Genomic DNA, 72089 nt, shown 5'->3' with positions numbered 1-72089 from the left:
TAGGTAAGTAGATTTGGATTCTCCTGCAACTCTTTGTTGGTTTTCAGGATCAACTATTTGAATACTCTTTGATTTTATTTTTTAGCCTAGATCTATAGGCCAATGGAAAGAATAATTTCCAGAATCATCCTGGTCAATGTGATCTATTCAGTGTAACTGTACAGAGGCCCCTAGATATAGACAACCATATATGCCTTTTCAACCATGTACTGCGTGTCAGATCTAAAGTTGGGTTATGTAAGAATGGAAAAGCAAACAAGGTGGAACAAGTCCAGAACTGACCTAGAGCTGAAATTTCTGCGAAGAGTCGGCAAGACTTGGCAGGTATAAAATCAAGAGTCAACCAGGAATATCGCCAGGAGTTTCTGAAAAAGTGAGTAGGGCAGGCAGCCCAAGCAGGACAAGAGTGAACATAAGAACTGAGCTGTGATTCAGGAGAATTTCCATCCCTGGGGTGGTAGCCAAACAGCAGTAGAGAAGCAGAGCAGTAACTTGTTAACAAGCTGCTTTAAATACTTAATAACAGAAATAGGGCAAAGCTGAGTACAGGAAGCAGCAATTGAGAAAATATTCTCATGAGCTGGACCAATAATTATTTAAGACAGGGAAATCTTTTGAATTTTTAAAAAATTTAGCATTTTTAATTGGCGTATAATTGCTTTACAATTTTGTGTTAGTCTCTGCTGTATACAAAGCAAATCAGCTATATGTATATATATATAACTCCTTCCTCTTGAGCCTCCCTCCCATGCCATCTCCATCCTATCCCCTAGGTCATCACAGAGCATGAAACTGAATAAAACAGGGAAGTCTTTTAGACTCAGATGCTTGACCCCTTCCAGTCATCCCTCAAGAAATTTCCCTCAGACTGGACAAGAATCTGTAAAATCCATGAGCACCCCTAGGTTAAGTCATTCCCTGTTCTCATTGTTATGAAGAGTTGTTTCACACCCAGTGGGGTGATCAGAATCCATGTAAAATGTTTGCAGACTGTTTGACATGTGATACTCAGTGAATGTTAGTTTCTACTTTCTACCTTGCCTTTCTTCAGTGGTAAAGCATGCAAAAGGCACTGAGCAAGAAGCAACTCTTGGCCCATCTCATGAAGGCAGAGCTGATCTCGTTTTATAATCAACATATTGACTATTCTCAATTTGTTGGTTGCCACTCATGTAGCCACACACTACTGATCAATTTGAATAAAGTTACAGTCGCCATAGTTTTCTGAATTGTACATGTAGATTCCCACATAGGAACACAGTTGATGATCATGAAGAATGGTTGCTTATATAGTGTACAACAACATGAATGTGAATGTGAAGTTGCTCAGTCGTGTCCGACTCTTTGCGACCCCATGGACACCAGGCTCCTCTGTCCATGGAATTTTCTAGGCAAGACTACTGGAGTGGGTTGCCTTTCCCTTCTCCAGGGAACTTCCCGACCTGGGATCAAACCCAGGTCTCCCACATTGTAGACAGACGCTTTACCGTCTGAGCCAACAACATAGTCTGCTCTTATCCAAATTTCTGTGAAACAAAGTTAAATTGAGCCAAAAGAAGTTAAGACCATTAGAAGGAAAAAATTTGAGGACTGCACTGATCTTGATGAGGACTTTGTAGAATTTTTTAGAAAAAGTCTAACATAGACTGTCTTTTATTAAGAAATCTAAATAAATATTTCCATTTAGATCACTTCACCTCTTTCTGAGAATGAATACAGAATGAACACTTTCATGAGAGTCCAAACATCCTGTATTAGCAGAAGTCTCAGCAGCACACCCTGATATGGAGGACCAGTGATGAATACCGTAATTCAAGTGAGGAATGACAAAAACAGACAATTTCCAGAACTGCCCAGTTAATTAGAAAGCCTGAAACTATTCCCAGGATGCTTTTTTTTTAAGTCTAGACAAAACCTCAAGATAACCTTTGTATAATTGATCTAATGCCAGTGGGATGTGAGAAGAGAGTTAAAGATCTGCATTTTCAAAGGGGTTTTTACAGAGAATAAGGTGGAGTAATAAAGAATAAAATGCAAATGGAGACTAGGACAGAAAAGTAAATACAAATCATTTGTGTGTGGTGGTTGAGGGGAGGGGAGGGGAGGGACAAGGAAACATTCAAGGGGAAGAAGAAACAGTTCTGCAATGTGGAGGAAGTTGATCAGACTTCAGCTTCCCCAGAGGATAAGCACAATATAATTATTAACTTGTATTTGGCACCAGCTTTATTCTCACACAAAGAATTAACTCAAGCTAGGAAAAACCCTGAGAGGGAGGAGGAGGCATTTTATTTGAAGGTGGGTGCCGTGGATAAAATAATAATTGAAAATATTTTTATTCTCACTGATGACTTCCAACTGGAAGTACCAAACCCCACAGTGACGAATGGAAAAAACAAAGTTGATGAGAGCACTGTTTAGTTCCCTGTCGAAAAGTATTCCTTAGAGATTACTTGGGGTCTAGGGTGAGCTTTGTATTGCATCAAAGCTCTTATAATTGAGTTTAATTAGAGCACTTTCATCTTTCTAAGAATTTTTAATGACCAGAATATTTGGAACTTTGGCATTTCCTGATAGGCTCAAATAAATCTCACAAATAATTCTCATTCGGCCCATATGCAATGTATTAGTGATGTAGTTCAAGTACCTTCTGACTTCCCACTTGCTCCTTGCAATTTTACCTAGAATCACATCTATTTCATTTGGCCAACTGCAATTATAAAATCCTCTCTAAGAATGTCAAGTAACACAAGTAGATACCAGTAGGTGATTTTTGTCTCCCTTATCACCACTTTTTTCCAATTAGCTAAAGTTTCCAAACATAGCCACTTCTATACTGCAGCAATTCTACTTCTAGGTATGTACCTAAACAGAAATACTTCCACCTCAAAGATATACAAGAATGTTCATAGTTCCTTCATTTATAATAACCAAAGACTTAAACAAACCAAAATGTCCATCCACAGTAGAATATTACAAAACAATGAAAAAGAGCACGTTGTTGTTACAGGCAAAAACATGGATGAATCTCACAGACATAGCCTTGAATGAAAGAAGGCAGATACAAAATAATTGTTTCCATTTGTATAAAGTTCAAAGATAGTTAAAACTAACTCATGGAGATAGAAGAACAGTGGTTATCCTTGGAGGATATTGACCTGCAATGGGCACTGGGAAGCCTTATGATAGTTTCATGGATGTATACACATGTAAAAAGTAATTAAGCTGTATGTAAGATTTAAGCACTTTATTATATGTATATTACAGCTAAATAAAAAATATAGAAGGAAAGGGAGCTTTTCAGAAGTTTATACTTGGAGATCCAAAATTTAAGCCCATGCTCAAGATAGCAGCACTTCATTGGTGATACACTGATGATACAATGATGGCTGTATCCAGTACTTCTCTATGAATATAGTTTGTGGACCAAATTTTAGGAAAGTAAACAAAATAGAAAATTTTAATCAAAATAGCTTTCCATACATATTGGATATCAACGATGATATAATCTACTGCTCATTGTACATGTGGTTCACAGTACAGAATGTGGGTTTATTTATTTTCAGCAAATATTTTTAATTGTTTCTTTTATTTTTTTATCTTAACATTTGTATTTAATTTTTTTTTTTTTTGGCTATGCTGTGCAGCATGTGGGATCTTAGTTTCTTCCTACAGTGGAAACATGGAGTTTTAACCACTGGACTGCCAGGGAAGTCCTTTTATTACTTCTTGTTGCCTTGAGGTTAAAGAATCCCCTCTGAAGTATGGTGAACTATAGAAACCTAAATCAGGTAAATAGCTCCCTTTATGCAATTCTCATAACAAAGTTTATTTCAGTCTGCTTCGCTGTGTTGCAAATACTTTGCCAAAGGAGACTAAAGAAAAGGGAGAGTGAATCCTTCTCATAGAATGATTTTACTTCGGTTTTCTTAAAATACAATGGCCTCCTATTAGTGCATCTCTGATTCTTGTAGTTAATCTTCAGGAGTAATCAATAAAAGTTTGAGTTTTACACATCATTTAAAAAAGAACCAATTTTTAATCAATTGACTTAAAAATTCTTTTACCTTGATTTGGTTGATTTTTCTTAATGATTCAAATAAACCATTGCTCTACTTACAAGAAATGCATGGTTCCATTCCAAGGAGGAAATGCTCTCTTGTATTTAGGATTTTTGAATCCATTTAAGGAACCAATAGATAATGGGACAACAGAGAGGTGAAGGATGCCATTGATAGGAAAGGTCCCACTGAGGTACAACAGACACTTGTCATGAACGCCAAAGAAACCCAAGAGGTAAAGTCATTTGGGAGCAGTTTCATCCTCAAATGAATATCATTTCATTGGGGGGAAAACTGTGCCCTAATTGTCTACAGTGCAACCAAATGGCTGGGAGAGCACTCAGGTTCATAACCCCTGTCTCTGGTTCAATTTTAAAACTCAGCTTCTTAGCTGCTGTTTTGAAACCATGGGAAAAGGTCAATTGAATTTCAGCTGTGGTCATGGAGAAATCAAAACTTAAAGACAAAACACTGAAAAAGTACTTGAGCATCTTGAAGAACCTCTGGAAGCCAATGCTTTTAAGACAGAAACCCTAGCCCCCTAGACTTGATAGGTAGATGGAAACCCAGAAGCAATGTGTAGTTGGGGTCTGATTAATGATAGGGTTTATGGTGCATTCTTGATCACTGCTGCCTGCAAAAGGAGTCTTGCACCAGCTGTTTATGGAGAGTCGTGGGTAAACTTCTTAGTCAATATCATTTGTACAATTGTAGAGGATATATGAATATTAATAAATGTGGGGACCAAAAATGGTGAATGTTATAATGTAGAATTTGGCAAACAGTTGTTTTAGTGGTTTAGAATTAGTTTATTCAATGGCTACTTGTGTTGAACGACTACTGAGTACCAGCACTGTGATATACATTGGGTGTGCAGGTAGCCTCTAACCTCATAGAGCATACAGAACTGCTCTGATACTAAATTTCTCTAACTTAAAGCAAACATCTCATATAATTATCATGAGGATTAAATGAGATCATGCATTTCAACTTTTTCTACACTGTGTGGCAAATAGAAAGCCTTCATTTTATATGTAGTCATGGATGCAAACACAAACTTATGAAGGACAGGGTGCTGTAACAACACAGAAGGAGTGTGTGTTAATCACTCAGTCAAGTCTGACTCTTTGTGACCCCATGGACTGTAGCCCACCAGGCTCTTCTGTCCATGGAATTTCCCAGGCAAGAATTCTGGAGTGGGTTGACATTCCCTTCTCCAGGGGATCTCCCTGATCCAGGGATCGAACCTGGACCTCTTGCATTGCAGGCAGATTCTTTACTGTCTGAGCCATCAGGTAAGGAGTACCTAAGTTAATCTGAGGGTGGAACATCAAGAAAAGCCTCCTTGAGGAGGTGAGTACTAATGTAAGAATGAGTAGGAGAGAGCCTATAGAAGAGGAGGAGATGCCCTTTGGCGGCAGTGTGGTACAAGGGTGGAGAAGTAGTAGGCACTTGGCAATAGTTCATTTTCAGTACAGCTGGAGAACAGAGCTCCAGCTGGGAAGTTTTAAGAGATGAGGTGGTAGGTGAAATATGTTGGTAAACCAGCTCTGGGGTCTTTGACCAATTTCCATAGACTGTGCCTATCCTGACTGATTTCAATCATCAATAACTTAACAATCCAAATTCCTGGATTGTTAAAAATCAGCTCTGTGGCAGTTGCAAGTGACGTCTAGTATATCCTGGTTGGGGGCTAATAGTTGGACTCTAGGGCAACAGGTAGCCAGTGATATGCTGGCAACCAGGGAAGCAGAACATCAGGTCCAAATTTCAGAAAGATCACTTTGGCTTCTGTAAGGCCATAGAGGCAAAGAGGCTGGTGCAGACCAGAAACCCAGAGGATTTGAAATTTAGAAAAAAAAAAAAAAATGGACTTAGAAGAGATCAGAGCAACAGATGATTGACCAGATGTGGAGGCTTAGGAAGGGCGGGGCATCCAAGAAATACAAATGGGATTTGGGTTTAGGGGGCAGGGTAGACTCTGCACCATTCCCTTTAAAAAAAACCCTCAGAGAGTAGGAAATATGTGGAGGTGGCAGACTGGTGGACACATTTGAACTTAGTAGTTTTAGCTTCTCATCCAAGTGATGATGTCCAGGAGGCATGTCTCTCTCCTTGTCTCAGCCCAGATCTGGAATGGAGATTGAAGTTAGAAATATGATCAAAGCTTTGCTAGTGCCTGAGATCACTGAGAAACCTAGAGCAGAATATTGGGGACATCTCTGTTTAGGGGATTGTGCCAAAGAAAAGGACCGTTAAAGGGACAGAGAGGGGTGGACGGACTTTTAGGAGCAGAAACAGAAGAAGACGATGGTGCTCTAGAGTCAGCAGTGAGCCTTTATAATTAAACACCAATAACAAATCAATAAAGACTGGAAAGAAGCTATTGGATTCAACTAGGAAGTTGTAAATATTATCCTTTTTAAGAATAGATTTAACGAGTTCTATCTGCAGCAAGTTACACTACGAATACAAGGTAATGACACTTACTGTTGACACCCAGTAAGTGTCAACAGTGTTTCAAAAAGCATAGTGTGGTAGTGGGATCCCATAGAGAGGAAAGTGGGATCTAGGGAAAGTGTACTGTTTGTAGGTTTGGTTTGTGTCACAGGAGAGACATTTTAAAATGTGAATGATTTAGTAAACACTTCTATGATATTTGCAATGGATCAGGCACTGTTCTAAATATAGAACAGATATATTCTGCTGCTGCTGCTGCTGCTGCTAAGTCGCTTCAGTCGTGTCCGACTCTGTGCGACCCCATGGACTGAAGCCCACCAGGCTCCCCCGTCCCTGGGATTCTCCAGGCAAGAACACTGGAGTGGGTTGCCATTTCCTTCTCCAATGCATGAAAATGAAAAGTGAAAGCGAAGTTGCTCAGTCGTGTCCGACTTAGCAACCCCATGGACTGCAGCCTACCAGGCTCCTCTGTCCATGGGATTTTCCAGGCAAGAGTACTGGAATGGGGTGCCATTGCCTTCTCCGAGATATATTCTATATTTACACATATTCACGGACTTAATCCTCATAAAAGGAAATAATCTTATGGTCCTCATTTTACAAATGGCAAAGAACTTGCCTAAGGCCACATGGCTGTCAAGATGAAGTCAGGAATTGTCCCTAGGCAACTTTGCTCCCCTGGTAGCTCAGTGATAAAAAACCTGCCTGCCAGTGCAGGAGACAAAAAAAAATGTGGGTTTGATCCCTGGGTCATGAAGATCTTCTGGAAGAGGGCATGGCAACCTACTCCAGTATTCTTTCCTGGAGAATCTCATGGACAGAGGAGCCTGGCAGGATATAGTCCATCGGGTTGTAAGAGTCATGCGTGACTGAATGATTAACACTTTCACTTTCCAAGGTACCTCCAAAGCTGGGAGGGGAATGGGGCCAAGAGCACGAGCAGAGAGATCAACTCCAAGCAGGGAGGAATATTGAAATAGGACAAAAATATAGAGAAATTATGGGTATAGTTGCAGGTAAGTTTGTAAGTTTGGTGACAGTAAATAGAGGCTTTTTCAAAAGTGTGGAGGAGAAATGGTCTGAAAGCAATAGTGGGGAGTAAGGAAGGTCCTGATTTAATTTTCAGTCCCAAAAGCTTTACATAGGATGTGGGAAAAGGAACAGCTGTCACTCAAGAGCCTGCTTGGTGTCTCAGGAAAGAGCTACATTTTATTTAAGGCAAAGAGAGAAGTGCCATGAAGACGTAGGAAGCGTCATCATGGGATGAGAGTGGTGGGAGACTCAGAGCAAAGATTCAGAAGAGAGAAAAGGAATGGGGAGTTGGGATGAGAGGAAATGATAAAATATCAGTAACCAGTGGGACTTGCACCTTGATTGGGGATCAAGAAGAGCCAGACGTCTCTTCTGTGTATTATCCAGGCTGAGGAACACCAAGAGGGAACTCCAAGAAGTTAGTCTTCTGGTTGGGGGAGGGGGTGAGTGGGTAAGAAGAAGAAAAAGAGGAGAGGAGGGGACGAAATGGTGGGAGTGGTTCAGTGGTCAGATCACCCTGGAAGAGCAGTACTTCCAAGTAAGTCATTGTTCTGGAAGATGAAAAGACTGCAGCCTTTGGCAGAAGTCACCATGATCAGATCCACTTGTGAAAGTTCTTGAGAAAGTCTTATAATTCTTAGAGAAACATTACAAGCAAATAAAAGAAAAGACAAGAAAATCCCTGAAAGAGAAACAGGTAAAAGATTTGAATGAGAAATTCACAAAGAAAGAAATACGAGTGATTAATAAATATATGAAAAAATGCTGGCCCTTACTTTTTCACCTACTGTATTTGCAAGGATATTGAAAACATGAATTCCACAGAGTATACAGAGCATTGATAGAATACTATATAGCCATTAAAAGAATGAGCTCTGCTATGGAAGGAACTTATATAATGTAATGTTAAGAAAAAAAATGAAGGTTCCAACTAATATGCATATAAGATACTACTTTAAAAATCAGGCTGTATATGTGCAGACATGTGCTTATAAATGGTCAGAAAATGTTTGGAAGAATATAGCAGAAATAATTGCCATATGTAACTCTGGAGAGTGAAACTGGAGGTCTAAAGGGATACAGACCATGGGGATGAGTGGAAGCTCTTTTTAAAAATATATCTTGTTAGGGAAGATTCTAAACATTGTCAGGCTGGGAGAATGATATAACGAGCCACCTGCCCATTTACCCATCACGCAGGTCCAATAATTATGAATATTGCTTTATGTTATCCTTTAGTTCTATTTGAAAAAAAAAATACCATTGGTTTGTATTATTTTTTCTGCTTAAAAAAAAATCCAACATGATGAAAGTGATTTTCCCCAATGCCTTCACAACCACAACCCAAACTTTAGTTTCTGGAAGCAGCAGAAGGCTTCAGAAACTAGGGATGTGGGGAGGTTTAGCCATGTTCCTCTTAAATTCTGTCAGATCTGTAGCTATGGGGACAGCTTACTTTATCCACATACTATAAAACGATCCTTAATTTTAAAACCAACATCAAAGGAAGACTGTCTACCCGCTAAGGGGAATTTAATTTGTTCACCACCCCCACCCATACCCCCTAGTCCATGTTTTTATTAAGGGACAACTTGATTTATCCTGCAGCTTATTTTTATCTCTTTGTTAAGATTTACTTCATTCCCCACCAAAGCCCCAAACTAAGAAAACAGTACCTTCCTCTTCAGACTGGTATGTCTTGGACAGCCAAGCAGCTGCTGCCAGATGTTGCCCTTGGTCATGGGGTCTGATGAATGTCTCATGCCAGAGGCTCAGGGGAGCTTGGAAAAATACATAGATTCCCAGGGCCCATTTGGGATACAGTGTGAAGTTCTGCACACTGAAAATGAGGACCCCTCTCTTCTCTGTATCCATCCATCATTTACTCAACAGTCAATCATTCCATATACCCTACCCTCGGCCAGGCTTTGTGCTAGAGTTAGGGTTATAAAGTTGAGCAATACATGGCCCCTGCCCTTCAGAAGCTTATCAAAACTGGAAAGAAACTTTAAAGATTTTCTCTGCTTCCTCTTCCCAGATTGCTCTTCCTATCTTGTCTATATATTCTTACTCATCCTTCAGAATTTAGCCATGAATCACCACCTCTGAAGAACAAAACTTGCAGTTTATTTCTTCCTTTACCAGGAACACTCTTCCTATCTTGTCCACCTCAACTTACTCATCCTGAAAAGCTGGAGTCACCAATCCCCATCACTGTAGCCTTGTAGCCAGGATTTAGCTCAAATCCTGGCAGGTTACTATGCTGATCAGATTGCATTGTAGATTCTTACATGTTTGCCTTCCTAGCAGAGCCTTTGATTCTCCAGTTTGTACACAGTGCAGAGTGTGTATGTTCATTGAATTAATGCATTAGTAAGTGTAACAAGCATAGTTTTTTTTTGGGGGGGGGGGTTCATGTCATTTTATGTCTCACAAGCACCTTGAAGATAATCTCTGTGGCTAGCAACCCCTTCACAACTGTCCTTCCTTTTCTCTGTGTTCTACCAAAACACAAATCTTGTTAAATTTTGTCTGAGAAGGCCTGATATTCCAAATAAAAGAGCAGATGTATGTCTGTGGTCCCAGCCCTGAGCAACTAAAATGTAACACTCAGCCCTTTGAAAGAGACATTAGCGTGGGTTTCAAAACCATTGCTTGATCCTTTCCATTTTAAATACTTTAAAAAGAAATTGGAATTTACCAATATTATCATGTTTTTAGCATCTTGCTCTCAAGTCTTTGGACAGAGTGAAGGTCTTTGCAGGGCTTTTGTACAACTGTAGAACTCTTAAGAAAGACTAGGCAACATACAGCTGAAGAATCATACCAAATAAGCACTAGATCAAATCAGGGGACCTAACTTCTCCTTCTTTTTGAAGCCTTAGTTTCTTCATCTGCAAAGAAGAAAGAGGAGAAGGAGGAAAAGAAGAATGAAGAGAAGTAGAGGAAGAAAAAGTAGGAGAAGAAGGAGGAGAACAGGAAGAAAGAGGAGGTGGAGGAGATGGAGGAGACATCTGAGTGCTTTCAAGGGCCCCTCATGGCTTTAAGTGCTATGAATCCATGAGTCCATAATCCAGGACACAAATCTTTTCGATAAACTGAAACAAAAAGTCAATTTTCTTATCTGGTCTCCTCTTCTATGAATTGCCGTTGAGATATGCGGTAATATAAATTTTTTTTTCCTGCTAACTCTTTTCTGTGAATTGAGACATTTTTAGGTAACAAGCTAGTAAGCAAGCAAAAAAAAAAGTCCCTTTGGGAAATTGACTTCAAGAGAAATTCCAAAGTCCATTGTTTTCTTTGATTTCTTTTTGGCAAAGATATCTTAATTCAAGTTGCTATTGCATATTTTGAATTTAATCCAATGGGAGAGGAGATTCCACACTTATTTATAACTCCCCCGCTGACAGCTCCCATAATGGGTGGTAACTCAAGCTCTTTGGAGCCAGTCTGACACCTGAATTTCCGGGCTGTGGCAGTTCCTGCCTGTCCATTCCACTGCTTTCCCAGCAACAGGACTGGCACAGGACCTTTTTACTGTCCAGCTTTTTAAATTTCAGTGTAAGTTTTTGTCTAGCATCTATGATTCTGCTAAAACAAATCAGGCACCATTAGTTGATAATATTGTCTCAATTCAAATTTACATCAAACACCTAAATGGGAGAGGTAAAAAGTGACCTCTACCCAAAAGAAAATTAGAATAACTACTAATAATTTTCATTTGCTGACTATATGCCAAATCTTATCTCAATTCTTCCTCACACAACACTGTGAGACAGTACTATTACATGCCTCATTTTATAAATGAAGAAATTGAGGTTTGAAGAAGTTACTATCAAATCTAAGATTACTCAGTCCACCAAATTTGTGTTCGGATCCATAATATCTGATCCCACAGTCTGTGCATATAACTACTGTACTATATTGCTGCTCAAGATATATTGCTGAATGTGTGTGCTCTCAGAGGCATCCGGGGTGGCGCTAGTAGTAAAGAACCCACCAGCTAATGCAGGAGGCACAAAGACATAAAAGAGATGCAGGTTTGATCCATGGGTTGAGAAGATCCCCTGGAGGAGTATCAGATCTGGGAAACTATTCTGAGCAGAACCAATGATATAAGGTCTTTAATGGATTCCAAAATGATAATAGAAGCTAATTATCAGCATGTCTCCTGAATTAGCCACAAGACAAGTTTTGGATATTATAGAAATAGAAGTCTTTGTTAAATAAAGGATACATTTAAGAAACATCTGCTGGATATGTAGGAAAATTAATCACATAAATTAGTAAATTATATTAGTTAAGGTAAATGACTTCAGTTGTTATAGCACAATGAACATTTATTACTCCCAGTTCAATGTGGTTGGTAGATGGGCTCTGCTCCACACAGTCATTCAGGGCAGGATCTGGACTAGGGGTGGGGTGAGCAGGACATTCATTTCAGGTACAAAATTGAAGGGAGTCACTCAGTAATCAAGAGAAAAAATATTTTAATGCCGTATTTTGGAAAAAATCAAAATTAATGCAAAAATACTCATGATGAATAAAGTATTAAAATTTTAAATTAAGACAGGAGCCAACAGAGCTGGGATAACAGTGAGGTGATTCAGACTATGTCATGTTGGCTAATTAAAGGCAGATTTTTTAAAATCCAACTAAAAGTAGAATGACCTTTTACTCAGAAAATAGAGCATGAGCAAAACAAAAACATGCATTATTGCTCCCTCCTGTCATGCCTAGATCCATGGTAAAGGGAAAAAATATCCCCAGGTCAGTGGGGGAGCAAACACTGCATTTCCCCATCACTCCAGGCAAGAGATGGAGCACAAGAATGCAGGCTGGACTGAGCTTTGCTTTGGCAACCAGAGGACCCCAAGGAACTGGGGTTTGCTGCTCAAGACTGGGCGGAACAACTCCTTCACTAACAGGCTTTAGTTGGTGGCTGCCCTGACAAATAGCTCCAAAGAGCCTTTGGTTAAGGTAGTTATTATTTTCACATGCAAGCAAGATACCCAATAACCATCTTAAATCATATTGCTGAGGTATCAAGCATTATCTTACATTTTGAATAATATTTATACCCAAATATAAACTCTTAAGGGGCTTCCCAGGTAGTGTTAGTGGTAAAGAACTCTCCTGCCAATGCAGAAGAAATAAGAGACGGGAGTTCAATCCCTGGGTTGGAAAGATCCCCTGGAGAAGGAAATGTCAGCCCATTCCAATATTCTTGTATTGAGAATCCCCATGGACAGAGGAGCCTGACGGGCTACTGTCCATAGGGTTGCAAGGAGTCGGACATGACTGAAGCATGACTTAGCATGCACACATAAACTCTTAAACTACACACAAGTCATTATCCTCCTTTTGGAACCAACTTTGTATTTTAATATTCTCCCCAATTTAATATTTTAAAATTACCTGTACCTTAACATCTCTGAAATCAAGATGTCTTATAATCAACATCTTTTAAGTATAGCATTTCATTTTTTTCTTTAAAGCTGTTATTAAAGTAATGGTGTGTCTTTCCATCAATGGCAATTTAGAATCAAGAAAGTGTAGTATTTCTATGAAACATGATAGATAGCTTTATAATCTTAACATATTAAGAAGTCATACAAAATTATAGTAAATGTAGTAATACCTTGAGAGATAAACAGGCAAAGAACATGAACTTCCCATTCGCATAAGAAAAATATAACTAACCAGAAAATATAAAGAACTTTAGTAGTGCTTAAGTAAGTACAAACTAAACAAAAAGGAAACTACATTTCTCTCTTTCATATTAGCAAAGAATAATTTTTTTAAAATCCAGTGCTAATAAACAGTGAAATAGAATGGGCACTACCGTCAAATTTTGGTGAGTATATTGGTACAAAAGTTCTGGAAAGCAATTTGGCTAGCTATATATGTTAAAATCCTTAGTGTTCACACCTTGTCTATTATTTTATAAATGTATTACATGAGAACAATCAGAAATAAGTCAAATTTTATTCACAAAGACACTAAATGGAAAAGTCAAGATTCTAAATGTACACATTATATTTCAGTTGTGTAAGGAATTCGGAAAAAAAATAAGATACCTATTTACGTGTACTTTACAAGTAGATGCATATTATTTTAATAACCAGAAAGAAATTTAAGAGTTGAAAGGAAAGAAAATGACCATAGAATATTTTGACAGAATTTTTATTTCTTCCCAAAGGAAAAGTAGGAAAATTTCTTACCACAAAGTTTGTCCTTGTTTAAGACTTACCACCCAAAATTACACATCTGGGGGCTTCTGAACATGTATGCAGTATGGGTTTTCAATAGGTGACTTAAAATCTCAATTCTTGAATTTTAAATTTTTAGGAAAATTGTTTTGAAGCTTGCTATTGTAATTATTTGACTCTTTTTTTTCACACACTGGCAGGTCATTGGTTAAACGTATCCTGTTAAGCATCATCTTCCTGGATGAGGATGTTTTCAGTGTCTGCACTAAAGATGTTATTAGTCAGCTTTTTATTATCTCTTGCAAATAATAGTCAGATAGAGCACCTGTATTGTAAATGTTTATTTATCAAAAAACCCAACAGAAACTATATGCTGCTAATTATCAGCTGTGTAATAAGAATATTGCAAGATTTCCTTTTAATAGGACTCTTAAGTCCAATTCAATATTACCTACGCTCAGAAGAATCTCCCAGAGGTCTCTGGCTGTTTTCTATTCTCCCCTCCTCCAAGCCTCATCTCGAATCTTGAAATTTTAGTGTTGCTTACATATTCTTTAAGAAACAACAAAATACAGCATGCCTTGACTTGTTCCTTTGATATCAGAAAAAATAGTTAAAACTGTTATCAGGTTTATATACTATATAACTTCTTTATTTCAATAACTTCCGTCTTACTATATTTATTTTTTCATTTATTCATACTTTTGATATTTTACTTAGGTATGCTGATATAATGCATATCATTGAGGTGCTCAAGTATCTTGCATGCTAGTTAGGGGTGGTAGGGTTGTGGGGCAGTTAGATTATCAGTAATTATAGTTGAAAGTGAAGAGTATCACTGATTCTTTTACCCAATATAAGTTTATTAAGTGCGTGCCATTGGCCAGAGAGAGTTCTGGGCATTGAGATAAAGTGAGGTATAAGGCATAGGCTTTGCTCCCTGAATAGGATGGTAACTGGACACTCTGAGAGCATGGAAGACAGGTTAACTTCCATTAGTTGTTAATCCGCAATACTCTCAGTTTCTTTCTCCTCACCGCTTATTTCTAAACTCTAGCCAAGTGGGTTTCTCTTGATTTGTTTTAATGCTCTCCTTGTAATTTTGATACATAGTCAAGTTTGGGAACCACTATAATGACTAAATAGTCATAATGATCTCATTCAAAAGCAGATGAAATTATTAAAAGGCATCAGAAAACGTTTCCTTGAATCATCTTGTTTCCATAACATCTTGCTGCTGTTAGAATTTTGTTTTGGAATGTAAAATCATTAATGGTTTTGTCCCTAATTCTGTCCAACTATATAGATAAGACTCTTCTGTGCTCCTCCAGATGATTCTTGGCTTTTGTAAGTTATTGAATTAATAGTCAGCTGAAGTTATTTCTTCTGTTCTCATTTGAAATTATCTTCTTATAAAAATGATGCTGCAATTTAGTGTCTTGTTGTTCATCTGCTTGGTACAGGCCTATGACTCTTTTATAGTTTCACAAATGTGCCATGTTTTCTTGCCTCTGGGCGCTTGAACATGCTATTCCATTTCCCACTTATTGGCTTATTTTTATTCAGAAATCAAGTGTGAAAACTAATTAATTTTTATGCATATATGATATCAAAAGATATAACTTCCATGCATCCTATCATGGCAAGATTTACTGAGGATGGATAAATCTGGATTGAGAATGACAAGACTTGAGAAAGAGCTAGCTAAGGAACAGCAGCCAAGGGAAGGAAGTCCCAGAATGATGTTGAAATCCAGGATGCAGAAATCCAGAGTGCAGAACTCTAGGGGAAAGAAAAGAGCCCCTGATAAAGAACATAGACAAACATTTAGCAAATATGATGGAATCATTAGTCACATAGGAAACTGTGCAAATGATAAAAGAAAGTGAAACAGAAGGTTTTTAATATGGAAAAATATAATTCTTGCATATGCTGTCTCAGCAGTGAATAACAGTTGCATCATCTTTGCAATATGTCTAGTATTTCTTTTACTGTTGTGATATGACTTTCTTGAGACAGGGGGAGAAGAGAGCTGAGTGTGTGAGTAGTGGTGTTTTAATGACATTAAATCCTCTATCAATGCAAAAAGTCAATAGGGGAGATAAACCAAACAATAGACATATGGAAAAGTAAGATGGAAAAAGTGCCAGCAGAAATGCCTATGAGAATTCAGTTATTGCTTAAGTCAGGTATGGGTGAGGATGTGTACAAGAGACTGCACTGCTGTTGTTTTCTATCAAAGTCTTTTAAATATTTTTGTTATCACTGTGTTTGAAAAGTGCCTATATTCCTTGATTAAAAAATCAAATCAACATGTACATATAGTAAGCAACTACTACACGCCTGGTGAAGTGCTGAACTCTGTAAATGATATAAGGAAGGCTAGAAAAAACATTCTGACCCTTCCGGACCCTAAGAAGCCTTGGAGGAGATGAGCTACTACTCATATCTAAAACAAAGAGTACAAATAAACTTATCTACAAAACAGTAATAGAGTTACTGATGTAGAAAACAAACATATAGCTATCAGGTTGCAAGGAGGGGGGCAATAAAGTGGGCGATTGGGACTGACATATACACAAAGTACATATATAAAATAGTTAACTACTGAGGACCTACTGTATAGCACAGACAGCACAGGGAACTCTACTCAATACTCTCTAATGGCCTAAAGTCTCACCAATAGCAAGACTATATTGAAGAATTAGCCAGACTTTGCATTTTTTGGAGAAGGAAATGGCAATCCACTCCAGTATTCTTGCCTGGAGAATCCCATGGACAGAGGAGCCTGGCAGGCTACAGTCCATGGGGTCACAAAGAGTTGGACACTATTGAGTGACTAACACACACACTGCATTTGTAATGAAATGGCTGCTTTTCAATCTTCAATCTTAGCTCCTTAAAAAAGTTCTTAAGTGCTTCCTTTCTACCAGGCGCTTTGTTCTTATGAGCACCGAGTTCATGTTCCCCTTTGCCCAATAACTGTATTAAAGGATGCTGCAGAGATGACTGAAGAAGGACAAGCAAGTAAGAAAATCAGAACCACAGCGTCAGAAGAATGGAGACAAAGACGAAAAGAGAGCACAAATGTTGTTTGTCAGGACTTCGGGGGCAGTTTCACATATGCATTTCTTGCCAACATTGTATATTTTACTTGGACATCCTGTCACTTCCTCTGTACCCTTTGTGACAGATCTATTTGTTAAAAAGGTTAAAATCCCAGAGGAAGTTGTTTATGTGGCATGTTCCATGGCAAGAGATTTATCTTCTGGTCCTCTGAGAAATGTTAAGTTACAGCATTCAATTAAGCCTTTTCAAGTTAAAGAAAAAAGAAAGTGAAGTCGCTCAGTCATGTCCAACTGTTTGCGACTCCATGGACTGTAACCAGGCTCCTCCGTCCACAGGATTTTCCAGGCAAGAGTACTGGAGTGGGTTTCCATTTCCTTCTCCAAGGGATCTTCCCGACCCAGGGACTGAAGCTGGATCTCCCACATTGTAGGCAGATGCTTTACCGTCTGAGTCACCAGGGAAAATACAAGCCTATTCAAGTTAGAGGGTGTCAAATGTTCTTGAATAAAGAAAAAAACAAATCTGGGCAGGGGAAGGTGTATCTCAGAGATCCACCATTACACATACCCTGTAAGAATTTTTTCCCAAAGTTAACAAAACCAACAGTCTCAGAACCTGAGAACTGTCTGCCTTTTAGACTAACAGATTTTAAAGGTAATGCACATCTATTAGATTTTTTAACTTTTTATTTTGTATTGAGGTATAGCTGATTAACAAACATGTGATAGTTTTAGGTGAACAGCGAAGAAATTCAGCCATACATATACATTCCCAGGTGGCGCTAGTCGTAAAGAATCCATCTGCCAATTGATGAAAAGTAAGAGACTCAGGTTTGATCCCTGGGTCGGAAAGATCCCCTGAAGGAGGGCATGGTAACCCACTCCAGTATTCATGCCTGGAGAATCCCATGGACAGAGGAGCCTGGCGGGCTACAGTCCAAAGGGTCACAAAGAATTGAACATGACTGGGCAGCTTAGCACCGCATGACTAGTATATTTTAGTTAGCACAGTATTTTAAAGGTTCATTCATGTTTAGTATATGTTAGAATGTCCTTTCTTTTTAAGGCTGGATAATATTCCATATTATGTATATACCACATTTGTTTATCCATTCATTTTTGGGGACGAATAAAGAATATTTTTATCAATTACTGTTTGAATTTTGTCTCCCCTTGGTGTCTGTGGCAGACTGGGAGATGATAATTTTAAGGTCCTTCTTCTATAGTGGAGAGTTGCTAGACCGCATCGCCCAGATAGAGATTACATTTCCTGGCCCCGTTTACGTCAAAGTGGGCCTCATGACTAGTTATTGTCAACAATGTGGGAGGAAGTGATACGTCACTTCTGAACTGATCCTCTAAACACCTGCTGGCAACTTTAAAACCACGAGAAGGCAGGGCCCCAGGGAGAAATAGCCTGAGTTACCACCTTGAGGAAAGCCTCCCCGAAGAGCCCTCCTGTCTAGAATCAAATCACATGGGATTTTATTAAGCCTCTGTGTCAAGCCTCTGTGATTTGGGGGCTCTTATTCAACTCAAATGGCTTTCTTGGTGGCTCAGTGGTAAAGAACCCACCTGCCAATGCAGGAGACAGGGGTCAGGAAGATTTACTGGAGAAGGAAACGGCTACCTACTCCAGTATTCTTGCCTGGGAAATCCCGTGCACAGAGGGTCCTGGCAGGCTACTGTCCATGGGTTGCAAAAGAGTCAGACACAGCGTAGTGACTCAATAACATGCAACCCTAACACAGCTTTTAAGACTCACTTACTTCAAGTTTCTTTTCCTGCCTTTCCAGCTCTTCTTTCCTATTGTCCACGGAGGACTTTTACCCTCTGCCTTAACTCTTGCTTTTCAGCTGCGAGGTCACATTTCACTTTCTTTTTTTCATGGAAGGGCATTAAAGTTTAAATATGGCAATGTATACATGTCAGTCCCAAACTCACGCCGCTTTGCCGTAGTGCCTCTGTCAATCCTCTCCTACCTAAGTGCTCTGCTATGATTTAATTAGGCAGAGACAGACCAAGCAGTATGTCAGGCCAGCTGAAAGCTGGAATGCTAGTCTATAAGAGGTGCTTAAAGTTGATTGAAAATTTTGTTTATACTGATAATTTTTTAAGGACGACCCTGCACTAGCTGGAATGAGGGCTGAGACCTTCATGGCATCTGCTTCAGTAACAGCAGGTGGTCTCTAAGCTGCCTTAGGAAACAGGTGGGTTGTGGGTAATGCAGGGCTGGGTGTTTGCTGAGTGGGGATTAGCACCCAGCTCCTCTATACAAATATGGAGCAAATATGAGAAAATACCAGTTACGGGGGTAGATAGTTAGGCAACTCATGTTCCCCACGTATCTTAGTCTGGCCGTGAGTTCAGGCCAGCAGTTTTTCTTTCTCTTTCTGAACTATTATATTTAATTCCAAATGGATCTGCCAGTCATTCTCCCTGCCATCATGCTATCTTTGCCTTAAAACTCTGAGGTTGCAAATTGCCTATGGTCAAACTCCTTTGAATGGATCTGATACACCATGCACTGGGAAGACAGCAGGAGAGAAAAACCATTTAAATAGTTCAGGCTATCAGTGCAAATTTGTTGTCTGATGTGAGGAGCTCAAATCAGGTGCTCTGTGATAACCTAGAGGGATGGGATGGGCTAGGAGGTAGGAGGGAGGTTCAATAGGGAAGGGACGTACATATACATATGACTGATTCATGTTGATATATTACAGAAACCAACACAAAATTGCTTACTGTAAAGCAATTATCATCCAATTAAAAATAAATAAATTTAAATAAAGAGTGCAGGCTATGATGCTACCATCCCAAATCATGAGCTCATACCAAAAGATGAGGAGATGCGGAAGACATGAGTGTGCTATGCCTGGCTGTTTCTCATCTCTGAATCTTTACTTAGATTGTCCCTTCTTCCAGAATTCCAGAAGACTATACACTCATCTTGTAAGTCTTAGTCCAACAGATATCCTTTTTGTGAAATCTTTTCTGACAAATCTCCTCACACTCCCCACTACCTCCACTCCCTCATTATCAGTTCTTTTCTGTCTTTTCTCCCTTTCATATCCAGGCAGTGGTTGAAGTATAAAAGCTTAGATTTTTCCAGCACTTAATCAGGTCCCATGGCAGTGTGAGAATAGTCACTGTTGTTGTTTTAAGGGAAGTTATATACATCCTGGTTACAGTGAGGGGCACTGGGGCTCTATGGTTTATGCTATGTGCACACATGTTTAGTAATTGCTCCCCACTGGACCCCAAGACTGCCAGCATGTGGAGAACAGACCTGTCCTGTGACCTAAACATAAGAGTTTGAATGTTTCCTTTGGGCAGAGGAATGCCCATTTATCTTTTCCTCTTCCTGAATCCCCTTCTTCATCTGGGTGCAATCAATCATCTTTTTGTTGAAAATAAATAAATTAAATGCCTTACAGGGAGTTTACTTTGCAATTGAAGTAAAGATAGAGGAAGATTATTCTTTCTGTCCACATTTTGACAGGAAATCTCTGCCTTTCCAAACGTGACCCAAAGACCTACTAACCTGAAAGTGGTTGGTTTGAACTTGAGCCAAAATAATTACTTAAAAAATATCTTTACATCACCACCTGCTGCTGTTGCTACTGTTTAATTAATAGTCTCCAGGTGACAGGCCAGAAAGATTGGACCAATAAGCACAAACAATTGAAATTAATAACAATCTTGAGATGCATGAGTTTTATTCCACTAAATGCTCATTATAAAGCTATGGTTTTGAAGTTTTATAAGCAAAGAAGACAGCTGTGAATAAAGCCTCTGTGTGGACTCTACTTACCTTGAGTTCTACCACTAGCTCTGAATTTCCAGCTACACTTCCTTGTTATTAAACAACAGTGTACCTTAAACATAGATTTGGTACTAAAAAGAGATGCTTACTCCCCTGTTTAAGAGTTTTTGCTTTAGGGGAGTTTTTTTTATTTGTTTTTGTTTGTTGTGGAGGTGGTCAGACACTGAAGTAGCATGGCTAAATGGTTCTTTCTTTTTTAAAAGACTTTACTTTTTAAAAATAGAATTGGAAGAAGAGTATAGAGATTTCCCATATATCCCCTATACTTGCACATGCATTGCCCCCACCATTATCAGCATCCACCATCAGTGATCGAACCCAGGTCTCCTGGATTCTCCAGGCTCAATCTCTAGGTCAGGAAGATTGCTTGGAGAAGGAAATGGCAACACAATCAAATATTCTTGCATGGAAAATCCCATGGACAGAGGATCCTGGCAGGGTAAAGTCCATGGAGTAACAAAAGAGTCAGGGATGACGTAGCAACTAAACAACAACAAGATATATTATTATGCATTCATCCAAACCCATTGAATGTACAACATCAAGAGTGAGCCCTTAGGACTTTGGATAATTATGAGATGTCAATATAGTAATAACCTCATCTGAGGTTAAAAATGTACCATTCTGATGCGGGATGTTGATAATGGACATGTCAATCTTCAGTTCCAGGGTTGATGTGTTCCTATTCCTTTGAGGCCAATTCTGGGAATTGTGACAGTTTATTTAATGGCTACGGTCTGGTCATCATGTAGTTAACTTCTACATGGTAGGAGTTTCAGTATCTATAAGAAAACTCACAGGACATGGCTTAGAATATTATCTATAGTCCTTGAGAAGGCACTAAAGATTCTTGACTATGCTTAATGACTAAACTGGGCTTCCCTAGTGGCTCAGACAGTAAAGAATCTGCCTGCAATGCAGGAGACCCTGGTTCAATCGCAGGGTCAGGAAGATCCTCTGGAAAAGGGAATGGCTACCTACTCTAGTATTCCTGCCTGGAGAATTCTATGAACAGAGGAGTATAATGGGCTATGAGGTCACAAAGAGTTGGACGTGACTGAGTGACTAACACTTTCCTTCACTTTCAATGACTCAACTATTATTATTTAGTCTTATTGGACTGTTTGCCTTTGTTTTTGCATTTTCTCATTTCTTTGATTTAAGGTTTTCCCACAGTCAGGCAGAGGACATAGTGGGAAAGGACCATAGGGTCTTACTGTTTCACTATGACTATACCTTGGTGGGATTTTGTGTGGACATAAGTTTTCAACATCACTTTGCCAAAAAAGGTCCTTATAGTCAAAACTGTGGTTTTTCCAGCAGTCATGTAAAGATGTGGGAGTTGGACCATAAAGAAGGCTGAGTACCAAAGAATTGATGCTTTCAAATTGTGGTGCTGGAGAGCACTCTTGAGAGTCCCCTGGACCGCAAGGAGATCAAACCAGTCAATCCTAAAGGAAGTCATCCCTGAATATTCATTGGGGGGACTGGTGTCCAAGCTGAAGTTCCAATACTTTGGCCACTTGATGCAAAGAGCCGACTCATTGGAAAAGACCCTGATGTTGGGAAAGACTGAAGGCAAAGAGACAAGAGGGCAGCAAATGATGAGATGGATAGCATCACTGACTCAATGGACAAGAAGTGGAGCAAGCTCTGGGAGATATCAAAGGACAGGGGAGCCTGGCATGCTGCAGTCTGTGGAGTCACAGAGTCAGACATGACTTAGTGACTGAACAACAATGAACAAAATTTTCAACTCATTTAAGAAAATACCTAGGAGAGTGATTGCTGGGTTGTATGGTAAGAGTATATTTATTTTGTAAGAAACTCCAAAATTGTCTTCCAAAGTGGCTGTGCTATTTTGTATTCCCCCCGGTAATATATGAGAGCTCCCGTGGCTCCACATCCTTGCTGTATCCTGGTAGCTAGACATGATGTACCAGGTGAGAGGAAATGCTGTCAAAGCACCATTCACAGTATGGTGGTGAGGTGTGGGGGAAAGGGAAGTGTTCTAAAGTCGCTGACTAGGTCTCAGTCTTTTAATGAGCCTGTGCCTCTAGAGTGGGAACTTCAGAAGTGTTTGTCATTTTTCCCTCCCTGCCTTAGGCCAGACAGAATGACTAGAACAGGTTGGGGTTGAGTATTTTCCTATATTTACATGGAAGGCTAGAGGTGACTGTAATTAGATAATGTTCTCCCCTCAGATCAGTTCAACTCTGATAATACCCCAGCAGGTTAGGCTCTGGTTAACTAGTTTCCCCTGAGAAGTTCATAATGCAGATAACTTTTACAGTTAAAGGCAAAAAACCTAAGACCACATTTATTCTCAAGCCTTAGTTTATGCTGGAAAATCAAAGGTTGAAGTGTGTTATTTAATTGTTGTTTAGTCGCTAAATTGTGTCCAACCCTTTTTCAATCCCATGGACTGTAGCCCACCAGGCTCCTCTATCCATGGGATTCTCCAAGGAAGAATACTGGAGTGGATTGCCATCTTCTCCTCCAGGGGATCTTCCCCATCCAGGGATCGAACCTGAGTCTCCTGCATTGTAGGTGGATTCTTTACCACTGAGCCACCTGGGAAGCTACATTATTTGATTAGAAAATCTCGTAATTTGTGTTTGTTTTCCCTGGTGGCTCAGACGGTAAAGCGTCTGTTTACAATGCAGCAGACCTGAGTTTGATCACTGGGTCAGGAAGATTCCCTGGAGAAGGAAATGGCAACCCACTCCAGTACTCTTGCCTAGAAAATCCCATGGACGGAGGAGCCTGGTGTCCATGGGGCTACAAAGAGTCAGACACGACTGAGCGACTTCACTTTCTTTCCTCCTAACACTGGTTTAATTACTCCTGGCCCCAACATAGCAGAGCCACATTTTTCAGTGGGAGAAGATATTAAACTGATAAGAACAGAAACTACACTTGATTCTAGCCAAAATACCAAGAAGTGATGGGAAAGGATTTTAATTTCCTCTTTGTGGTTCATAAAACAGCCCACTTACCCCTGGTGGAATTTTTTCTCCCTCACTGACAAGGTAGCCACAAAATTTCCTTCCTCAAAATCTTTAGTTAGTAAATAGTGCAATATGGAGCTTGTAGCTGGAAAGTGGAAAGGGAATTGCCCACTGCTTTGCCCTGCCGTCTTAGGAGTAAGCCTGCACCTCAGCTCTGAGATTTCATAGGCATGGAGGGACTCTCTGCTTCTTCCATCCAGAGCTTCTCCTCTTTTCTCCTCAAAATTGCCTCAATGAGGTGACTGACTCCCTCAGTCAGTGACTGGAGATGAAGCTTGAAGAGCAAGTATGCCCAGAGCAAATGCTTTTTGTTCTTACCCCTAGGTGTAAACGCTTAAAAACAGATTTGTAATCAGAACAATGAGGAAGTAGGAGAAAGCTGGCTAGTGTGGGGAAAGGGAAACGGGGCTTTCCCACCAAGAAGATTCTGAAATATGGACTGGGGGAGGGGAGAGGACTTACAGTGGCTTCCTCACAATTTTAACCCAGTCTCACCTTTCACTAACACTGAGAAAGTACTTGACAGACAACTTGGGTGTCTCCCAAACAACTCCACCAATGAGACTCTTCCTCCCTTCTTGTCTCCATTGCTCATCTATGGATTGCTCTTCCCTGTCTAGAAAGGCAGTGAATTCCTGGATCTTGTTGACTACTGAGGGAAGAAAAGAATCCAGGACATTCAGCTGCTGCTAAGAAAGGTCATTCCTTTGTTTCAGCAGCTGGTTTCATTTTGTGCTTTCTGAGAAAATGCCATGTGTAGAAGAAATGATCCCTATATTTACCCTGAAATAGAGCATTGTGTGGAATAGTCGACAGTATGAGGGCTTTCTGTGCCATTCTTGACTTCCATTGGCTGAAGACCCAGAGAACTAGACGCCTCACTGCATTTATGACACTGGTTTCTCTCATGCTCTGAGGTGCATTGAAAGCTGACTACTTCTCTAATTACTTCCTTACGCCTCTACACCTCTTTAAGGACTAAGGGGCCATTTCCTTTACTAGTTTTAACTCATTCCGGAGTGTCTCTTCAATGTTTGACTAGAATGCTTGTTATGTATATTTTACTTGGCAAATAGAGTGCCACATTTTAACAGTGGTGTCCAAAAGATATGAGTTCAATACACGCCCTGTAGGTTTCTAGCTGAATGATCCTTGTCCAGTTCTGTGACCTTTCTGCATTAGTGTCATTGTCTTACAGTGGGAATAGCAATACCTAATTGGGTGGTGAAAAATAGTGTGAAAATATATGCATTCTGTGTACATACATGATAATATTATTATATTGACATGTTCTAATTTTTCAAACAGTACAGCTGAACAGTGAGTGAATTGTTATAATGAAGTGTGTGTGTGTGCACACTCAGCTGTGTTCGATTTTTTACGACCCCATGGACTGTAGCCCACCAGGCTTCTCCTCTCTCCATGGAATTTTCCAGGCAAGAATACCAGAGTGAGTTGCCATTTTCTTCCCTACCCAGAGATCAAACCTGAGTCTCTTGGGTCTCCTGTATTGGCAGGCGGATTCTTTACCTCTGCGCCACATGGGAAGCCATGTTCTAATTTTTGAAACAGTACAGCTGTTTCAATGAGCAAATACAGTTCAACAGCTGAACGGTGAGCAAATTGCTGCTGAATGATGTGTTTGTGTGTGCTCAGTTGTGTTCGACTCTTTTTGACCCCAAGGACTGTGGCCCACCAGGCTCCTCTTCTGTCCATGAAATTTTCCAGGCAAGAATACTAAAGTGAGTTGCCATTTCCTTCTCCAGGGGATCTTCCCTACCCAGGGATCGAAGCCAAGTCATTTGGTTTCCTGTATTGGCAGGCAGTTTCTTTACCACTGCGCCACCTGGGAAGCCATGTTCTAATTTTTGAACAGCGAGAAATTTGCTGCTATAATGGTAAAAACAACAGTAATATCTATAGGACATTACATTTCACCAAACCCTTTACATTCACTTTCTCTTACCAACCTAGTTTGGCATAGCAGGTATTTTTAAATATCTACTTTAGAAATTGGAAGTTGAGAATCAGAGAGACAAACTTAAAGTCACACAGTTGGTTAGCTAGATATTGTGTATCCTGTTGATGAGAGGAGGATACTGACCAAAAAAAGATAAGTGACTTGTTGAAAGGAGCAAAGCTAGTAAATAGAGAAGGAAACTGGAACTTAATAGAGATGAGGGCAATTTGAATTGATATCAAACTCCATGATGTTTTAATGATAGCTAATTAATTTTAATTCTCAAGAAAATTTCTGCTTCACATAACACTTTCTGAGACATGAGTCAGTATTTCCAATTACCAGTAGCAGCTTCTTGAACTATTATTCATTTTCTCAGCACTAGAGAACACCCCTCTTCCACACTTAGGATGTTTTTATTTTCAAGTGTATTTTGATATTAAAATTACTATCCTGGCTTTCTTTTGGTTCATATTTTTCTTTTCTCCCTTTAGTTTTAACTTTCTTTATCTTTTTCTTATAGCTGGTTGATTCTTGTAAACTACTTACTCCTGGTCTTGGTTTTGAGAACATAAGCTAAGACTCTCCTCTTTTGATCATTAAGTTTATCCATATGTTTTATTTTAACTACTCATATTAAAACATTTCTATATATTCTAAACACCTTGTTTTTCTTACAAATAATCCTTTTCTGCCTCTGTTTGGGTGTATCAAATTATACTCTGGTTATTTAAAAATTATATTCTATTTTTCTTTTTGGATGGTTTTCTTATACAAACTTTCTTCTATCAATTTATTACCCTTCGTATTTCTCTTCTATACAAGCAGACAAACATCTTAACACATTTTAATCTCCTTTAAAAAATTCCTTTTTGTTCCCTGTCTCTAACTTTTGCCTGTTATTATTTTCCGCAGTTTTAGTTCGGGGTTGATAGAAATGATCTTGAGCATTGGATTTTTTGTTTGTTTGTTTTGGTTCTTTTTTTAAAGATAGCAATAACTTAAAAAAAAAAATTTTTTAAAGGAGCTTCCCGGGTGGTCCAGTGATTAAGAATTTGCCTTTCAATGCAAGGGACTTGGGTTCAATCCTGGCCAAGGAGCCAAGATCCTACATGCTGTGGGGCAACGAAGCCCATGTGCCACAACCAGCAAAGGCCCAGTGCAGCCATTTTTTTTTAAAGAGCAACAATAATTTTTAGTAAGTTTATTAGCCCAGTGTTTCTATCTCTGGGTATAGCTCTCTCCTCCCCTGTACTCTGCCCTGAGAACTCTAACCACCTTGATCTCTCCAGACTCTCAGCTTGGCCTCAGGGAATTTCTGAGCTCTGTGATCACTCTCCCCCCGACTTGGTCCAAAAACTCTCTCAAGTCAGTAGTGGGAGGAATCATAGAGTTTACTTGTTTGTTTTCCATTTCTCGGGGTTACCATCACTCATTTTCTAATTCAAATGTCTCGAAATCCATTGTTCATATATTTTGTCCAGTTTTGGGCTTCAGACTAGAGAGTAAAGCTGGCCTTTGTTACTCTATCTTTGTTGAAAGCAAAAGTCCTTGTGCCTCAATCTCTCAGTAAATGTTTATCCTTCTAACAAATAGAATGTAGTAGAAATGAGACTCTTGAGAGATAATTCTCTATGGGTCTGTTGCACTTCCTCACGTCTTCCAAGCAGAGGCACTGACCATATTTGTTCTACACTAACTTTTGAAGGATATTTAGGTAATAAACTGACCTAGAAGATAATATCTCCCTCTAGGGCAAAGAACAGATTTGCTTAAAGTCTTAAAATAGAGAGTGTCTCTCTCCAGAGTGAAGTATAAACATGTTTATTGCAGTAAAATATATTTGGATTTCCTAAGCTCAATGCTCCTGTTCTAGAAACGCAACGCAGTGTGTGAGGAGCTTGACCTTCTATGCAACACCCTGTGAAACCGGGCCTCAAGGCGTTGGTGGGAGAGAATGCTTATTCTCTATCTACTGCTTTTACTGCAATTAATGAACTGTCCTTTGTCTTTGACCTAAGAGTCTTGTGCCTTCTGCCAGCACTCACGAAAATGTGGCAGGCTAACCTGTTAGCTTGTAAGCAATGGAAACTCTCATACTCATCACAGTTCTTGACAGAAGAATTGAATAGTCTAGGTTAGAAAGCAGTACAACTTCCACTTGGCTTATTCTCTTGAGGCGCATGCCTTGGGAGTCCTGAGTTGATATGCTATATGTTTGACTACCTTGAAGCACGTGTGCTGGAAAGATTACATGGAGAGTCTACATTTGAGATACTGAAGGAGTTCCAGCTGCTCTAGTTGTTAGGGGTTTGAGTTTCCTCAGTCCAGGTGCCAGTCACATGAGAGAGTGAATCTTCAGATCATACTCAATACCAGCCTTTGAGCCATACTGATAAGCGGTGGTGGGAAGCAGGCAGAGAGAGTCTGCCTGCCTAATTTGCAGATTAGCGAGCAAAAGAAAGGCTACTGCTTTAAACCACTAAGTTTTGGGGTGATTTGGTATACAGTACTGGGTAATTGAAGCACTATGTAATCTATAACTTCCTTCTGAACTTTTTGCTGATTTTGCTAAATCACTTTCTCCAAAAGGTTTATTTTTGTTGTTGTTGTTGTGTAGTTTTTAAATTTTTGTTTATTTATTTGGCTATACCAGGTCTTAGTTGGGACACATGGGTTCTTTGTCTCCATAGTCAAGATCTAATTCCCTGACCAGGAATTGAACCTGGGCCCCCTGTTTTGGGAGTTCAGAGTCTAAGTCACTGAACTGCCAGGCAAGTGCCTCCAAAAGGTTTTTGATTTTTTGTTTTGTTTTTTTCAAAAAAGGTTCTTGCATAGTAAACTTGTGAGACCTAATATGCCCAAAAAGAAATGTATTTTTCAATCACATTTCAATAATAGCTTAGTTGATTGTGAAAGTACAAAAGTGAAGTTCTTTTCTTTCAAAATAATATCTGTTGTTTTCTTACATTCCAGTTACTGTTAGAAAATCTGATGTTACCTTTATACTTACTTCTTTATAGGTGATCTGTGGTTTGTCCCAACAATATTTTAGATTTTTTCCTTACTTAATTTTTAATATTTTATTATGAGATGTTTAGGTATAGTTTTTTTTCTTATTTACACTATTTTATACTTTATGAGCTCTTTCATTCCAAGGTCTGAGTAGTATTCAATTGTATATATGTACCACATCTTCATTATTCATTCATCTGTTAATAGACATTTAGGTTGCTTCCATGTTTTGGCTATTATAAACAGTGCTGCAATGAACATTGGAATGCATATATTCTTTTGAGCCATGTATTTCTTCAGATATATGGCCAGGAGTGGGATTGCTGGATCATACAGTAGTTTTATTTTTAGTTTTTTAAGGAACCTCCCATACTGCTTTCTTCAGTGGCTGTACCAATCTTTTGATTCTGCTATAGGATTTAAAGGAAAACTATTGCATTATTCCTGTTGCTGCTGAGTCACTTCAGTCGTGTCCAACTCTGTGCGACCCCATAGACGGCAGCCCACCGACAGCCCACCAGGCCCTGCCGTCCCTGGGATTCTCCAGGCAAGAACACTGGAGTGGGTTGCCATTTCCTCCTCCAATGCATGAAAGTGAAAAGAGAAAGTGAAGGTGCTCAGTTGTGTCCAACTCTTAGCGACCCCATGGACTGCAGCCTACCAGGTTAGTGCCAAATCCAAAAGATGAAACCAAATCCAGAAGATGGTGATAATCAGGTCTGATCATAGACCTTCCACTAAGAGATCACCAAGATCTTTTTATGTCCTTCTTAATAAGTCCAAGCTTCACTATCAATAACTCTGTGCATTTCTTTGTTGTTGTTGTTCAGTCCTTCAGTCTTGTCTGACTCTTTGCAACCCCATGGACTGCAGCATTCCAGGCTTCCCTATCCTTCACCATCTCCTGGAGCCTGCTCAAACTCATGTTCACTGAGTCAGTGATGCCACCCAACCACCTCATCTTCTGTTGTTCCCTTCTTCTCCTGCCTTCAATCTTTCCCAGCATCAGGTCCTTTCTAATGAGTTGGCATTTTGCATCAAGTGGCCAAAGTACTGGAGCTTCAGCTTCAGCATTAGTCCTTCCAGTGAGTATTCAGGGTTGATTTCCTTTAGGATGGACAGGTTTGATCTCTTTGCAGTCCAAGGGACTCTCAAGAGTCTTCTCCAACAGCACAATTCAAAAGCAACAATTCTTCAATGCTCAGCCTTCTTATGGTCCAACTCTCACATCCATACCTGATTATTGGAAAAACAATAGCTTTGACTAGATGTACCTTTGTCAGCAAAGTAATGTCTCTGCTTTTTAATATGCTATTTAGGTTGGTCATATCTTTTCTTTCAAGAAGGAAGCATCTTTTAATTTCATGGCTGCAGTCACTATCTGCAATGATTTTGGAGCCCAAGAAAATACAGTCTGTCATTTTCTCATTGATTCCCCATCTATTTGCCATGAAGTGATGGGACCAGACGCCATGATCTTTGTTTTTTGAATGTTGAGTTTTAAGCCAACTTTTTCACTCTCCTCTTTCACCTTCATCAAGAGGCTCTTTAGTTCCTCTTTGCTTTCTGCCATAAGGGTGGTGTCATCTACTTATCTGAGGTTATTGATATTTCTCCTTGCAATCTTGATTCCAGCTTGTGCTTCATCCAGCCTGGCATTTTGCATGATGTACTCTGCATAGAAGTTAACTAAGCAGGGTGACAATACATAGCCTTGGTGTACTCTTTTCACAATTTGGAACCAGTCTGTTGTTTCATGTCTAGTTCTAACTGTTGTTTCTTGACTTGCATACAGATTTCTCAGGAGGCAGATAAGGTGGTCTGGTATTCCCATCTCTTTAAGGATTTTCCACAGTTTGTTGCAATCCACACAAAGACTTTAGCATAGTGAATGAAGAAGTAGATGTTTTTCTGGAGTTCTCTTGCTTTTTCTATGATCCAACAGATGTTGGCAATTTGATCTCTGGTTCCTCTGCCTTTTCTAAATCCAGCTTAAACATCTGGAAGTTCACAGTTCATGTATTGTTAAAGCCTAGCTTGGAGAATTTTGAGCATTACTTTGCTAGTGTGTGAGATGAGTGCAATTGTGTGGTAGTTTGAACATTCTTTGGCATTGTCTTTCTTTGGAATTGGAATGAAAACTGACCTTTTCCAGTCCTTTGGGCACTGCTGAGTTTTCCAAATTTGCTGGCATGTTGAGTGCAGCACTTTAACAGAATCCATCTTTTAGGCTGGAATTCCATCACCTCCACTAGCTTTGTTTATAGTGATGCTTCCTAAGGTCCACTTAATTTCACACTCCTAGATGTCTGGTTCTAGGTGAGTGATCACCCCATCATGGTTATCTGTATCATTAAGATCTTTTTTGTGTAGTTCTTCTGTGTATTCTTGCCACCTCTTCTAAATATCTTTTGTTTCCATTAGGTCCATACCATTTCTGTCCTTTATTGTGCCCATCTTGCATGAAATGTTCCCTTGGTATCTCTAATTTTCTTGAAGAGATCTCTAGTCTTTCCCATTCTATTATTTTCTTCTATTTCTTTGCATTATTCCCCTAGGAAGGCTTTCTTATCTTTCCTTGTTATTTTTTGGAACTCAGCATTCAGATGGGTATATACCTTCCTTTTTCCTCTTTGCCTTTCACTTCTCTTCTTTTCTCAGCTATTTGTAAGGCCTCCTCAGACAACCATTTTGCCTTTTTGCATTTCTTTTCTTGGGGATGGTTTTGATCACTGCCTCCTGTACAGTGTTATACACCTCCATCCATAGTTCTTCAGGTACTTTGTCTATCAGATTTAATCCCCTGAATCTATTTGTCACTTCCACTGTACAGTCATAAAGGATTTGATTTAGGTCATACTTGAATGGCCTAGTGGTTCTTCAATTTAAGTCTGAATTTGGCAGTAAGGAGTTCATGATCTGAGCCACAGTCAGCTCCGGGTTTTGTTTTTGCTGACTGTATAGAGCTTTTCCTTCTTCAGCTGCAAAGAATGTAATTAATCTGATTTCAGTATTGATCATCTGGTGATGTCCATGTGTGGAGTCTTCGCTTGTGTTGTTGGAAAAGGGTGTTTGCTATGATCAGTGAGTTCTCTTGGCAAAACTCTGTTAGACTTTGCCCTGCTTCATTTTGTACTCCAAGCCCAAACTTGCCTGTTATTCCAGGTATTTCTTGACTTTCTACTTTGGCATTCCAGTTCCCTATGATTACCTTATTCTGTGCCAATTTATTGGTCTTCCAAGACTTTCACTGTGATCTCTAGAATCTAAGATTAGTTATCTACAAACTCTCTGATAATCTCTACCTTCACTAAGCCTTTCTTTCATCTTTTTAGTACAATATAAAACTGGCTTGGTTTGATAACACTCTTTCCATTGGAGTCCTGACCTATGGTGACCAAGATATGCCACTGAACTTAAGTTGAGATTAAGGATCTTTCTTCTTCTCAGTGCCAATTCTCAAGCATTGGTCTTCTCCACTACCTTTCAGAGTCCATCTTCTTTAAGGTCCATAACTTCTGATGACCCTACTTTATTCATTAATTATTTTGACATGTGATTCAATCTCTTCCTCTCCATTACTCCTACTTTTAACTTAATAGCTCAAATACCTTCATGAACCTGACCTCTAAATTCTTTGACCTCTTTGCTCATAACAATCACTGCCTGTGTCAAACCTTAGTCATTCCCTCTCATAGTCATTCTCTAAAATGTCATCACCCAAACTATTCCTAATTGTAATTTTGGTATCAAGATTCCCTTTTCTTTTTTTTTTAAACTTTTTTTGATGTGGACCATTTTTTAAAATCTTTATTGAATTTGTTACAATACTGCATGTGTTCTATGATTATGTTTATGTTTTTGACCCTGAGGCATGTCAGATCTCAGCTCCCTGACCAAAGATTGAAATCTCATCCCCTATATTAGAAGGCAAAGTCTCAACCACTGCACCTCCAGGGAAGTCCCCAGATTCCTATTTTCTGACCGCTAACTACTTATGTTTTCTTCAGTTCACTTACTGTTCTACAATCCAGATTTAATAGTTCTTTGATTCTGTCTTATTGCTACCATATACTGTATTCCAGATTAACCCTCACCTCCTGTGTCCTTATTTTTCTCCATTGTCCATACCTGGCAAACCCTGAACTTTGTTCATTCCAACATTACACCATGCAGAATTTGCACTGCTGAAGCTAAACCTGCTTGGGGCAAAATCAGTGACTGTTTTAGGAATGTGATTTCTTAAGATGTTCATTTCACACCATATTCTATATCTCAGGCTACTCACACCTTTTTATAATAGATAAAAGAAAATGGGAGGAGGGATTTCTGAAAGACACTCACCACCCTCTTTTTCAAACACTTTGCAACTTTCACCTGGGGTTTGCTTTGTTTCTCTGTCTTTTCACACTTTCCCTCTGCTAGTTCACTTCTCTTCATATTTTTTGTTTAGTTCTACTAGAATGTGGACTTCACGAAAGCAAGCAGGGATATCATTTGCTTTGTCATCACTGTATTCTCGAGGATCTAGAACAGTGCTTGGCACATAGCGGGCAATCTGTTCCTTCCCTGGTGGTTCAGATGGTAAAGAATCTGCCTGTAATGCAGGGGACTGGGTTCGATCCCTGGGTTGGGAAGATCCCCTGGAGAAGAGAATGGCAACCCACTCCAGTATTCTTGCCTGGAGAATTTCATAGACAGAGGAGCCTAATGAGCTACAGTCCATGGGGTCACAAAGAGCCAGACACAACTGAGCCACTAACATTTTCACTATTCATCTATTCGTTTTGTCACCAACCTTAGCTGTGGAGAGGAAAGAGACATGTTTATTTCCAGAAGTTCAAGTACAAACATTGGGACATGCAGAGTAAATACAAGAGCCCAGAGCCTCAGCCAACAGCTGAAAGTTTGTTTAAGGCATAAAAAAGCAATAGCGTCCATTTTTTAAAATGCCATGAGATAAGATTTCCATGAGGTTCCTGCAAAGAAATACGTGCCTTGCAAAATGACCTGTGTTGGTTTACTTAGACTCATAAAACCTGGGCAAGCAAATATTTGGCCAGCATGTCTATGGTTCTTTAGCTACTCATTTTTAGCCTAGAAATCATAATGATGAAAGGGAAGGACTTTGTAAGCCATCTATCCTGCCCCTTTCTGTTCTGCAGATGAAAAATCTTGGACCCTGGAAGTAAAGTCTCAGTCTCTAGATTACACTTTTATTTATAGAGGCAAAACCCAGGTGTCCTTACTCCTGACTACTTCTTTTTTCTTCATGTTTCTTGTTGTTTGGTTGCTAAGTCGTGTCCTATTCTTTTGAAACCCCATTTTCTTCATGTTTCTTGTTGTTTAGTTGCTAAGTTGTGTCCTATTCTTTGGAAACCCCATGGACTATAGCCTGCCAGGCTCCTCTATCCGTGGAATTTCCCAGGCCAGAATACTGGAGTGGGTTGTCATTTCCTTCTCCAGGGGATCTTCCTGACCCAGGGATTGAACCCTTGCTCCTACACTGCAAGTGAATTCTTTACCTCTGAGTCACCAGGGAAGCCCATTTTCTTCATGGCATCATACAACTGTTAAAATGTCTTCCTAAACAGTTTAGTGCAATGCTGAGCTACAATTCTTAAAATGGGTTTAAGTTACCAAAAAAAATTGTATGTTGTTTAAGAATATGGGAATTTCAGCACATAAATTTAAACAATTATGTTTTAAAGGGTGATTTCTTGTGCTTTAGGGGAAAAATATCTAAGCTAGTCATAGATAGATATGCTAGTCAAATGGGAGAAAAATATTTTTGTTGTTTTTACACAAAACTCTGGTCAGGGTAAATCCTAAGACTATTCCCAAATAAAAAATGTAATTTATTTATAGATCTAACATATTTTGGTTTAGACTGATTTTCTCCCATCGTATTTGCTTTTTCTTCTTTCTCATGTTTTCATTTGTCCCTATCTACCATAAGCTCATGAAATGCCCTCTCCAAGTCTCCCCTTACAATGTAAACAGATGTTTCATAACAATTTTGGAACAGACGGGGACTTGAATATTTTCTTCTCCTCAATTCCTTAGTGTTGCTCATGTTGCAAATGAAGAATGGAGTTAGAATCATTTGGGGCCAGGAAGTCGGTGGGACAGTCTTATGGTACTGGTTTCTGAGGAAATCCCACTTAAAACTGACTGGAGGCAGCTCCAAGAATGGTTAGGAAGTATGTTTTGATGCTCAGGGGCTCTAATTCTCCTTCTAAACTCCAACAAGAGACAAAGAAAATTTGTCTTTTGAAGTTAGAGTCTTAGCCACCAAGAGTGAATCTGAGTGGGTGAAGGGTGGGAAGAATGGATAAAGGGGAATCAAAAGGTATACGCTTTCTTGTTATAAAATAAGTCACAGGTGAAAACTCTAATTTGAAAAGACTCATGCACCCCAGTGTTCATAGCAGCACTATAGTAGCTAAGACATAGAAGCAACCTAAATGTTCATTGACAAATGAATAGATATAGAAGATGTGGTACACATATACAAATGGAATATGTACATTGGTACATATATACAAATGGAATGTACAAATCGAATACCACTCAGCCATAAAAAGAATAATATAATGCCATTTGTAGCAACATGGATAGAGCTAGAGATTATTATACTAAGTAAAGTAAGTCAGAGAAAGACATCTATCATGTATCACTTAACATATGGAATATAAAAAAGTGATACAAATGAACTTATTTGCAAAGTAGAAATAGACTCATAGACATAGAAAACAAACTTATGGTTACCAAAGGGGGAAGGAGGGAGGGATAAATTAAGAATTTAGAATAAATACATGTATACATTACTTAACATAAAATTGATAAAGAAAAAAAACCTAATGTATAGCACAGGGAACTATATTTAGTATTTTGTAATAACCTACAATGGAAAAGAATCTGAAAAGAATTATATACACACACACACATATATATGTATGTGTGTATATAACTGAATCACTTTGATGCACACCTGCAACGTTATAATTCAACGATACCTCACTAAAACATAAAATAAAATAAGTCATGGGGATGCAATGTACAGCATAGTGAAACTTAAATTGTTAGTCACTCAGCGGTGTCTGACTCTTTGTAACCCCATGGGGTGTAGCCCCCTAGGCTCCTCTGCCCATGGAATTCTCCAGGGAAGAATACTGGAGTGGGTTGCCATTCCCTTCTCCAGGGAATCTTCTTGACCCAGGGATTGAACCTGGGTCTCCTGCATTGCAGGCAACATGGTCTCTATAGCTAATAACACTGCATTGTATATTTGAAAGTTGTTAAAAGAGTAGATCTTAAAAGTTCTTATCACAAGAAAAAAATGTAACTATACATGGTGATGGATATTAACTAGATTTATTGTGGTGATAGTTTCACAATATATACAAATATTGAATCCTTATGTTGTACACTTGAAATTAATGCAGTGTTACATGTGAATTATACCTCAGTAGGAAACTAAAAGTCAGTCTGAACACTGTGTTCCCATACCGTCTGCTCACGCTTCTGATTCTTCTACACCTGCAGCAGATTCTGAAGGCTCAGCAAAAGTTGTTCCAGTACTTAGCCTTCAAAAATGGCCAGAGGTGGGAATTAGCAGAGAGTAGAGGAAAGTTATCCCAAACAGTAGAACTGAAATACACAGACACCTTTGTCCGTGTGAAATGTTGAACTTAAATACGTGGGATAGTCAAAGCACAAATGATTAAAGCCTAAATTCTGTGAAATATACTTATGAAAGGGAAAGGAGAAATAATATTTATATTGGCAGTCTTCTTCCTATTATTATTTTGTCCAATAATTAATGCCAGATTAAAAATTCAGTAAGTCACTCTTATCAGGTATATATATTCATTAAATAGATATTTCTTAATGATAAGTAATAGGTTCCTCAAAATTCCAGAAGCCACAATAAATCCATGATGAAGTAGAATTTAACCAATGATCCTTCCTGTAGTTTGTTTTCCAGAAAGTGTCAAATTTATATCAGGTTGCTAAAATATATTTTATTTTATTTCTTTTTATTTATTTATTTGTTCTTGGCTATGCTGGATCTTCATTGCTGTGTGGGCTTTTGCTAGTTATGGTGAGCAGGCATCTCATTGCTGTGGCTTCTCTTGTTGCAGAGCAAGGACTCTGGGGCACACGGGCTTCAGCAGTTACGGCCTGAGGGCTCGGTAGTTGTGGCGCCCAGGCTCTAGAGCACAGGCTTAGTAGCTGTGGCATCTGGGCTTAGTTGCCCTGGAGCATGTGGGATCTTCCCAAATCCTAGATCGAACCCTGCATTGGTCTCCTGCAATGTCTCCTGCACTGGTAGGTGGATTCTTTACCACTGAGCCACCAAGGAATCCCACATTCCATTTTCTAATTATAGACAAAGATAATCAAGTGGCCTCTCAATTATGTGGAAGTTCTTCTCTGATATAGTGCAGTTATTCTTCATTCTGACATGGGAATTATGTTCACCTTCATTTATATATCCCCAGGGCTAGCATGTGCCTGTATGGTGTTTCTCGGTAAACATCTTTTGAATTGAGCTGAATTTGGAAACTGTGACAGGCATTGCTAATTGCCTTTTTATTATCCATTATCTTTTTCTTATACACAGAATTCTGATTTATTTGGGGGCAACAATGTATTCAGTTAAAATGTTCAATCTTTCATCTTTTTCAATGAGATGTAACTGGAAGTCACTCCCTGGGACTTCTTGGAAAGCTCTTTAAAAGGGGATAATCTCCAATGGTTTTTTCTGTTTGTCCCTTTGCCTTTCTCTGGTTTTCTTGCCTGAAATACAGATGTGATGTTTGGAGATGAAGCAGCTGTCCTATGATCATGAGGATTAGTGACAAGCTATAGATGACAATCCCTTCAACTAGAATAAATCTTGGTTTTCAAAGTTTTTCTAAAGTAGCTGAAACAGCCTTGAACTGCATATCCTTACTCTCATATTTGTTAAGTCACTGTGAGGGACTCCTACTGCATAGGGCTTAATGGAGTAACAGACATTGATTTTTTTTTTAAGCTATCCAGAGCACTTCTCAAAGTGGGGAGGAATTGACATTGTAGAATCTACGGAAGGGGTCTTTTAGGTTCCCTTCTCATTCTGATATGCCCTCCTGAAAAGGAATTGCTCCTCCTCTCACCGTGGTGAGTGTGGCTGCATAAGAAATGTCACTTACCTCTGATGTGTTAGAAAAAGTGAGGAACTTTAGCTCCAGAGCGCCCCATATCATAACAAGGTGATGACTCGGAAGTCCTAAAATAGTTGCTACAAGTGTGGTGGTTATGAAACCAGCTTAGAGAAGTACTCTTGAAACTTCTCAGGATCCAACTAGAGTAGCATCAGAAGATGCTTATAATTTTGAAATGGACAACGAGGGGATTGGTGAAGTTAGACTACAAACGATGGATAACACAGAAACAAAATCTTAATATGAGAGGTTACCTTAATTGTCACCCAGTTAGATATCTCATAGAAACAAAACCTGACTTCTATCACATTTTTAGGTGTCACCAACCTCGCTTGACAACCTGCAGTGATTAGGAGTTGACGAATTCCTAAGGGGACCCATTCCACTGCTGAAAAGATTTAGTAACTAGAATGTCCTTCTTCATAGTGAACTTAATAGGGTTGTATTTGAATATTATTACATATCACTTTGCTGTTTATATTTAAAGAGATTTCACACAATCACTTTTGATTTGATAATCATAAAATCATGTGAATTACTTGACATGATACTATTATCCCTATTTGAACATGTGTAAACAAAGTTCAGAGAGGCTACCTATGCTTGTACAAGCTATACTTCCTACATAAAGTAGTGGATTTGTATTTAAGACTAATGACATCCAAGTCAAGATCTCTTTCAAATTGTTAATTTGTCCATTAAGTGTTGATTTACTGAGCCCCCTACTATCTACTGGTCACTGTATTAAGTGCTGAGGATCTACTGGTGAATTGGACACATACTCCTGATCTTCTTGCTGCTAATAATCTAGTAATTACTACCAAAAAACTCTACACTTAGCCTTTGATATAACACAGTGCAGCAAGTATATTCCTTCCTCTGCACATCAGTCATTAAGTTATCCATGGCCTTCATGTGTCTCTTATACAAACTAAATATCCAATTCTTTCAACAGCTCCTACCAGGTTAGGGATATTGGAGTCATTTATCGCCCTATCACTTATTCTGGACACCCTCTATTTTGTCAGTCTCTCACATAAGGCCTAGAACCTTGAACTGACACCTCTACTCCCAATATGGTCTTAGAGACCATGGCCTCAGGTGATGTGAAGATTGAATGCTTTCTTGACTGAGTGCACATTGAGGTTATCAATATCTATTTTGGTTTCCCATGGCACTGCTGGCATGTGTACACATTGTCATTCACTAAAACCATCAATCTTTCTACGATGACCATCAAGTCAAATCTCTTCCATATTTTACTCAAGATATGAAATTAAAAGACGCTTACTCCTTGGAAGGAAAGTTATGTCCAACCTAGATAGCATATTTAAAAGCAGAGACATTACTTTGCCAACAAAGGTCCGTCTAGTCAAGGCTATGGTTTTTCCAGTGGTCATGTATGGATGTGAGAGTTGGACTGTGAAGAAAGCTGAGCACCAAAGAATTGATGCTTTTGAACTGTGGTGTTGGAGAAGACTCTTGAGAGTCCCTTGGACTGCAAGGAGATCCAACCAGTCCATTCTGAAGGAGATCAGCCCTGGGATTTCTTTGGAAGGAATGATGCTAAAGCTGAAACTCCAGTACTTTGGCCACCTCATGAGAAGAGTTGACTCATTGGAAAAGCCTCTGATGCTGGGAGGGATTGGGGGCAGGAGGAGAAGGGGATGACAGAGGATGAGATGGCTGAATGGCATCACTGACTCGATGGACGTGAGTCTGGGTGAACTCTGGGAGTTGGTGATGGACAGGGAGGCCTGGCGTGCTGCGATTCATGGAGTTGCGAAGAGTCAGACATGACTGAGTGACTGAACTGAACTGATGTTCTATATTTAAATGTGGGACTTTAATGCATTCCATTAAATGTCACTTCATCATCTGGACAATTATTACATCTTTTTGGATCATCCTTATCTTGATTCTAAGGTTAGCTATCTTTCTCTTGCTTTATGAATGCTAAACAATCAGATCCTCTATGTTAATGATAAAAATTTGAACTGAACAATTTCAAACACAGAATACAGTAATGCTCTATCGAGTCTCAATATGTTATCTTTATATTTGAATTTCTATTCAGTCATTCATTGTGTGAATTTTAATGAATACCTTATTCTAGTCTAGATGCAATAATGGAGAATGAAACTATTTGAGTTTTGTCAGTTAGGAACAATCAACATGTTAAGAGGTAAATGCAGCATGACAAGTGCTTCACTGCCAGTGTGCTCTTGTGGAGAGGTCACAGAGGAGAATACAGTCATCTCACCCTGGGAGGAGCAGGTAGGATCTGAAATGGCATCCAACTCAAAGATACCATGAGGTACTTTTGCTGAAACAACTATGAACTAATTCAATAGATTAGATATTTCCCCAAAGTTCCAAGTTTAGAATCCTATTCAAGTGTGAAACAGAAGTTTTTTTGCAATAACTTGTTCTTGGTGATCTCGTTTTGGGATCCTATTGTTCACTTTTGTCTTTACACTCCAAAGAATTACACTGAAATTCCATAATTGCCTTTCTACCTCTTCTGAGTTAAGCAGTCAACCTACATGGTTCTGATCATCTTCTTCCATGACATGAGCTTGTAAAGGACCTGTAGATTACTTCAGTTCAGTTCAGTCGCTCAGTCATTTCCGACTCTTTGCCACCCCATGAATCGCAGCACACCAGGCCTCCCTGTCCATCACCAACTCCTGGAGTTCACTCAGACTCACGGCCATCGAGTCAGTGATGCCATCCAGCCATCTCATCCTCTGTCATCCCCTTCTCCTCCTGCCCCCAATCCCTCCCAGCATCAGAGGCTTTTCCAATGAGTCAGCTCTTCTCATGAGGTGGCCAAAGTACTGGAGTTTCAGCTTTAGCATCATTCCTTCCAAAGAAATCCCAGGGCTGAGCTCCTTCAGAATGGACTGGTTGGATCTCCTTGCAGTCCAAGGGACTCTCAAGAGTCTTCTCCAACACCACAGTTCAAAAGCATCAATTCTTTGGTGCTCAGCTTTCTTCACAGTCCAACTCTCACATCCATACATGACCACTGGAAAAACCATAGCCTTGACTAGACAGACCTTTGTTGGCAAAATAATGTCTCTGCTTTTCAATATGCTATGACCAATAGGTTGGTCATAACTTTCCTTCCAAGGAATAAGCGTCTTTTAATTTCATGGCTGCAATCACCATCTTCAGTGATTTTGGAGCCCCAAAAATAGTCTGACATTGTTTTCACTGTTTCCCCATCTATTTTCCATGAAGTGATGGGACCAGATGCCATGATCTTAGTTTTCTGAATGTTGAGCTTTAAGCCAACTTTTTCACTCTCCACTTTCACTTTCATCAAGAAGCTTTTTAGTTCCTCTTCACTTTCTGCCATAAAGGTGGTGTCACCTGCATATCTGAGGTTATTGCTATTTCTTCTGGCAATCTTGATTTCAGCTTGTGCTTCTTCCAGCCCAACATTTCTCATGATGTACTCTGCATAGAAGTTAAATAAGTAGGGTGACAATATACAGCCTTGACGTACTCCTTTGCTTGTTTGAAACCAGTCTGTTGTTCCAGGTCGAGTTCTAACTGTTGCTTCCTGACTTGCATATAGGTTTCTCAAGAGGCAGGTCAGGTGGTCTGGTATTCCCATCTCTTTCAGAATTTTCCACATTTATTGTGATCCACAAAGTCAAAGGCTTTGGCATAGTCAATAAAGCAGAAATTGATGTTTTTCTGGAACTCTCTTGCTTTTTCCATGATCCAGCAGGTGTTGACAATTTGGTCTTTGGTTCCTCTGCCTTTTCTAAAACCAGCTTGAACATCTGGAAGTTCACGGTTCACGTATTGCTGAAGCCTGGCTTGGAGAATTTTGAGCATTACTTTACTAGCATGTGAGATGAGTACAATTGTGCGGTAGTTTGAGCATTCTTTGGCATTGTCTTTCTTTGGGATTGGAATGAAAACTGACCTTTTCCAGTCCTGTGGCCACTGCTGAATTTTCCAAATGTGCTGGCATGTTGAGTGCAGCACTTTCACAGCATCATCAGCAAGTAGATTACTTGCTCATCAGCTAATTTTGCCCGAAGCTACTTTTCTGATCCTTAGCTATTTGGCAAATGAAGTCACACTTACATGTTCTTACAGTCAGTAGCTGCTTCCACTTCTTTTTCTCTCCTCATCCTTGAATGGGAGCCTCCTCTGCACCCAAGAGGAGGTCCAGAACGTCTCCAGCCCTGAGGAACAGTTATTAGTTCCAAATCTCAGTTATGGTCTTCCTCTGTCAAAAGGCACAGGGCTGTTTATTGTACACATCTCTTGGAGTCTGTGAGCTTTGAATTTTTTTTTTTTAGAATCCAACATTTTTTCTCATGCAGTAGTTACATATTATTGCTAACATTTTGGAAGTTTCTTTTCCAAATTAAATTTTAATTTAAACTACTTATGGTTACACTTCTTTGGTACCCGCTAAGTGTTAAAACATGCATTAGACTTTGGGAAGGCAGAAGTAGATACAATGATGAACAAGAACTGATCTGAGACCATGGTAGGAACTGATGATCCACGGGGGAGAAAGACCTGCACATGTATATCGCAAGGAAGTGGCCGTTCTGGTTTCTTTATGATGGGCAGGTGTTATGCAAAGACTGAAGTACACGTGTGCAAGGCACAAACAGCTATTTAAAAATACCTTTTAAAAAGTCATTTCCTTAGAGGGGAAATAAAGAGCATAAAATTGTTGTCCTCATCTCATATAAGAGGAACAAATTATTTTTCATGTTTTAAGCTTTTGTAGTTAAGTCTCACATTCTAAGAGATTTAACACTTCAGAGGAATTCCATCAGTTGCATATGAGTCTGCATGTAAGACTTTCAATTATCCAGCAACTGAATTGAGAATTAATAACTTTTCTAAAACAAAAGAAGAAAATATTTATCTTCTTTTGGTAGCATTCCATTATTCTCTACTCAAGAAAATCATTTCAGAAACTTGATTTTTGCTGCCTAAAAAACTATTTTGTGAATAAAATATATGAAACTCAGAAGCTACGCTGTCTCCCTTTTTAAAAATAATTCATCAACAGAAAGCATCTTTTCCTTTTTCTTGCAAGAGAAAATATAGTCTCTGTTTTTGAATTGCAAACGTATCTTCATAATGGAGAAAAATCAGTTCACATGACATAGTGCTTGTTCAGCCACTTCAAGAACTAGATTGTAATTTACTCTTTCTCTGTCTCTCTTCTCTCCAGTTGGATTCAGAAAATCTCATTCTGAAACAAACGTTAGCTTCATGCAAAAATATCCTTTTGCAATGAAAAGCAAGGAAAAGTTTTAATTTTTAGCCTTGGAAGTGTTTTCTTTCTCTATGATGGACAGAGCAGTTTCAGTACTGAGTGCCACGGGAAGGGGTTAATGCGGACTTGGCTGGGTGTCAGTTAAACTTTTTTTCTGGCTCTGTTTCAGGTTTCCCCTTGAGGGGATTTTCCTCTGCTTCTGCATCTGTGCAACAAGACCCTATATAAAGAGCCGACTTTCTATTTCATTCCTCACCGAACCTCACCGGCTTTAAGAGCTCAAGATTCTTCCCAGGAAGCTTCAAGAGGAACAGAAAGAAGCGTTTTGGAATCATTATTTTCTCGTAAGAACAGCAGTGTAAATGCCTAAGAAGATGTTTGTGATCTTTGGAGTCTCAAATATACTTTGGATGGTGTTTGCAGTTTGTAAGTTCTTCTCCTTGATTTGCTCCAAATGCTAGCATTCCATTGTAGCCCTGACTTTGACTTCACCTTGTTATGATAATAAAGAAGGGCAATGTGCATACTTCGTCATTCATGTCCAACCCTTTGCAACCCCATGGACTGTAGCCCACCAGGTTTCTCTGTCCATGGAGTTTCTCCAGGCAAGAATACTGGAGTGGGTTGCCATGCCCTCCTCCAGGGGCTTTTCCCAACCCAGGAATCAAACTCTCCTGCATTTCAGGTGGGTTCTTTACTATCTGAGCCACCAGGGTAGCCCTGGATTTTTAAAGAATCGAAAAACTTAATTTAGCCTAACTTTTAGTGTGCTACTGACTACTGCTATTAATATGTACCATTATATTGTCATAGTTAGAGCAGCAAAGTTGTTGTTTTTTGAATTTTTTAAATGTTGTGTGAGTAATTGGATTCTGTTTCTAGGAAGGACTGTCTCTTTAGTTTCCTACGCTTGATAATGAGATAAAACTTGGCAAGTGACAAAACAACTAATATATGGGCATCAAGGTCAGAAATGAGAATTCTCAGAAGCAAAGATGATTTTAACAACTTCTTTTGGCAGTGACTCCTGAGCTGCCTTGCGTTACTTAGAAGCAGTTTAGGAAAGAGAGCAGTCAGATCTGAGTGTTATACTAGAACAGAGAAGATGGAGTAGAATACTAAACAGACCAGTGGTAAGCTTGTTTTTCTCTTTTTGCCTTCACAGCTCAAGCTATCAAAGTTGACATGTTCCCAGATAAATCCAAGATTTTTGCTCAGATTGGTGACTCTGTTTCACTGACTTGTAGCACAACAGGCTGTGAGTCTCCATCATTTTCTTGGAGAACTCAGATGGACAGTCCACTGAATGGGAAGGTGAGAAATGAAGGGACCACATCCACGCTGATCATGGATCCTGTTAATTTCGAGGATGAACACCAGTACCTGTGCACAGTGATTTGCGGGGCTGAGAAACTGGAGAAAGCAATCCGAGTGGAGATCTACTGTAAGTACTTCAGTCGATATTTGATTTTCTCTCCATTTTGCTTTAAAATAAATTTTCTAAAAGGATAATTTTAAAAGAAAAAAAGAAAAAGAATACTCATGTCCAGATTCTTGGCTAGGGGACATAGGGCAGCAAGAAATCCAGAAGACAGCTGAATCTACCACCAGACTAGAGACCCAAATCTTGGCTTTTGTTTCCAACTCTGCCACGAATATGGTGACCACGGGTGAGGTTCAACTTCTCTAGGCTTCAGTTTTCTTAGCCATAAAGTGAAGTTCTCTAAGGTTCTTTTTGTTTTATTTGTGTGTGTGTGTGTTTAATTCAATTGGTTTCTTGCATGTTTACTTGTCCATATGTCCAAATGACTTATGAATTCCATACTTCAGGGATTTTCTATTTATTCTTATGCAATTTGGTACTTAAAATTAGTTTAAAGTTTAAGGAGGAGGTATATAATTTAATACTGGGCTTTGGTACAAAAGCTTCCCCCTTAGACAGAAGAAAAATATCTGTAAACTTTTCACTCATTTGACTTCGACAGAGATAAATTTAGAAGGTTTTACTTCTGTTTTTGTTCAGTGCAATTAACTCTTAATGCTCAACAGCTTAACTTCAAGGGTATTTGGAAAATGAACTCGATTTGCCTAGTGAATGTGAATGAATAGCCTGTGTTTACTAGCCTACCAAAATGTATTTCAGTCCATTCTCAATCCAGCAAGAAAGTTAGCAAAAAGGAGTGAAAAAATAACCTGAAATACATCGCTTGCATTCTGGTTACTGCTTCTGCCAGAAAACCGGAATCCTTGATCGTCATCTCTTTAGGAAGATCTTATTTGATTATCTTTTCTAATTATTTTGCTTTTCTTTTGCTATAGTGGAGCTCAACTTGGTCCAATAACCTTAACTGATTCTTCAATAATCCCTTATGTAGCTAATGCTTCTCAAGAAACTGTGCTTGGCCAGCTGCTTTCAATTATGCTGGTTGTACATGCAGAGTTTATGTCTGCGAAGCTTTCTGAGGTCCATGAAAGGCTCCCTTATGTAAATACAGGGGAAAGTAGCAGTTCTTACATTATCTGACAGCAAACTATGTGGATTATAGGCACATGTCTTTCAGAATACAAGGAACAAAATTATTGGTGGAAAAATGAAAAGTACTGTTTCTTCACATAACAAATTTTTGCCACTTCCTTTGCCTCTCCTTGCAGGAACCAAACAGTTGAAGATTTAAAAATGAAAATGAAGGCCATTCTGGCTTTAGTTATCTTGCCTGAAGTTTCTTTTGTTCTTTTTTTTTCTTCAAGAGTGTCTGTCTTTCATTATATTTAACAGTCCTGTCTCCATTCCACATTTGATTATAGTATTTTTTAGAGTTGGGACCTTTGTATTCTTCTTATTTCACAGTCTTGAATCAAGCCAATATGTTATCATCATGGCGGTTTGCAACGGAAAGCAGCCTTGTGAAGAAAGCAATGGCTCACTGAACTAGTGCTTTCCTTGGCATTAAAAATTTCAAGTGGGATATTAGTTAGATGTTGAGTCAGGCGTTTGGGAGGCAAATCTGCCTTCCCATAACTTCAAGATTGCCCAGGTGTACGTCTCTGGTGGATGAATGCCTGTTCAAAGCCAATTATTTGAGCTGCTCTTTTCATTTCTTAGCATGTCTTACCTAATAATTATTCTTTGCAATGATATTCTAAGCTTCAGGTTCCTTATCTGTAAGATGAAATATATCTACCCTGACCAAAATAAAAGACTGTGATATAAACACAATGAAAGTCCCAGTAGTCATATGGAATAATAAAAATCTTGGGTTTAAATCCCAGCTTCACCATTACTAGCTGTGTGACCTTAGGAAAATTATGCAAATATGCTGAGTCTATGCTTTCATATCTACGAAATGTGGTACCTATTTCTTAGGGTTGTTGTGAGTATCAAATAAAGTCATCAATGTTAAATGAATAGCACAAGGATGGGCACGTATCAGTATTCAATAAACATAAGTTTCTTCTCCCTCCTTTTACTTTAGCAACATGCAACCCTTTGTACATGAAGAATCAGAAGAACTGAAGAACTCTCTAACAGATTGTTCTGATTTTGAATGCACCCCAAACCATGAAAGGCTATTTAAACAATTCATTCTGCTGTATTAAGATTGTATTCACAAAAATATTAGACTCAGATTCAGTTCAGTTCAGTTGCTCAGTCATGTCTGACTCTTTGCGACCCCATGAATCGCAGCACACCAGGCCTCCCTGTCCATCACCAACTCCCGTAAAGGACTTTACATAATATGAACAAAAAATCCACAGGCATGTACTTGTTTGACTTTTTCAGCTTTCTCTAAGGATCCAGAGATTCATTTGAGTAGCCCCGCAGAGGTCGGGAAGCCAGTCACAGTCACGTGTTCGGTGCCTGAGGTTTACCCATTTGAAAGGCTGGAGATAGAGTTGTTGAAAGGCAACCATCCCATGAAAGTACAGGACTTTCTGGAGCCTTCAGAAAAAAAGGCCCAGGAAACAAAGAGCCTGGACGTGACCTTCTCGCCTACTGATGAGGATATTGGGACAGCTCTTGTTTGTCAAGCTACATTACACATTTATGATGATGATTCTCCACCCAAAGTAAGGAAAACTACAAAAGAACTGGAAGTCTACAGTAAGTACTTGTGTCTGTCTATGGGAATATACTCTTGGATGTACACAGCAATAAACTGAGCAGCTATAGTCAAGAAGAAACATGTTTGTAGTTTTTATACCATTTTGATTCACTGAGAGCATAATTCTTGTCAACTGCAATAAAAAGCACACCGAATTAAGGTTGAGAAAGTTGAACTTAAGGTATGGATGGCTTCATTAATTGTGATTTTGCTTCACTTAATTTCTCAGTCTATCAAAGGGGAATAATGATAATACCACCTGATTGGGAAGCTTCCCTGGTGGCTCAGTTGGTAAAGAATCTGCCTGCAATGCAGGAGACCAGTGTTCTATCCCTGGATTGGGAAGATCCCATGGAGAAGGGAATGGCAACCCACTCCAGTACTCTTGCCTGGAAAATCCCATGGACTGAGGAGACTAGTGGGCTATAGCCCATGGGATCACAAGAGTCGGACCCTACTTGATTAAATCACCACCACCTGATTGGGTAGTGAGAAATAATAGGCTCAAGTGATAAAATTTTTTAAATTATGTTTTGTAAACTCTTATATCATGCATTGAAATATCAAGGTATAGAAGTTCTACAAGAGCACTTTGTGTGTGAGTGTATATGTGTGTGCACACCTGGACACGTGTGCATGGGGTGGGAGAGAGGAGATGAGATTTGATTGTCTCCATTCTCTCGGAGATGGCTGGGGGATTTGAGGCAGTCTTGTCATCCCAAAGTTGTGTAGGAGTGACTCACTGTGCTCTTTCTAGACTAAAATGCCCTGGTCTTCTCTAGACACCATAGTTAAAAGGAGCATTGCCTTCTACAACATGTCTAGCTGAGACAAAATGAGATGGAAAGGATTTTATCAATGCTTTGAGAAGAATAGTCAGAAATAGGAGATATTTTTCCTAGGAACATAAAACTTGGAAATGAGAGCTATAATTAAGTATCTGAATGGCTGTCATGTAGAAGTGAAATTTGGATTATTCTTTAGCAATAGAGGACTGAACTATGACCGGTGTATAGAAGTTAGTTACAAAGAGAAAGATTTCAGCTCAATAGAGGGAAAACATTCTAACAATCAGAGCTGTCCAAAAATCACATGGACAATATTTCCTGTAAGGCCGTGGACTGCCTTGTGCCCCAGAAGTACTGAAGCTGTCTTGCGTGAACATTTGGCGAGGAAGCTGAGCTGGAATTTGTACCTTACCTGGGAGATTGAATCACATAATTCTAAGGGTTTTTCTTAATTTCTGAGTGTCTATAGCCATCTGAAAACACCAACCATCAAAAAAAGTAACTCCATCAAATCAGTCAGAAACTGGATTGACTAATTTTCATGACTCAGCAATTCTTATACTAGTTTGGCAGAGTAAGTTTGTCAGATTGAGAAAGCTGTAAATACAGTCCATGAGAGTATTTACAGTCGCCCTGTGGGACCATTATGATGCTTAGCAATGACTAATACTGTGCCCTGCCTTCTCAGTCTCCCCCAAAGACACGGCTATATCCGTGAATCCCTCCACAAGGCTGCAGGAAGGCGACTCTGTGACGATGACGTGTACCAGTGCAGGTCTACCAGCTCCACGGATTCTCTGGAGCAAGAAATTAGACAATGGGAATCTACAGCTCCTTTCTGAGAATGCAACTCTCACTTTAATTTCTATGAGGGCAGAAGATTCTGGGCTTTATGTGTGTGAAGGAAATAACCCTGTTGGGAAAGACAGAAAAGAGGTGAAATTAATTGTTCAAGGTAAGCAACAATTGAAAAAGGTGCCGTCATTCAGATTTAAGCAATAGTGAAATAGCTTCAGTGCCAGAAATACTTCATTATGTTTTGAGAGAGTGCGTGAAGTCGCTCAGTCATGTCCAACTCTTTGTGACTCTATGGACTGTAGCCTGCCAGGCCCCTCCATCCATGGAGTTTTCCTGACAAGGATACTGGAATGGGTTGCCCTTTCCTTTTCCAGGGGATTTTCCCAACCCAGGAATTGAACCGGGTCTCCCACACTGCAGGCAGACTCTTTACCGTCTGAGCCACCGGGGAAACCCTCATTATGTTTTATGATGATCCATTTGTCTGTTCTGTACTGTAGCACAATTATATACTCACCTTGCTCATGCTTTTTGGATGAAATCTTTTCTGCCAGAGCTTCCTCGGTTCTGCTGTGTTGGTTCCTTTTCATTTCTCATCATTCTTTCATTGCCTCAGCCCTTGGCTTTCTCTCTTCCTTCTGCCCCTTGTATATTAGTATTCTCAGTTTCCCATGTCTAGTCCTCTTCCCTTGTCACTTCCAATATTTGAGCTATGTATTATGGATATATGCTGTTTACTCTGAAGTTCGTGTTCCTATTCCATATCATCAAAACCTGTTGGTTCTACTTCAAAATGATCCCTCTTAGAATCTGACCTCTATTCTTCAAACCTCTTGCCATAGCTTTACTTCATCATCTCTCATTTGGGCTCCTGAAAGGAAAGTGAAAGTCACTCAGTCGTGTCCGACTCTTTGCGACCCCATGGATAGAGGAGCTGACTGTAGCCTACCAGGCTCCTCTGTCCATGGGATTTTCCAGGCAATAGTACTGGAGTGGATTGCCATTTCCTTCTCCAGCGGATCTTCCCGACACAGGGATGGAACCCAGGTCTCCTGCATTGTAGACAGACGCTTTACCGTCTGAGCCACCATGGGCTCCTGAAAGATATTCCTAAATAACCTTTACTGACCATCAGCTATATTCCAGGCACTTTACATGTTTCCTGTGATCTTTAAGAATGACTAAGGAGTAAGTACTTTGTATTCATTTTAGCAATGAGAGAATAGTGTCTCACAGAGATTAATAATGACTCTTATTTATTGTACATCTAATACTTGCCAGGAGTTTCCTTGCTACTTTATAAATGTTACCGCTTTAGGTTTTGCCACAACCTTATGAAGTGAATAAGCTCAGGCTCAGAATAGTTCCAATTTGCCACATCACATAACTCATTCGTGGCATTTACTGTGATTTTAACATAGACCCGTTTAACCTCCAAACTCCATGATTTTTTAGCTATGGCTAATTGTTTTTAAATGGTTCTCCTACTACCATTCTGTCCCCCAACATAATGCCTTGTACTGCTGTTGCTGCTGCTGTTAAGTTGCTTCAGTTGTGTCCGACTCTGTGTGACCTCATAGGCTCCCCATCCCTGGGATTCTCCAGGCAAGAACACTGGAGTGGGTTGCCATTTCCTTCTCCAATGCATGAAAGTCAAAAGTGAAAGTGAAGTCGCTCAGTCGTGTCCGACTCTTATCGAATCCATGGACTGGAGCCCACCAGGCTCCTGCATCCATGGGAGTTTCCAGGCAAGAGTACTTGGAGTGGGTTGCCATTGCCTTCTCCTATCAGAGTTATCTACTTGAACAAGAAGACTGCATGTTTTATATGACTTCAATTTAACCCTAATTGCATATAAATTAAAACTCACATTTCTTAAAATAGTTGCATAGAACTCTTCAGAATCTGGTCAGAAATGACCTTTGCATCTTTGTGGGTGACTGTGTCTGTTTATGCTATAACTTCTGCTTCAAATGTCCTTTCTTTCCTTACCTGGCAAAGTTTTATCCATGCTTCAAGATCAAGCTCATGTCAGCCTCCCAATTCCAGTTTGTGTTAGGCACAGCTAGTTTTTTATCCCTTCATGTACATTCAATACTTCTTATGAACTTGTGTGTGCTTTTGTTCAGCTTCAGTTCACTTCAGTTCAGTTCAGCCGCTCAATTGTGTCTGGCTCTTTGCGACCCCATGAACTGCAGCACGCCAGGCCTCCCTGTCCGTCACCAACTCCCGGAGTTCACCCAAACTCATGTCCATTCAGTCGGTGATGCCATCCAGCCATCTCATCCTCTGTCGTCCCCTTCTCCTCCTGCCCCCAATCCCTCCCAGCATCAGAGGCTTTTCCAATGAGTCAACTCTTCCCATGAGGTGGCCAAAGTACTGGAGTTTCAGCTTTAGCATCATTCCTTCCAAAGAAATCCCAGGGCTGATCTCCTTCAGAATGGACTGGTTGGATCTCCTTGCAGTCCAAGGGACTCTCAAGAGTCTTCTCCAACACCACAGTTCAAAAGCATCAATTCTTCGGTGCTCAGCTTTCTTCACAGTCCAACTCTCACATCCATACATGACCACAGGAAAAACCATAGCCTGGACTAGATGGACCTTTGTTGGCAAAGTAATGTCTCTGCTTTTGAATATGCTATCTAGGTTGATCATAACTTTCCTTCCAAGAAGCAAACGTCTTTTAATTTCATGGCTGAAATCACCATCTGCAGTGATTTTGGAGGCCCCAAAAATAAAGTCTGACGCTGTTTCCACTGTTTCCCCATCTATTTCCCATGAAGTGGTGGGACCAGATGCCATGATCTTAGTTTCCTGAATGTTGAGCTATAAGCCAACTTTTTCACTCTCCTCTTTTATTTTCATCAAGAGGCTTTTGAGTTCCTCTTCACTTTCTGCCATAAGGGTGGTACCATCTGCATATCTGAGGTTATTGATATTTCTCCTGGCAATCTTGATTCCACCTTGTGCTTCTTCCAGTCCAGCGTTTCTCATGATGTACTCTGCATATAAGTTAAATAAGCAGGGTGACAATATACAGCCTTGACGTACTCCTTTTCCTATTTGGAACCAGTCTGTTGTCCAGTTCTAACTGTTGCTTCCTGACCTACCTATAGGTTTCTCAAGAGGCAGGTCAGGTGGTCTGGTATTCCCATCTCTTTCAGAATTTTCCAGTTTATTGTGATCCACACAGTCAAAGGCTTTGGCATAGTCAATAAAGCAGAAATTGATGTTTTTCTGGAACTCTCTTGCTTTTTCCATGATCCAGTGGGTGTTGGCAATTTGACCTCTGGTTCCTCTGCCTTTTCTAAAATCAGCTTGAACATCTGGAAGTTCACAGTTCATGTATTGCTGAAGCCTGGCTTGGAGAATTTTGAGCATTACTTTACTAGCATGTGAGATGAGTGCAATTGTGTGGTAGTTTGAGCATTCTTTGGCATTGCCTTTCTTTGGGATTGGAATGAAAACTGACCTTTTCCAGTCCTGTGGCCACTGCTGAGTTTTCCAAATGTGCTGGCATATTGAGTGCAGCACTTTCACAGCATCTTCTTTCAGGATTTGAAATAGCTCAACTGGAATTCCATCACCTCCACTAGCTTTGTTCATAGTGATGCTTTCTAAGGCCCACTGGACTTCACATTCCAGGATGTCTGGCCCTAGGTTGTTCAGTTTAACATACATTAATTAAGGTGCCTTGTCCAAGAATTGAAGAATTGTGCTTGGTCCCGGGGGTACAGACATAAAAAGTTACAGTGATTACCTTAGAGGAACTTATAATCTAGAGATTGGCAGATGTATAAATAGATAATTTAAATATTTTTAGTAAGAGCCAATCCTTATGTAAGTGTGTCTTTCCATTAAACTGGAAACTCCTTAAAGTTAGGGACTGGTGTGTGTGTGTGTGTTTTACAAGTACCTGCCATGTAGAGGTGCTCAGTAGATACTGAATGAATAACTTGTGAACATAAATTAAAAACATACTTTTAAAATATGAAAACATGAAATTTGAACTTACATGGCTAAAAAGATACAAATCAAACTCTCTCAAAAGAGGAACCCGTTGGCTTTTAGGTCAGCATTTCTCAAGAAACCAGGAAAAACATTACACTGATAAAAGCATGTAAAGCTAATCTTTCATCTGGAATAACTCTACCCTATGATTAGCTGTATCCCATTTCAATGTGAAAAGGAAACGTGTCCTGGGATTAGGCTTTTCATTTTGCATCACAGGACATTAGCAACTTAAGTGCTGAAGAGAGAATTGAACTTCATTTATCTTAGACCTGGAAGATCTTCTGGAGAAGTGGAGAAGGGAATGGCTACCCACTCCAGTATTCTTGCCTGGAGAATTCTGTGGACAGAGGAGCATGGAAGGCTATAGTCCATGGGGTCATGAAGAGTCGGACACAACTGAGCGACTAACATTTTTTTCTATCTCAGAGTTACTCTTTCAGGTGTCATGCATTTACATGGTAACATATGCAGCCACTGTAAAATACAATCTGAGACTGTTCACAGGCAGGAAGTAGATCTTTATGTTCTCCATTCTCACATTAGCATATAAGGAATTCAGAAACACTGGTTATTATTCTGAATGAACTTTCTCCTTAAAAAATCTGATAGCATGTCAGTTTGTTATGGTAATTTGAGGGAAGCATTCTTTGGAAGATACCATAATGACCATGTTAGACAAATCAAACTGAAAAAAATCTTCTGGCACGGATGAGAAACCTTCAAAATGTAGTGCCTTTGGATTATGTATATGCTGTGATTTCTTTTTGCGATCTCTAGCCGGCTATTTACAAGGGCAAGTTTTAGTGAGTTTTCTGTGGAGTCTCTGTCACTTTAAGAGGTGCCCAACCACTCCCACTTTTGCTAGGGGAATAGAGTCAAGATTTAAAATTATTTTTCTCCCTAGACAGTAGTCATCCTAAAGCAGCTGGGGTGCTCCGCGGGGATTGCATTGGCAGTCAAAGAACTTTGCTAGATACTTCAGACTTAGGAGTTTGCCCTGGCATTTCAGCCATTGAAATAATTGTAAAGTATTTTTATGTTGTATTAAGCAAATTTAAGAGGTGGCTTGCATACCACTTTAATGCTTAGATTTTGACTTTTCAGTGTGATTCTGAAATCATACTGATTTCATACTGATAATGGGATTTCAGTATGTGTTTTCAGTGTGATTCTGTGTGACTTTCATGTTACAACTATATTCTGTTGATACAGAAGCTCTAAATACTGGTCTGTTACAGGTAATGTTTCTAGTCAGAAGCCATATTTATATAGCTTTTTTTCAGTACTTTCCTTAGATTTGGTTTTATCTCCACTTGAGGATATTTTGATTTAGTTGTTTAAGTGAGAAGCTGGGATTTTAAATCAGACTCACCTGGCTTCAAGTCCTAATTTTGCCACTTGCAGGTTGGGTGGTGTTATTGTTCCTCAAGAAGAAAGGGGAGGAGAAGGAAAAGGAGGAAGGGAAGGAAAATAAGGAAAAGTAGAATGAGACACTGAGAGTCAAGGAGAAGAAGCAAGGATACCAGATCCTGAAGTTGTGTGGATTAAATGAGATAATTTTCATATATGTAAAGTGGTTTAAGCAGTGCTTGACACACTGGAACCTTATATTTTTGAGCTATTGTCCCACAGTTATAAGAATATGATAAACACATTGAGTGGAGAATGAATTTTTGTTATGAAAAGGTGCCAATCTCTGTCTTGACACATTTTTATCCCTGTTCATTCTGTTGAATGAATGAATCACAGCATCCTGTATGTTTGTTCTTAAAAGATGTGGTTCCCTTCCTGATAGTCCCAATGTGGAAAAGAATAGTATATTCTTGGCACAGATGTTAGATAAAAAGAAGGGAAAAAAGACTGTATATTGAACTTCGGTGAAAGAATTTTATTTTTGTCTTGTTCTTTTCTTCCCACCAGAGAAAATGTTTACTGTTGAGATCTCTCCTGGACCCCAGATTGCTGCTCAGGTTGGCGACTCAGTCGTGTTGACCTGTGATGTCAGGGACTGTGAGTCCCCATCTTTCTCTTGGAGAACCCAGATAGACAGCCCTCTGAATGGGAAGGTGAGGAGGGAGGGCTCCAAGTCCACGTTGACACTGAGCCCTGTGAGTTTTGAGAACGAACATTTTTACCTGTGCACTGTGATATGTGGGCAAAAGAAACTGGAAAAGGGAATCCAGGTGGAGCTCTACTGTAAGTAGATTTCAAAACTGTTTACTATTTTTGTTGTTGTTGTTGTTCCCGGTTCCATTGGAAGAAGCGGAATGCAAATCTGTGATACACAACAAGATCTTTGTGTTTAGGAAGGGAATTTAACATTGGGAATGGTTCTCAAATGTCCAAACCAAGGTTTTTGATGCAACTTTGATGTGTATATTGCATATGAATCCAGCATCCCTGATCCTTAGTTTGTGTCTTGTCTATACTCTCTCATCATGGACTTGAACATACTGCGTGTCCCCTGCTACCCACCCTACTCTGGTTATACATGGTGTGTACAGAGATGGTTGTCTGCAAAGAGTAAAAACAGTGCCTATTCACATAATGGGGTGGGATGATGAATTATTTGAATTGGAGGGTGAGGCCCAAACCTGCTGTTTTGAAGGCACATTTGAAAGCTGATTGGCAGGATGGAGACCTGAGGCAATGGGGAGCAGGAGAAAACCTGGGAGTTAGAATGATCACCGGGGATGGTCAGCACAGCAGCTCAGGTGAAAAAAGAAGCAGAGGATTGCACTGGATTTGAGTATTGATTTATACCACATACGTATACTACACTTCTTGCTATTCCTGTCACCTTAACAAAGTCGTAGAGCTTAAAATCTCTATGAATTGACATTGCTGGAATTCCTCAGTTTATAATGAATGAGGACAAGATACACAAAGTGATCAGAAAGTTCCCTGGTGGCTCAGATGGTAAAGAATCCACCTGCAATGCAGGAAATTCGAGTTCGATTCCTGGGTCAGGAAGATCATTTGCAAGAGGAAATGGCAACACACTGCAGTATTCCAGTCTGGAGAATTCCATGAACAGAGGAGCCTGGGGGTCTACATAGCCCATGGGGTTACTTAGTGTCAGACATGACTGAGTGACTAAGCACAGCACACACATTCTGCCTTTTTTTTTTTTTATTCAGAAGAATCCAAGAGAACAATTGTGGATATTTTCCTCCAGAAATCCTGCCCAAACTTGTGTTACCCCTCAGGATTTTGCTCAAAATGAGTTAGAGTATGTCTGTAAAGGGATTTGAATCTCTCAAAAGACAGGTTAATTTATCGCTTTATCTTATTACCAAGAGTCCAGGAGCTGCTGATGCAGGCACACTCCCAACAGCAATGAGAACCAGCAGTGAAGCCTTATGGTCACGTGGAAACATTAGAGAATCTGTCACTTGACAACATTTTGCTTCAGGAGAAAAAAATTTTAGCATTGCTCTTGATAACTGTTCTCATCTCACTTTTGTTGATTTGTATCGAGATGTGTTATAAATATTACTTAGAATCTGAATCTCTTATATTTTTTTCTGAACTACAAGTGTTATTCAAGAAACATTTTAAAACTTTCTGCCTAAACCTGGCCATTCAAAATAAAAATGTCTAAACTGCACGGCTCTGTGAACCCAAGCCTGGGCTCTGAGCTCAAGGAAATAGAAATTCTGATCTCAGCTGGGTGACTTACTAGGTATGATGTCAAATGGCAGACTCTTAGCCTTTATAAGTTTAATGTCTCCCTAGCTATCAAATGCATTCTCTGTGTGTTTTCTAGCTTTAAAATAAGTTAATACCCATTAGCTTACGCTGTTTTGAAGACTGAGATAATGAATATTAAGGGACTAGCACATAATAAACGTCCAATACATCATGGAAAATATTTAAAATGTTTAAAATATATGTATACTAAGTAAGATGGTGGAAGCTGATATGTCCTTTGAAAAGACTAGTCCTTAGCTGTCAGCAAGACCGTATTACTAAGGAGAGAAGAGTAAGAAGTATATTTATTTCTCAATGATTTGATGTGCTAGGTATTTTTTGTTTCCAGCATTATTTATATTTGATATCATAAATATTTATATTTAATGGTGTGATGCATCTATTAGTAATCATTTTATCCCAGGTGAATTAAAACCTTCATTTTGAAAACTTTGCACTTAATAAAGATTAGTTCTGTTTTTCTTCTAGTGTCACGTATAAACCTCATATTTTGCTTGATATTTGCAGCCTTCCCTAGCGATCCAGAAATTGAAATGAGTGGTCCATTAGTGAATGGAAACCCAGTCACTGTAAGCTGCAAGGTTCCTAATGTGTATCCTTCTGACCGGCTGGAGATTGAATTGTTTAAAGGGGAGAGTATTATGATGAATAAAACCTTTTTGGAAGATGTAAGTAAGAAAGCCCTAGAGACCAAGAGTTTAGAGATGACCTTCATCCCCACCGTTGAAGATACTGGAAATGTTCTTGTTTGTCTGGCTCAGTTACCTATTGATGAAATGGAATTTGAACCCAAACAAAGGCAGAGTACACAGATACTTTATGTTAATGGTAAGTACATGTGTGATGCATTCACAATTTAATGTGAATTTTTTTTTGATCATGTTTGCCAGGTAATAGTTAACATGAAGTTCATAGTTAAAAACATTGTGAAATGAAATAATTGAAAAGAAACTACAAAATAATGATTTTATATTAAAAAAAAAAAAACCCTCAAACTTAAAACAACTGTTTATTTGCTTGTGATTCTAAGCTGGCAGTTTGGGAAGAGGTCAGATGAGCAGTTTATTCAATATGATATCAGATGAACTCACATATTCATTTTCAGTCTGTTGGAAGTTCAGTGGGGGATGGTCTCAGGTAGCCTCACTACAAGCCTGGGCCTTCTCTGGGAGTTCCTGGACCTTCCTTTCTTCATATGAAGAGAGGTAGCATAGATTTAGTCACCAGAGAGCAGGGCTTCAAGAGAGTGAAAATGAAGGTGGCTTCTTGGGCCTAGGCTTGAAAGTCCTACAGAGTTGCCTCTTCCAGGGTACATTGGTCAAAGTTAGTCACAAGGACAGCCTAGATTCAAGAGGTGGACAAATAGAGTCCACCTTTTCATAGGCGATTTACATAGTTCATGTTCATGTTTAATGTACTATAAATGTCAATACACACTATCATTGACCATCCATTTTTGATAAGAATGTTTCTATAGAATTTATTTCCATTAGAAAATATCCATGATATGTGCATATTCTACTCTGGATCATTCTGTATAGGGCTTCCATGGTGGGTGAGTGGTAAAGAATCTGTCTGCTAATGCAGGAGACTGGATTCAATCCTTGGGTTGGGAAGATCCTCAGGGGAGGAAATGGCAACCCACGTCAGTGTTCTTGCTTGGGAAATCCCATAAACAGAGAAGCCTGGCAAGCTACAGCTCATGGGGTCACAAAGAATCAGACATGACTTAGGGACTAAACAACAAAAACAATCATTTTGTATCTGCTAAAGTAAATGAGGGCAGAAAACTCCTTTGGTAAAGTTATCAGGGTTTATAAACTGTTCTAATCCACAAATACATAGCCAATTTTGCAACACTGATAAAAACTCTTTGGAACTTGGGGTATAAACAGCCAAGCTAACAAGTGTCTTTTACCTTTTCAGTTGCTCCCAGGGATACAACCATCTTGGTCAGTCCCTCCTCCATCCTGGAGGAAGGTAGTTCTGTGAATATGACATGCTCTAGCAATGGCCTTCCAGCTCCCAAAATCTTGTGGAGCAGGCAGCTAAGTAATGGGGATCTACAGCCTATTTCTGAGAATGCAACTCTCAGCTTCATGTCTACAAAAATGGAAGATTCTGGCATTTATGTCTGTGAAGGCATTAACCAGGCTGGAATAAGCAGAAAAAAAGTCAACTTAACTATCCAAGGTGAGCTAAAGTGATAAATGAGTTATTAGTGCTAGTCTTATTTTGGTTGTGTTACTGGTTTTGAGTAAAGGCCTTTTAAAACAAATTTTCTAAAACAAAATGCACTGAACGTTTTGAAGAGCTCTGCGTGGAAATCTGGAATAGTACTTCTTCATGAACCATTCCAAGTCACTTATCTTTTTTTTTTTTAATTTTATTTTTAAACTTTACAATATTGTATTAGTTTTGCCAAATATCGAAATGAATCCACCACAGGTATACCTGTGTTCCCCATCCTGAACCCTCCTCCCTCCTCCCTCCCCATACCCTCCCTCTGGGTCGTCCCAGTGCACCAGCCCCAAGCATCCAGTATCGTGCATCGAACCTGGACTGGCGACTCGTTTCATACATGATATTATACATGTTTCAATGCTATTCTCCCAAATCTCCCCACCCTCTGCCTCTCCCACAGAGTTCATAAGACTGATCTACACATCAGTGTCTCTTTTGCTGTCTCGTACACAGGGTTATTATTACCATCTTTTTCTTAAAATTCTTTCAACCTCAAGTGGAAGGCTAGCTCTAGGAACTGTGCCAATAGTTCCAGTTACACTTATGAGGCACTGATTATGGTGTTGAAAAAAGGATAGGAAGATGTACAAACATATTTTGGAATTACTTAGGGCCCAGGTGGCACTAGTGTTAAAGAATCTGCCTGTCAATGCGAGTTAGATGTAAGAGGTGGGTTCGATCCCTGGATCAGGAAGATTCCCTGGAGGAGGGCATGGCAACCCACTCCAGTATTCTTGTCTGGAGAATCCCATGGACAGGAGAGCCAGGCGAGCTATGCTCCATTGGGTTGCAAAGAGTCAGACATGACTGAAGTGACTTAGCACCTAGCATACAAAATCACCTTATCTAACTGGATTAAATTCCTCATGGTAATCTCATAAGATGACTGCTAGGATTTGCTTAGAAGCCTAAGAAGGCACTTAAATCTTTTATAAATTCAGAGATTGAGTAGCACTGACCTTTCACTCTGATTCATAAATTTAATGGCACAGAATCACTAGGATGGATTAAGTTAGGAGATCCAGACCTATTCTTTGCAGGATGGAGAGGCAAAACTGAGAACAAAATAATATCTAGTTGACAGGTTGAAGCTCTAGGCAGTTTTGGGCAAAGTCATGAAGTGGTCAGTTTGGATTTCCCTCATATCTTCCCTTTTGGGGTTCGAGGTCCTCTTCTTCACTAGGGCTGTCAGTTCCTCTCTTATCCCTTGGTATTATTTCCACTAAGGTGTTAGTGACTGTCTTGTTACCTTGTTACAATAATTATTTGTATTTTAAAGGAAAGGAAGAAACTTGGAAAAACAATGCACTACCATAAAGAAAGCTCTTAGGATGTAGATTTGGTTGAGGAAAGAGTATCAAGTCACAAAGCAAATAATCTTAATGGGAACCTCACTTATACAATGGTGATGTGGTACCTCCCTCCACAGGTTACATATTAACAGAGATGTTGTATGTCAGATGCTAAGCCCAAGATAACAACTGGTGTGTTAAGGATTATAAGAGTCATCTCTGCACAGCTTAATTTCTTGATCTGGAATGATCTAGCTCAAAACTCAGAAGCCTTTTATATTTTAAGAAATAGTTGCATAACTTAGTGACCAAAAAAAATGTTATTTTCCACATTTGAAATCTCCAACTGTTTTTAAACACCCATTCGTTGGCTAAGGTTGGGTAAGAATTACATTAAGGCTGCAGTCCCCAGACTTTTTGGCACCAGGGACTGGTTTTGTGGAAGACAGTTTTTCCATGGGTTGGGGAGGGGGCTCATTTCAGCGTGATTCAAGTGCAGAAGGGTTCATTCTTCTATGAGACTCTCCTGTTGCCACTGATCTGACAGGAGGTGGAGCTCAGGTGGTAATGCTAGCCATGGGGCGGGAGTATAAATATGGATGAAGCGTCACTTGTCTGCTGCTCACTTCCCGCTTGTGACTGGGTTCCTAATAAGCCACAGATTGGCCCCAGTCCATGGCCTGAGGGTTTGGCACCCTTGTATAAGGGACATGAGAGAAGCATGAGATGTCTTCTTTTATTAAAAATATGATCATTTATAAGAATCCAGTAAATGTTTGACTTCTTTAATTGTCCCTCTAAATATTTAATGCAAACAGTAAGCACAAATACCACCTTGACAACTATTGTTACTGTCATTAAATTAATATGGAATTTGTTTCTATTTCATTCAATCAGAGGTATCTTTAAATTCTTTCCACAGTTGCTCCAAAAGATATACAACTTACAGCTTTTCCTTCTGAGAGGGTCAAGGAAGGAGACACTGTCATTATCTCCTGTATATGTGGGAATGTTCCCCCAACTTTGATAATTCTGAAGAAAAAAGCAGAGACTGGCTACACAGTGCTAAAGTCTACAGGTGGTGCATATACCATCCACAGGGCTCAGTTAGAGGATGCGGGAGTATACCAGTGTGAATCTAAAAATGAAGTTGGCTCACAGCTAAGAAGCCTAACACTTGATGTTAAAGGTTAGTTTGGGTTTTTTTGTTTCTTGTTATTTTTATAACAGGTCTGAAGCTTGGTGGATTGTAAAGAATTTCAAGGGTTAGATGAATGAGTTGGCAAAATGAAACTGAATTCCATGTCAATTACGGTTATTTCTTAGTGTTTCCTAAAATAATCGTGTACAGGTGTTGTGTCCCAAGGAGTTTAGCCAGGATGCTGACATTTATCATAAATCAATGTAGAATTCCCATTTGCTATTTGAAACACTGACAATTTATCATTGGTCTCTGAGGTCCTGCATATCTTGCGTGTTTAAATGTATTTTCAAAACCTTTCTTTGGGAGTTATAGGAAAACTAAAGAAGTAGAATTGGCACATGGAAAAAGAAAGGTTTATCTAGACCCATTTCCTTCCTACCCGAAGACAGTATCACTCTCTGAACAAGAAGTGACTGCATATTTTCCAGATTGACTCTTTTCTGGATTTGAGAATGATGATCTTAATGCTGAACAATGTAAAGGCGTCTCTAGACTACAAAATTATTTCCTTAGAATATCTAAGCTCCTTGTCCATCCTGCTGTATTCTGATGGAGAAAGGGAGGGAGGGGGCAACGGCCCCAGCAGAGGAATTTCAGGGGCCAGCTTAATTTCAATCCATCTGTGAACTCACAGTAGAATCTGTTGATCTTATTAGTGGAAGTAGAAAGTGTCAGCGTTTATTGCTCAGTCTTCCACGCCTTGAGTGGTAAGCAGCTCCCACTGTGTACTGGAAGCCAAACTTGAAACAAACGTGATTGTAAACAAATACAACTCTTAAGAGCCTTTGGCACTGGACTCCCAGAGACAACAAGTATCAATGTAAAGAGAATTTAAACCTGGGTCAGAAAATGGGTTCAAATTTTACTCATCTCATCAAATCTCTCAAGATTATAAGCTTTACCATGTTTTCTTCACAATACCTCCTCGAAACACAACAATATCCCTTGGATCATGTCACTCAAAATGACACAGGGGTATATATAATCAATGCGTCCAGATTTCTGGATGATTGAGATCTCAGTTATGAGTAGGTTGAAATTCATCTATTCCTATTTAATCCTTGATGTCTCCAGACTACTTTTAATTAAGCCTAGTTCCAGGGACTTGGGTTCCTAACATTTTTATAATTCTTTTTGTAGTCAATGATTCTCTTTTAAAGACATATCAAAGCTTCTTCTCCTCTTTTTAACTTTCTCATACTTTGTTGTCTTTTCTAATTGCTTTATTAAGTTGATAACTTTACATATTTGCTATTTTTCACTCATTACTTAAATGAACAATTAAAGCACATCGTGGGCACTCAGCTGCTACTACTGCTAAGTCGCTTCAGTCGTGTCCAACTCTGTGTGACCCCATAGACAGCAGCCCACCAGGCTCCGCCGTCCCTGGGATTCTCCAGGCAAGAACACTGGAGTGGGTTGCCATTTCCTTCTCCAATGCATGAAAGTGAAAAGTGAAAGTGAAGTCGCTCAGTCGTGTCCAACTCCTAGCAACCCATGGACTGCAGCCTACCAGGCTCCTCCGTCCATGGGATTTTCCAGGCAAGAGTCCTGGAGTGGGATGCCATTGCCTTCTCCGGGGCACTCAGCTAGAACCCCCAAACTAAATATGGTTTCAACTAACTACAAATGAATGGAAACAAAAATTTGACATTTTCCTGGGAATTTTGAACTAGTCATCCTTTGCATTTAGCTGAGATTTTAAACTAATTTTGGTTTGTTTTGCTTTAGAAATACATTTGCTCAAATGTATTTCAATGATAGAAATGTTTGGGAGTCTTTAGAATTTTTGGTATTGATACAGTTAATAGAAAACTATATTTGAAGGTTGCCCTGGTAACAAACTCAGCAGCAAAAATGTACTTTACTGCAGATGCCTGGGGGAAAAACCAAAGGCAAAAGACAGTATAATACTTATTAAATTGAAAACAATTGGATCAGAAATACCATTGCCTACCATGTCATCAATACTGATGCCTAAGCATAATTATGATAATAAATACATCATTAAAATATTACTCTCATACTCTTAGTTCTACTCTAGTAAGGAAAAATAGAAAAATAGGGTAATTATCATTATGTTTATGATGAAGTTTTTTTTAACGTCAGTAATTCAAAAGTCAGCTTCCTTTCATCTGACCCCAGTGATTCTTTTCTTCTTGGTTGACATCTGGTGGTTAGAAACCTCTAGAAATAAAGCAGTGATTATCAATGTCAAATCATTCATTTCTTCTAGAACAGAAACGATATAGAAGCCTCTTGAAGAAACTTACTATTTATGAGGCCATACTGTGCTGTGAAAACATAAATATAAATAGAGATGAATCGCCAGTAAATACCATGCTGTCTTCTTCAGATGTTCTTATAAGATTAAAATGTTAAGTACTATTGTTAACTGTCAGATGATTTTTAGTGTAGTAGAAAGAGTACTAATTTAAAAGTTTTGTGACACTATTACTTTATGAACTCGATTTATAACTAAATGACAATGACAGGATGTAGAAAGAAAGCAATATACATTGCTATTCAAAAGATATTTATTGGGGGGAAAAAAGATATTTATTGGGTGCAAGTTACTCCAAGCAGTGAGCCAGTTACTAGCTACTGAGTGGTGGATCAAAAGAAACTAGATACATGCCCTTATGTAATTCAGTCTGAAGGAGGGAACAAAAATTAATAGATAATCAAACACACAAATGTTTAAATATAAGCTGTGATGAGGGCTACGGAGGGAAAATGTAGTGGGTTATAAAAGCATACAGGGGAAAAAATACATTGTTGTTGTCCAGTCACTTACTTGTGTCTGACTCTTTGCGACCCCATGGTCTGCAGCACGCAAGGCTTCCATGTCTTCACCAGCTCCTGGAGCCTGCTCAAACTCATGTCCATTGAGTCGGTGATGCCATCCAACCATCTCATACTCTATTGCCCCCTTCTCCTCCTGTATGTTAAGATTCCTAATTTAGGCTGGTGGTAATGCAGGTCAGAGAATGCTTCTTTGAGGAAGTAACACTTAAGCAAAAATATAAAGCTATCCAGAGAACTTCATATTGTCAAGAAATGATATAAATGCTGAAGAGGAATAATGCATATTGAGATGCCCTACTTAAGAGATACAAAATATAAAATTTTCTATATATTTCTAAAAAAACCATCAGCAAGAACTCTTTCTCTTATTATCTCGTACATGATGTTTGACTATAATGGTTGCACTGTAGGTATTTCAAGACCTTTCTTGGAGAATTGGTTAGTTATTTTAATTCATTAATAATCAGAGTCCTAGTTCTTTAGTACATACTTTTATTTCCCAGAGCAAACACTCTTGTCCCATTCTTACTCTTCTAAATGAGCCCTAAAAAGTTGCACCCTTCCTTCCATCCTGTTATTGGACCTGCATCTATGTTAATCCAAGTTTGTGAAAGTCAGCAGCTGTCATCTTTAGACTCATTATGACCATAGCAACTGCTAACTGATTATTTGATTAATTCAGAGAAATGTGCGTTGGAGTCCTGTTGGTTCTTATCACTGATTTAATTCACTTTTCTTCAGAGAACTAGTGGTACTATTAAAATAAAACTTGTGACTGTTATTATTAAAAAATTTCTTTTCATACCAGACATTAATTGCATCCATTTTGTTATTTTCCAGGAAGAGAAAGTAACAAGGACTATTTTTCTCCTGAATTTCTCGTGCTCTATTGTGCATCCGCCTTAATATTAACTGCCATTGGAATGATTATTTACTTTGCTAGAAAAGCCAACATGACAGGGTCATACAGCCTTGTAGAAGCACAGAGAACAAAAGTGTAGCTAATGCTTGAAAGGTTCTACCAAAGACACTATCAGTTCAGATCCTCCATACTGCTCATCATTCCATGAGGAAAACAGAAACTGAATCTTGAATTCAGTGAACGCTTGGAAAGAAATGGCTGCCTATGGCCTTACTGTGAACAAGAAGCCAAAGGAAAATTTCTGCTTAAACTAGGCACTACCACTGAGATGACTGGAGTAATTTCTTGATGTGTATATACAATAACATGATTTGTATATATGTAAAACTATGCTGTAGCAAGGTTGCTTGGAATATCAGCACACTAGAGTCACTATATCTAAAATTATTAAAATGTTGCTTGAACTGACTGTTGTAACTTAATGCATCTTAATATCAACTGGCAGCTGAGCTATGTCATCTTTTTAATATTTTATTTCCTTTAACAAAGTTTTATTCCTATAAAGTTCATGGGCAACAATTTCATGTTGTGTAAAGATACCAGGGTTTTATATTCTCATAGGCAAATGATAAACCAAGAGGGCACTGGGTTGACTTTCAGGTACTAAACACTTCAACCTATAGGATAATGGTTAACTGGATTTCTCTGGGTGGTACTGACACGGTACGGAGACGTTTTTTGATGTTGTTTGTTCAACAGACTCTTGTGTAATTTTCCCAAGTGGTTTAAAAATTCAACCTCTTTTGATTTTCTTTTGTAAATGTTTAGGGTTTTTTGTATAGTAAAGTGATGATTTCTGGAATTGAAAGAGTTGTGTGTTTATTTATTATAAGTTGCCTCCTTTAATCATGTTGTAGCTCTTTTGATAATGTCAAGTTCCAAATACCGGAGAGTTCAAACCCACAGAAATAATATCTACTTGAAGTGTGCTCTTCAGATTACTTTTATCAGAATCACCATGAGAACTTTACAGATATTTACTTATCTTGGGGCCATCCTCATCCTAACCTATTGAATTGAAATACCTGGTTTAGTAGCCTTGGAACCCGCAATTAAAAAAAATTTTTTTAAATATAGTATGCACAGAAAGAGTGAATGCAGATGAACATGGACATGTTAAAGGGCAGCAAGTAAACAAGTGAAGAGGTAGAGCATTACTGTTCTTCAGAGCCTCTTAGATGCCATTCATTGATTGTAGCTCTGTTACTGAGACTTCAACAATATCTTGAATTGTACATTAACCTTTCCCCTCCTTTCTTTGGGGATTTTATACCTATGTATGTTCTTACTCAGTCGTGTCCAACTCTTTGCAACCCCATGGACTGGAGCCTGCCAGGCTCTTCTGTCCATGGGATTTCCAGGCAAGAATACTGGAGTGGGATGCCATTTCCTTCTGCAAGGGATCTTCCCTACCCAGGAATGGAATCCACGTCTCCTATGTTTCCTGCTTTGCAGGAAGATCCTTTACCCACTGAGCCATCGGGGAAGCCCTTATACCTATATAGGTAACCCTAAGTAGAACACTGTTTCATTTGCCAGCTTTTGAATCTTACACTCATGCCTGCTAAGTCACTTTAGTCGAGTCCGACTCCTTGCTACCCCATGGACTGTGGCCCTCCAGGCTCCTTTGTCATGGGATTCTCCAGGCAAGAATACTGGAGTGGGTTGTCACTTCCTCCTCCAGGGGATCTTTCCAACCCAGGAATGGAAACCCTGTCTCTTGTGTCTCCTGCTTTGGCAGGCGAGTTCTTTACCGTTAGCACCACCTGGGAAGCCTCTAAATATAATCAAATGGTATATTTGATAGTGACTTTATTTTTCACTCAAAATTATGTTTTTGCTTAATTAATCCATAATGTTATATTTAGCTATGTCTATTCATTATAAGATTTTGCCACAACTTATTTATATAGGATATATATATATGTGTGTGTGTATATATATCTCCTACTGTTGATGGATATTTGGGCTACAGTTTTTACAATATGATCAAAATTTCTATAAACACTGTTTTACATTTTCCTGAATTACATGTAACAATTAACTTAGGGTGCAAGAATTCCTCTAAAGTGTATATATTCTAATGAAATCACTGGATTGTAGGAAATGTACACTTTCAGGTTTATAAGGAAAGCTAAACTATTTTCTGAAGCAGTTGAAATAATTTATATTCCCACCAGCAGCAAATAAATGCTGCTTATTACTAAACAGCTTACCGGTGACATTGTCTGACTTAGAAATTTGCCTTTCTTATTGCTTAAAATCATTTCCCATATTTTTTTAACTTGTATTTTCCTGATTACTAGTGAGGTTGAACATCTTATCATATATCTAAGGACTCTGTGTTTAGGATCATTGGAGCTGGCCCTTTTGTGGAATATCTGTACATTTCTTTTGCTGATTTCCTGGTGATTGGTTGTCTTATTTGGGGGAGATTTTAAAATATATTTATATATTTTAGAATATGTACATGTATTACCTTAAAACAATGGGCTTCCCAGGTGGCTTAGTGGTAAAGAATCAGCCTGCCAATGCAGGAGACACAGATTCTATTCCTGGATCATTTTATATATATATATATACACACACACACACACACACACACACACACATATATTTATTCTGGATGCTAGTCCTTTGTTGGTTTCCCCTTGTATCCTTCTGGGAGTTTTATAGTTTCAGGTCTTATGTTTATGTCTTTGTCTCTTTTGAATTTATTTTTGTATATGGTATAAGATAATCCCACTGTTCTTTAATCTATAGTTCCTCTTTTTTGGCTTTATTTTGGGTTATTATATTTTTAGCAATTACATTTTATCCTTCTTGTTGGCTTACTTGTATTTTTTTAGTAGTTACTTTAGGGTGTTTGCTGTTTAGTAGCTAAGTCATATCTGGCTCTCTGTGACCCCAGGAACTGTAGCCCGCCAGGCTCCTCTGTCCGTGAAATTTCCCAGGCAGTCATACTGGAGTGGGTAGCCATTCCCTTCTCCAGAGGATCTTGCTGACCCAGGAATTGAACCTGGGTCTCCTACGTTGCAGGCAGATTCTTTACCATCGGAGCCACCAGGGAAGCCTTTATTTCTTCCTAGTGCTTTCATAGATTTCTTCATTCTTACCTTTCAGCTCACTAGCTTGTTCTTCAACTGTCTTTACTCTCTTATCATATCATGCATTGAGTTCTTTATTTCAAATTTTTATTTATGCTATAGTATTTCCACTTGGTTATACCATGTAACTGCTAGCTCTTTCTTTATGTTAATAATATCTTCCTCACCTTTCTGAAGATGATTATAATGCTCACTTTAAATCTCTAGCTAATTAAGTGTTATTTTTCAGGTATAAGTTTCTCAGTTTGTTTTTTTTTTAATCCTGGTATCAAACATCTTGTTAGTGTGCCTGTGAGCTCACAGTCTTTCAGAGTATTCACTAGCCTTCATGAGAAGGTTAAATTCCAGGTTAGCCTTGTGGTAAATTTAAGGATAAGGGTAGAGTGGGGAAGCCATCCCAGGAGGGGTGTCAAGACTCTCCATTGTCTCTTTATTATTCCTCTTCCCCACAGTTGACACTGTTCTCTGGCTAATTTTGTCATGTTTTCACTTAGGGGGCTGCTTTTTCTTTTTCCTTTCCTCGTAACACGCTAGATCTCTGTATCAGTCCAGGAAGAATCATTTGAAGGAAATATATCTATTTCTCTATATTAAGGGATTTGTTATAGTGATTCAAGCCTACACAGTGGAAAAGAGCTGGTTAAACTGTCTCTGCAAGGCTGTTGTCTTCATTTCTGATGCTAGAGTTTGAAGCCTGTAGGGAAGTCAGTCAGAAGGGAAATGTGGATGTAAAGTCAGAGACAGCAAGGAAAATTTGGAACTTATAAGCATCAGCTGGAACCTGCAATGGTGGATGGGAACCCATGTCAGTTCCCACTGCTTTCAGTCTCAAGGCAGTAAGACACTGGGACCCTTCATTGTGGACCCAAACACATCTGACTCTTGAATCAGAAAAGATGAAGGAGGTTCTGGAGAGTCTGGATCATTTGATGTCCATGAAGTAAGCCAGCAAACTGGCAATGCTTATGAGTTTGGACAGCTCCTGGTTATCTTGCTTTTGTTTGAGAAAATAAACAAACAAGACAAAAACAACCAAACAAGTAAACAAAATAATCTGAGTGTTACGTCACTTCTACCATCCAATATTACGCAAAAGTCTAACTGGAAATACAGAGAAATGAATTCTTGGCAATGCAGTTCGTACTAGCCAAGTTGATACATTCCAAAGCCACCACAACCTCAGCATATGGAAAGTGATTAACTTTATTGGTAATGTTGTTTTGCTTTTCTGGCAATATGTTTCACACAGCTCTCTTCTTTTCTGACAAATCATTCTGAGGAGAAAGAGACAATTAAGATTATGCTCTGATCATAGGATTTTTAAAGAGTTCTTTATTGTACATTTCAGCCTAGGCATAAGAGTAGATGTGCATTTAAGGAAAGCTGGTTGTCTGAACTGCTCCTAAAGATAAGAAGATATAGCTATACCTTGACCAACACCTGCTCTTTTTATTAGTACAAAATATCATTCACCTAAGAATATCATTCTTTCCTTTGGATCCACAAATTAGAAACCAAGAGGGAAAAAATTCACAACTCTCCTATGCCTTTAATTTCTGGCACTGGCTTGTGACTGGTTAGTGCAACTTAATAGCATCCATCCTGGTCAACGTACTTCTATGTTGAATTTTCCACAACATACTTCTATGTGGCTCTGTAATACTAGGCCACAGGAAATCCAGGAAAATAAAATATAGTTGAAATTTTATTCTTATTTGGACATAATAACTGAATTTAAACTCCCACAAATGACTAAAATTAAAGCCTGTAGGGAAGTCAGTCAAAATACCAATAAATATAGTACTTATACCATAAATAATGATGTATTAAAATTGTTTATTTTACTCAATATTTGGATCTTTCTTAGAAGTCACAGAGCATGCTGGTGAAATAGTTATTATAAAAATGCTCCTAAATTAAGTAAAAAAAGATAGAGAGAGAAAGCAAGAGATGTCAATGCTCTTGCTGTAAACTATTTGGGGAAGATATTTTGGAAGATAAGTCTTCCAAATTAAGGACAGGCCAGATATTATGCTCTTTCATTGTCTTAGAAGATCTGAGAGACTAAGTAATCAAAATTGAGCAAAGAAGAAGAGTCTTCAAAACTTTAAACTTCACAAAGAAGTTTACCAGCTAGAAGGGGACAAGTGCATTGACTGATTTTCCTGAAAAATGACAATGTCTTGACAATGGCTATGAAAGCTTGATGACCCTTAACATCTCATGAAACAAAGGAGTCAGTAAAACAAGGTGAAGATGTTAAAGGGGGAGCATAAGAAACACAAAAGAAAGATGTCAAGGTGACAAGTTAAACATAATCCACGGAATAAGAAACGTCAGAAGCCTCCTCCACAGTACACCTACAAATATCTGCCCTTTTGTTAATACATAAAAGAGAGCCTCTCACTGTAACCCCTTCACTTCCTCATGAGGGTAAATTAGATGACTAGGCAGGGTGAGGGTGCCTAGCGGGAGAGATTTTACTGGGCAGCCAACTGGACAACGCATCCAGTGAACTGCATTTTACATTAACCAGTCTTTTGTTTGTTACTTCCAAATCCTGGATATTCAAGTCTTTCGACTGTACCTCATTTCTCCTGTATCACTCCACTCACAAAATCACAAAGGGGTTAATAGATTAAAGTAGGCATATTCACTGAATAAACCTTTTGTTTGTTAGGGAAGTATGGTACAGGATCCACTTTGACCCGAAAGCTTCTAATTTAAGCCAACTTTCAAAGACAGAAGGTAATCAGATTCTTGTGGTATCTTTGATTATATGAGACCTTACTCAAATTTGTAATCTACAAATGAGAGCCACAGATCTCTCATGACCTTGGATGTCTGTGACCTGGTGCCAGTGGAGGACACACTATGATCTCAAAGAGTCCACCCATTTGTCTTGGTATTAAATTCCACCATAGCCGAGAGCCTTTTAAGTTTTGTTTCTACCTAGTAGTAAAAATAGTATTATAGCAAATACCACAATGGGATACAAAAAACAATGTCTAAATAAGTTATTCATATCAATTTCTCTAATGAAGAATTGCTATAGTTAATTAGTTTCCAAGGCAAACCATTCAATATCACAGCAATCCAAGTCTATGCCCCAACTAGTAAGGCTGAAGAAGCTGAAGTTGAATGGTCCTATGAAGACCTACAAGACCTTCTAGAACTAACACCCAAAAAAGATGTCCTTTTCATTATAGGGGACTGGAATGCAAAGGTAGGAACTTAAGAAACACCTGGAGTAACAGGCAAATTTGCCCTTGGAGTACAGAATGAAGCAGGGCAAAGGCTAATAGAGTTTTGCCAAGAGAACACAATGGTCGTAGCAAACAGCCTCTTCCAACAACACAAGAGAAGACTCTACACATGGACATCTCATACACTAGTAATGTTCAAAATTCTCCAAGCCAGGCTTCAACAGTACATGAACTGTGAACTTCCAGATGTTCAAGCTTGTTTTAGAAAAGGCAGAGGAACCAGAGATCAAATTGCCTACATCCATTGGATGATCAAAAAAGTGAGAGAGTTCTAGAAAAACATCTATCTCTGCTTTATTGACTATGCCAAAGTCTTTGTGTGGATCACAATAAACTGTGGACAATTCTGAAAGAGATGGGACTACCAGACCACCTGACCTGCCTCTTGAGAAATCTGTATGCAGGTCAGGAAGCAACAGTTAGAACTGGACATAGAACAACAGACTGGTTCCAAATAGGAAAAAGAGTATGTCAAGGCTGTATATTGTCACCCTACTTATTTAACTTATATGCAGAGTACATCATGAGAAATGCTGGGCTGGAGGAAGCACAAGCTGGAATCAAGATTGCCGGGAGAAATATCAATAACCTCAGATATGTAGATGACACCACCCTTATGGCAGAAAGTGAAGAAGAATTAAAGGGCCTCTTGATGAAAGTGAAAGAGGAGAGTGAAAAAGTTGGCTTAAAACTCAACATTCAGAAA

General features: G+C 39.1%; 1 protein-coding gene and 1 pseudogene across 1 annotated transcript; one reads left to right on the top strand and one right to left on the bottom strand.

The window, feature by feature from the left end:
• Nucleotides 1-23401: 23401 nt before the first annotated feature.
• Nucleotides 23402-23608, bottom strand: LOC133245492 (U2 spliceosomal RNA; annotated as a pseudogene).
• Nucleotides 23609-43310: 19702 nt separating this feature from the next.
• LOC133244217 (vascular cell adhesion protein 1-like) lies at nucleotides 43311-65812 on the top strand. Its single transcript, XM_061411044.1, has 9 exons — nucleotides 43311-43549; nucleotides 44289-44567; nucleotides 46905-47225; nucleotides 48703-48969; nucleotides 54747-55022; nucleotides 57048-57368; nucleotides 58467-58733; nucleotides 60999-61265; nucleotides 64929-65812. The coding sequence occupies exons 1-9, from the start codon at nucleotides 43486-43488 to the stop codon at nucleotides 65087-65089; spliced, it is 2223 nt and encodes a 740-aa protein (XP_061267028.1). The 5' UTR covers nucleotides 43311-43485; the 3' UTR covers nucleotides 65090-65812.
• Nucleotides 65813-72089: the final 6277 nt, after the last annotated feature.

Source organism: Bos javanicus, chromosome 3 (genome assembly GCF_032452875.1).
Source record: "Bos javanicus breed banteng chromosome 3, ARS-OSU_banteng_1.0, whole genome shotgun sequence".
In the NCBI taxonomy this organism is placed as follows: domain Eukaryota; kingdom Metazoa; phylum Chordata; class Mammalia; order Artiodactyla; family Bovidae; genus Bos; species Bos javanicus.
Note: the sequence above shows the minus strand (reverse complement) of the source record. Positions and strands in the feature narration are given on the sequence as shown.

Bases quoted from the DNA above. Each gene is read 5' to 3' on its own strand.
- LOC133244217 (XM_061411044.1), top strand. From the start codon at position 43,486: ATGCCTAAGAAGATGTTTGTGATCTTTGGAGTCTCAAATATACTTTGG. The intron at 47,226-48,702 runs GTAAGTACTTGT...CTGCCTTCTCAG, and splicing joins AAAAGAACTGGAAGTCTACA to TCTCCCCCAAAGACACGGCT. The intron at 57,369-58,466 runs GTAAGTACATGT...TTACCTTTTCAG, and splicing joins ACAGATACTTTATGTTAATG to TTGCTCCCAGGGATACAACC.